Genomic DNA, 72,089 nt, shown 5'->3' on the forward strand with positions numbered 1-72,089 from the left:
ACAGTGTCAATGCTGCATGCCGGCGGCTGTGGGAGAACAGCAAACAAGGATTTGATTGGTTCGTGTCAACAATGAGCTGCAACTGCAGGAGTCTGCTATCAAAAGCGCACAGGTAAAAATAATGCACATGCTCCGTCCTCACCTTCGGTTGTGCTGATCTTGTGCGTTGTGTACCTCCGGACAAATCCATGCATTGCTGACAATGTGGCATCAGAAGAGAACGGTTAGCAAACAGGGCATCGTCGTAAACGTCGCATACATAAGGCTTTGCATTTGCCACAAAGGATACGCACTCATCAGGGTGCTTTGTTCTTAGATGAAGATCCTTTGCCGAATGAGAAGAGTTAACACTTTTCGCAAAGATGACAAGAATACTTACTTTTCTCTTCCAAAGCTACTTAGTGTTGCTAGATGTCGCGCAGCTCATCAAAGGCCTCCCTTAATTCCTTAGCTCCAACTCGCAACTGTACAATAAAAGTAACAGCCCATATGTGCCAGGAGACAGAGGCCCGAATCAGCATACTTTTCTATTTTCTTCATATATTTGAATTTAACAGCTTTTGTTTTGATTATATTCGTATCCTGCATTTTGTTTTAACAAGATGTGTACCAAGAAAAATAACCAGATATTTTTTATTTCACCCTTGTGGCATTTTTGTACATCGTTTTGCTGGTATAGTAAGCAGGTCAAGCACAAAAAACTTGCCCATTTTCGTTTGAGCAAATGGAAGCACATTAAAACAGCTAGCTAGCTATATATACAGCGGACAGCTAGTGCTTCCTGCTATTTGCAACTATATAGCTTGCTCCTAATGAATGGTAATTATAACTGCCAGGCAGATGCAAATTCCTCAATCACGACAACAACACAATGCAGAGGGGCGCAGGAAATGGACACGGCCATTGTTGTCACAAAAGGCACCTCCTGGGCTGTGACCTATTTCTGCCCCCAAAACAGGTTTAGCCGCCATATTCAAGGGAGTTTACTGTGCAGAGAAGCTGACTTTCAGAGTTTTGTAAGAAGCGCAAGCGCTAAAGCACTACATATTTGTGAGAACATAAATTTGGTGCGCTCAATTTGAGTGCATTTTTCTTAATGATTGCCTCCTCAGTGAAAATTATTTCTTGGATGATTTGATTCTGTTTTCATACACAATCAAGGCCGGTTTATGAAGAATAGATGCCCGAGGCCTAATTATGCGCAAATAGCACCCCCTCCCCCTCCTTCTTGGCTGTCCTTGCCCACGTTAATATTATGTACACTACTGGAAGTACTCAAAGCTTCATTTGAGCTACAGCAAATTTAAGCAAAAAGATGCAATCAATGGGATTCGTGCAGTAGCAGTGTAGCAGCATTACTTTCGCAACACACAAATGGGACCATGCCCAGTTGACAATTCATCATCAGCTCGACTCTACCTACTGCAGGGTGAACCAGGTCTCCTATATTGCGTACCCCAATTAACCTGATCCTGGACTAGCTGCATCCACTTGACCCTTGCGAAGGACACTTTCTTGATGCAATCAATGTTCCACGGACTTTCATTTTAGGCACATTAGCAAAGCTACGTAATTACTGAAATAAAAAAGGCAGTCATGGGGTGCCCTAAAGAAAAGAAGCAGTCTTATGTGAGGAGGAAAAGTATTGTCACTTTCCACATCAACGAGATTTTTGCAAAGTAACATAAGCTTATCATGTGCCCGCCCACATGAAACTTGAACAATACAGTTATTCATATAACAGCTGCAATTCATGTTCATATAACAGCTTAACTCTGAAAAACAGTGCAATTTGTTTGCTTATATTGGCAGGTACAAAATATTGCCACAGTACAAAAAACGAAAGTGGTCTACCACATGGCTAAATCCACTACAATGCGTGTTAAGAAAAATGCTTCTGATTCTGACAGCCCTGCTAATGACCATGATACCCCAAAGACTCTAACATCGTCAATAATTCATTAATTAAGAATTCTCCTATGGCCCAAATTCTGGCAGAATTCTAAAACTTTGGGAATAGGCGGGGTTGTGACAGGATACTCATTCAGATGCTGGGCCATGGCGATTCACTCAATTATTTGACTGGGCGCACCTTTAGCTGATGGTATGTATTTCATTATTGCCCCATTTCCCCCCTCTAATACAAATGCAGAATTGCACCACGATGGTCCTATGTTTCTTGCGCTGCTGACAAGGTGCTGCAGAAGATGCACAATAAATGTCATGCAGCACACACCATAGAGTCCCTCAGCTCGCTCCACAAACTTATGAAGGATATCATCTGGAGCCGTAAAATATTGCAACACGACTCCAGACAACAGTACAAAATATTACTAGTTACCCATGGATGCGTAAAAGGATAAAAAAATGTAAGTCAAGCTAAAATGATAAGCTAAGTTTTCTTATGGCAACAAGAAAAAGTTACATTCCAGTGATAAGCATGGAGACTATTAATATCAATCTGGCACAAATGCCTCATGACCACTATAGTGAAAACTGTGCCAAGAATTTTTACTGAGTGAGGGCTTGTCGCAGTCTCTTGAAGATGATTGTGAGCAAATATGAGCCTGCATTCTTCCTCCATCCCTCAACGTATAGTGGAATCATGCTTCTCTCTTAGCACCTCCTATATTTATTTCTACTCTAGACATCTGAGCTGCACACCAGGGCCACATATGAATAAAACCTTCCACATGAGTTCCCCTCTTGAGCCTGAGTGTTGCTTTGAAAACCTGAATGTGAAGGTTAAGATGTCCCCATGTTTATGGTGCGTCCTGAAACTTCAGCGTCCAGCTGCTTCCCTTTGGAGAATTTATCACAGAGCAGCACTAACTGCCTCCAAAGTATGAGGAATTGAGATGTGGTTGCTTTTAGTCATGTGGTAAAATTTAGTTTGATCAGGTGCGGAGCATGTGAACGTAAATAAGATATGGACAAGTGTGATAAACAGTAGTCACTAGGGCTCATTTTCCTTCAAGAAAAAGAATGTTTAGAAAATTTTGCCCTTTTTACAAGTAAGAAGTTTTGTGCATCACAAGTCATTTTTCTGCTCCTTGAGATATTTTGCATACTTATTAATTCAAGCGAGCCCTGGCATGCCTTTGGGTATTTTGATGTTACCTTTTACTGAATAAAAGAAAAGGGACTGCAATGGAGCCATCTCAAGATATGCTTGCAATTGCAGCAGGCTACTGAAAAACTAATTGAGCTGCTGGTGGCACGTGAAAAATTAGAGTGAATAATGAAGAAAGGTAATGGGTCTTCGGACATCGTTTACCTAGAGTGTTCTGCTCATCATGCAATGCTTGGGAAACTGGCAAGAAGAAAAAGATCCTTCAGTTTCTGTTTTTCTTTTCAAGATTGTATGCATTTCAAAATCTCTTAAGCCTCCTTCAAGATAGCTGTCAGGAGCAGAAAACATTTCCTTGTCAATCCTTTTTGCACATGCATGGAGCCCTAGCTGGGACGCCATATTTCTGCCGAAATTGTGTCGATCCTTTTACACAGGTAATGAAATTAAGCTACAGGTTTGACTGTCCCACAAAACAAGGAAATTATTTAGGTTGTGTTTACTTATACATGATATAAAGATGCCTTCAAATGCAGATCCTCCCAGCCAGATGAATACGCAGCCCTCGGTCATTTCGTTTAACTTCCTGGAGTGCATTTAGGTATCACATTCTATCCATACATTTTAGATCAACGCTTTTCTCTTGTGTCAGTGATAGCAGTGATTGCATGTCTTGGTTCATTACATACACAGTATGTGATTTCGTTCACAACTAAACAGTTGCAAGTCTGTTCCCGTGATATTTTATGTTCTTGTATAACTTCTGCCTTGTTTCACACAGTTATTTACAACGCTTTTCATTCTGGTTGGGCAGATAAAATAGCTTACCAGCATGAGTGGGGTCGTCAAGGCATTGTTGTTCACTCAGTAGAAGATGGATACATTCCACAAGGTGGGAAAAGTGGTTCCAGTACCGACATGGAAAAATGCCGTGACAACATGGCAGGCAGTAGTATTGTAATCAGTTCCTCCACTCAGCTGCCTTCCAGAAGGCTGTTTCATGCAGCGATCTAGGCAGCCGTATCACGACATCAGATGGCCGTATCGCTGTCATTCGTTGACCTACGTTTGCCTTGATTGACGGACTACCTACAAAGTTTGACAAATTCTCCATTATGATGTAATGAAAAATAAATCCAATAGTGAGTGGCGGCGCCATGCTAAAACACAGACCGCATGAGAATTCCAAACTGTATAACTACTATGGTATACACGCAATGAAATAGTGGGCATTGCAAATATAATAATTTTTTTCCGCTACCTGATGCTCATGGTACATCTACACTGACTGTGTCAATAACAAGGTTTAGTTTGGAGTGCTCTTCTACCATCGTTTCCATTTCCAGTCTTTAAAGCCCTTGTCATAAAAGCTGGAAGGCAAGCCTCTCTTGGCTCTTCGAGTAAAGGCTAGAAGATACGCTACATAAGCAGGAATAATAGGACAGTGACTAAAGCACTGCATTTTACAACATAGGGTAGTAAAATTTATCTCGTCACGGAACCAACAGTTGACGACATGTGTACATGTCTTTATTAAACTGAAATAAAGATTAACGAAGTAACGGCGAATGATTTATTGTTTCGAGGGCATAGACGGCTTCACTAAACAAGACTGCATTGTTAACCTATTTTGGTATTACAAAACAAGCGATTATATTATGTCGCTTTATAACCACAATTTCCTGTGCTCCCACAGCCGCTTGCATGTCATATGGGATGTACACCCGTGCACAAAAGTGGTATACTCCACGTGCTGCGAGAAAACTGCCCGCCAGAATTTTCCGACAGAGAAGCAGTTATTTCTGAGCTATATGCATACCCTGCTATAGGTATACCCTCCTTAATATACTTGCCATCTAGTCCAAGCAATTTTGTGTGGCACATTTTTTTATACTAATAAAAAAATGCAGTCGTTGTGGATCGCGTGAAGAACAGTCGTGCCTCGCTGAAATGGACACTTTGGTTTCCGACCAAAACTACCCATAAAGCGAGACATCTATAATAATTAGTCATGAATAAAAACGAAATGGATTTTATTCAGAAAAAAATATTGTAATTAATGACTGCTTTTGTACATAACGGTGTGCACTGGACTCAAAATTTGACAGAATACCGGCAAATTTGAGTGCATTATTCTTGTCATTGTTGTCTTCGAAAAATTGTAGTGCAGTCTGAAGCGACTCGCGCACCATGACACGCGTGATGGTGGGCTTTGTGTTGGTCGAACTTTCCAGCACGAACTCCTCACTGGCCGATGAATCAGCGTCCGATTCTGTACTGACCGCCACTTCCAAAATGGCCTCGTCACTGAGTAGTAGTCGCCAAGTAACTGCTTGAGATTCTCCTGAGGCGAGGAAACAGCCTAGCTGTCGATACTACTCCCTTCTCTATGAATCCGTCGACTCGAGATGCTATGTCTGTTCTTAAAACTTGTCAGCCATCTTCTTGAGTAGTCACGCCTAGACAGTGCGTAGAATAATTTTTATCAGTAAACATCACCCTGTTTTACTGAACAAAATATTTCGCAAGTCATCACAGCTAAAACATATCAAGACGGATAAGGAACGGTACATACCCATTAATGTTGCCGAAACAACGAGCCTTCTCTTGAAGCATTTCGTCGCTCACGACCGCACCATTCGCGTACACATTCTCACACCACATTAACATGGCTGGATCCATTTCTTCGAACTGTGCTGGGCGCTGTCAGACTGTGGCTGACGCTGTGATGCCGATGTTGAGCCATTTATCGGAGTCCTGTAGTATCGATGCTACCGTCGATCTAGCGAGGCTGAGGCTTAGTTTAACTTGGGCCCAGTCCCTCACTGCTTGGATTGGCTGAGATGGCTTTTGCCGCTTGTATTCACCGATTGCTCGCTTCGCGCCTACGTTCAGCTCTGTTCCTTTACGTTTTAACCCCCGCAATGCAAACAAGCCAGACTCAAGCTGAGGGTTACCGGCTCCTGATGTTTTGCACTTTTTTGCTTAGTTAACCTTTCAGCCTTTCCGTTCTTCTGATTCTCTCTTTTTTGCCTTGTACTGTTTCCGTAACGAAGCGAGGGAGTCAAGTTGCCAAGCTGCTATGCAGAAGTCTATCGAAATCCCTTCTTCCTGGTGCCGTTTCTAGAAGCAAGCACGGCGAGCTGAAATACAGTTTAGAACGAACGAAGAGCTCAGACCTTGCCAAGGCCGCATTGTTGACTCAAAGCGAAGCCGACATGCGCACCACCTGAGGCGCAAAATGTGGCAGTTCGGCAGCGCAACAGGGATGAAAACATTGGAGCATGAGAGGGAAGCGCGTCCTGGACGGGACGCCCGGTTCCGGTTGTGTGCTCGTCGCCTTTTTGTCGCTCTACTTTGAGAGTGTGTCTTAACTCTGACCGAAAAGCGTTAACGGCTTCGTGCGCTTTGGGAAAGAAAACTTCAGTTCCCGTCGCCACTTTAGGCACTTGTCTTTCTTCCTGCCATTTCTTTCTTACGCTTTTACCGGCCTCTCTGTTCACGTTCAGCAGAATTTATTGCAACCACATGTTTCTCTTTTCCCGACTGCGGCCTCTCGTTGCGGCACTTCCGCTGCACCCAGAAATCTCCTGGTTCCTCCCTTTCCAGGTCTTTCATACATAGCTGACCCTCGGTTTGCGGTGGACGTTCCTCTGCGCTCTTGCGCTCGCCCCCCCCCCTCCTCCCCTAAAACGGCGACATGCCTGCTTTGGTTCCTTCCAATCCCACAGTACTCGTTCAGGCATCCGTCAGTATCGGCTGTTGCGTAGGTTCGCGGACTCCTCTGCTTTTTTCAAGCACTGTATATATTAACGGGGCAAAAATACAAAGGCTCAAGTGGGCAGTGTGCATTCTTCCCCTGTGCATTGTCCAGACAGTAAGTTTCTATATTAACGAGGCATAAATACTTTGAAAAAGTTTCATCCGCAGAAAAACTGTCCATAATTCGGGTCGTCCATATTAATGAGGCATGACTGTATACCACTTTTGTCCACGACTCCTGCGCTTTTGTCCTTATTGGCAGCTTAAAGAAAAAGCGATCAGTTCAAAACACTAAGTTCTAGCTTTGCGTGCACCCAGTTAGGCGATTAAGGAAAACGGTTGTGAATTGCTGCAGCTGTAAATGTACGCACGGAAACAAATATTATAATAGAGAGATTTTGCTTACCGTGATCCGCGATCCGCCACCGTGATTCTCTACCACGCGTGGGCGGGGCGCTCAAGCTGATTAGTCTCGACGCCGTTGGTCTGTGTGCCAACATCCTGTATGTGGCGCCATCTATCGGCGTCAACGGGGGTCTGGGCATGAGCAGTGGAACGCGCGGTGGCGGATCAAGGCAGCGGATTACGGTAAGCTAAAACTCTCTAATTACTCCTGAGATTGCTTAATTGAATAAAAATGTCAGAAAGCTGTCCCCATTGGCAACAGCAAACATCAGTGCAGAAGATGACTAGCACAGAGCGCGCGAGCTGAGCTCGGCAAAATTTACCGCAGGTACTTCACTGACAATGCGCTAACGATGCTTCGTTCGAACGCAGGCGTATAATCATGCAAATGACAAAACCAACGAGTCCTTAAAACAGTATACATGCTCTAATACGCCCCTTTGTTCTGTAGCATCCTGAAGAGCTCTTGACTGCCGGCTCGACGCGAATGAGACGCAAAAAAAAAATAAAAAAATAAAAGCGGATTTTCTGTCCAAGCAGACAAATGCAAAAACACGATGATATTTTCCGCCCAGAAAGACACAAGAATGGGTTTCAAGCATATATTCTAGGGCTGCCATATCGGGCAGTAAAATTCCACAGCCCCGCCGGGGTGGCGCAGTGGTACGGCGCTCGACTACTGTTGCCAAGGACGCGGGATCGAATCCCGGCCTCGGCGGCAGCTTTTCGATGGAGGCGAAAAGCAAGGCGCCCGTGTGCTGTGCGATGTCAGTGCACGTTAAAGAGCCCCAAGTGGACGAAATTCCCGGAGTCCTCCACTACGGCGTCTCTCATAGCTTGAGTCGCTTTGGGACGATAAACCCCACAAACCAAACCAAAATTCCACAGGTCAGGAGCGCGACAAAGCACGCACAATAACCAGTGCCGGTACGTTGCGTACACAACGACGTCAAGTCAGAGCGAAGCAAAAGCCAACACATCATTGTTAAGTTGTTAATGTACACTCAAGTAAACAACTCGCGCAGACATCTTTTCATTTTCAGTAGCACTTGGAAACCATTGGAGGCTAACGCAAAGGTGCCGCCGCTAACACATCTATTTCAACAGTGGCCGTAGGGAATTCGGTCGGTTGTCCTGCTTGCATTGGAAAGAGCAATTTGAGAACGTTAGGCTTGCCCCTACGCTGCGCAGGGGCAGGCCCCATCACTCGGTGCAACGCTATCCTTAGCGTCACTCGCGCAGGCGTCTTTGCCCTCCAAGTCTCACGTCGAACTCATGAAAACACGATGGCACCGCTCACGATAACTGTTTCAAGAGACGCCGCAGTCAAATCGTACGGCCGGCCAGACTCCATTCAGCGGCGCATTTCGAGATGTTAGACCTACGAGGCTTGCTGCTTGCACCGTCGGCCTCGTTCAGCGCGCAACACGATGTTTGCGCTGTCTGCTGTTGAGAGCATCTCTCGCCTAAAACAAAAACTTGCCGGTTCGAAAGCGAAACTGATAAAACAAATACGCAAAGAAGCTTACTTTCCACTGACGTATAGGCTTACGGAACACAGCGTCGCTTCGGCTTTTCTCGATCTCAATTGCCATACGTTCTCTTTTTATATGCCGTTAAAATTGCGGATTCAGATTTCCGTCAAACCTCTGCCAGAGCTCCGCAGAAGGCCAGACGGAGTGGCTGCGAGGTTGGCAAGGTCCTGTGCTCCGTTTAACGGAAGTTCGTTCCCACGGAACGGACCTAAAAAGCGGATGGCATGCCGTTAGTACTCCCTTTTCGTGTATTTCGTGTTTAGTGTGTATGCCCTTTCATGCCTGCTCGTTCTTGGAAGTATTTTTGCAGTCCTTGCTACAGACGTTCAATAGGATGCGTCACCTTTCAACCTCAGCGATCAGCTTTTTATTAAACGCCCACCAGTCATTTCATGCTGAACTCAATAGGACGCGCACGAGACGAACTGCTGCTCTCTCGGGGCGCGAATCGCTCGACCTGCGTGGCTCCGACCAAAACCCCGCGGTGGCTGCTTCGGCTCTCATTGACCTTCTGCCGTCTCCCGGCGGCTGCGCGGCGTCGACGATTTTGTTTTACCATATGCTGGACTTTTTGCGATAACACCTTGGCTGGCTTAGGAATGGTCGCTTCATTGCCATCGACACTGTCGAATCGCTCGGAGTGACGCCTCATGCGGGCCGGGCTTAAAGGGCAACTCCGGAGGTTTTTTGACATTTGAATATTCTAATAAAAATTTTACTGTAGATGGTCCTCACCGTTCTGACGCATTCGACAAAATTTGGGCGCCGTACGATAATCCGTCCGCGCGCAACACTTTAAACTATGCTGTTTTCAAGGATTAAGTTTTGACTATTTCTGCCGGCAACACTGAGTTTCAGTATACAGTATACCGACGTTACTGTCCACTTCCCGCGTGATTCTGAGATTGTGAGGCTTATATTGAAGTACCTTAGACATTTTATGCAGTGCGTCATGATTTTCATACATTATTTTCACCATCCAACGCACGTACGAGTGTTTTTCTAATACTGAGTGTGACGTCACCATTTCGTCAAATGGGACATCGTTTCTGGCCGTGAAAGCAGCTTCGGTTGCGATTTGCTGTTTTTCCTATTTAAAAATACTTCTAATTGGAATTTCGAAAAACGGTTTTTTGTGTTGGCGTCAGGACGTGCCGAGGAATGTAATTCAACCAAAAACACAAAATGATGAAAAAACCACCGGAGTTGCCCTTTAACACATATACTGCTGCCATGCATCATCTTAGAATTTAACACAGTCCACGTCCTTGGCCATAGTGGTATCTTAAGTAATCGGCGCGTTCATGCGTAGCCCACGGATGAAACACCCGGGCTCTTGATGATACCCAGCCAAGGCCAACCCTACCCTTGAAAAAAAATCCTAATTCTCCAAATGGGGCACCTTTGGCACGACAGCAAGGCCCAGCAACATTGCTCTCTCTCCACCCCATACCTGCTCGCTTTTTCAAAAAATAATTTGCCTACCGGAATGGTACCATCGTCTCCTAACACAAGGTATCATTGTAACAATAGTTTAAAAATAGTGCGTGGTCAGGGAACGTATGGTTTGGTTTGGTTTTTAGGGGTTAACGGCCCGTAGCGACTTAGGCTATGCGAGACATCTTAGTGAAAGATTAGAAATTTTGATCACTTGGGGTTCTTTAACTAGCACTGACATTGCACAGAACACGGACGCCGCTCCGTTTCGCCTTATCGAAACGCAGCCGCAGCCGGCCGCACTACCTCAGATACGTGGCTTGAAGGGAGAGCGGGCAGGTTTTCTTCAAACTAAGTTTGCCTTGTGGCGTCGCCGAATATTGGAGGTAGCTGATAGCTTCATACCAAGGAGACTGATCGTGAAAGCCTAATGCGCCGTGTCGGAACCAAGGATTGAGCATAATTGTTTATTTGTAATTATTACATTGTTACGCATTTTTTAAATTAGCTTTTTTGAAGCAATAAAGTTTCGCGTGATTTAATCGTTTTTTCTCTCATTGATTACAATATGAGCGAAGGGCTGGTGACGATGTGATTGCATGCGGTATTGCATGCGGCTCAGCTGCACGGCGGTGCGCATGGCTGCCCGGCATTACAAGTCGCGAAAAACACTATAATAACTTTATTTGTTATGTCTGTTAAATAACGTTATTTGCTAACTAATACTGTTAATCTAACGTTAAATTGTAACATTTAATGTTATTTCTTAAACTCCAAACATTTACAAATTCACGATATAAATAAAAAGTACTGTTAGCAATAAACTCTTGTATGACAAACTTGGCAAGTAATATGTGTATGTTGAAAACATATATATGTCCCATGCAAAACTGAAAAGTGGCACTAAAAATAAACACAGCTGTAACATGGAAATACATATGACATGCACTTTGTGCGAATAAAAAAATTCATGCTCATTGCCCCCCCCCCCCAAAAAAAAAAGAAGAACAGTAAAAATCTCACCCAATAAACGCCACTCCTCGACATCAGGAAACGGACGCCCTAGCCGAGGTAACAGCTTGTTAAGCGCGGCCTTATTAGAAATCAGGCTTTTTTCAAACACAGCTGATATGCTATGCCACCTAGTCGGAGTGTCCCATTTAAGTGTGACTGTACAGGGTCACTGTTTTGACAGCATTCGTCAATTAGAGGATTTTTTTTTTATCACGCTCAAGCGCTTCGATTGTACGCACCAACGACAGTGTTGCCGCATTCTGTTCAGTGTTCGCGATCTCCTCCAGGTCGGAGGCTTGGTAGAGGACAATTTGGCAATGTCGCGGCAGCTGACAAGCAAACGGTTGAGTTCTAAAACACTACCAAATCCATCTTTGATAACCAAGTTATCTAAGCCATGAGGAATGCATGGATGGGGGCTCTGTCTCTACGAGGCTCGCTGCGCGCTTCATGTTTGGACCGGTGTTAGCGACTGCGCATATTTCCTTTGCCACCATGTCCAATTCCTCAAGGCATCGTTTCAAACTCGTTCATAATGGCAGCGCCTGTATGCCTCCCGGGCATATCTCTTCGAGCACAATATACGTTGGCTGATAATTTTTTTCTTGTTTTGCAAAACAATGTCTAAAACAGAGCTCTGCAAATCTGTTGAGTTTGCTGGCGTGCAATAACGCGAAGGTGGTTTAAGGATGATAATTAAACAAGGTAATTTTGAGTTAAATCATATGAAGTGAATTCTTACTTTATTTTCATATTTGCTCATTCGCGTCTTAAGTCTCCCACAATATATAAGCGAAAATTTCGTTGGAGCTATAGGCACACAATCGGTCCGCTCTTACTTCCGGTCTACATGCACAAATTGTGCGTATAGCCTAAATGTAAGAAAACACGCTATGCGCACAAATTTGTTTGCTTCACTAACGTAGGTGCCGGCCACTGTCGTCTGCTGCGAAGCACCATCCTCTTGAAAGACTTTACTGACGCATTGTGTTTTACCTTATAAAAATGCGCTTTGCATGTCTAGTGTCAGGTTAATGTACTCCTCATGACACATTAAAAAGTCACCCCCGAGCAGGTTATCCATTAGTTTTTGCATTAGGACCACATCAGAGAGTCAGTTGAGATAGTACATCGATCTCTCTTATGTCAGTAGCCATCAGATACTCCAGTGACATATTTCAATAATTATGCATTAGCACAGAATAGTTCATCATATAACCTTTACCCATGCTTATTACCCACTCTCACACACGCATGCACATTGTTAGGGGCTGCACTTCCATTAAGCGTAGTGAAGAATGCACCCCTTGCGGACAAAGCTATAATGAGCGCACCTTTTTTTCCTATATCTGCCATCAGATGCACGACTGCAAGGCCTGGATGGATTGGTACATTTTAGTTTTCAAAGTTCTAAGTAGTGTAAAAGGCTTCAATAGTTATTCTAGAAGAAATGCATGCATGCATGAAACCCCATGGCTTGCAGTCATGTTGCAGCTGACTTGTGCATGCAGTGCAAATATATCATGGTGCAACATTCAGAAAAACAAGTGAATTTTTATCTTTCATCCACGATTTGCAGAAATGAGTAAGCAGCTTTATTTTTCAAGCTTCTTGCAAAAGAAATGCATAGATCCATTGCCAACTAAAATATGGTTAAGCATCCAAGGGAGGGATAAACGACACTGAATACACGTACACATATATCCCCAAAAAGTAGATGGGAAGAGATACCAGTGATAAATGGAACTATATATTTTCCTAATAAATGCTCACTCAACTATTTTTGTCTTCTTAAGTAAGTGCTCATTTGTATTTACTGAGAGTATTACTGAAAAGCTAAATAGCAGAATCAGTGTAAACATACAAGAAACCTTCCATGCATGTAGCCGTAATTTTGAAACAAGTGAAGAGTAAGCATAAAGATGAAACAAATGATATTAAAAACCGTATGAAATTACACATTCTTTGCAGTTATGTGCAGAAAGGACTCAAATGAAACCAATTTTTATTATCACAGGCCTAAAGGTAGCCTGGACCTGTGCAACAGAAGTGATGCAGGTAAAACAACAATAAAAATGCAACTTAATCGGGTAGGAACCGAAGCGGAATTCAGCATGGAATAAAAGAAAAGAATAAAAAAAACAAGAAATAGAGAAAATAAAAATGTCAGCCAGACCACAGTGGTCATCAAGGTGACTAAGAAGAGATTTTTTAGGTGTCAAGTATCTACTATCAGGAAGCACTAAAACACTAACTTGCAATCAGGCATTATAGTACACATTGAAATAAAAATATACATATTGACACTCCATAATTTATGCCTTCAAATGAAGCACTGTGAGAGGCTCGAAAGATAAAACACAATGTAGAGCTGCTGCACATTTCAAGGTAGAGCCGCTGTACCTCTCACATAAAGAATAGCAGCACACCCTGAAATCTAATTGCGGCAGAGAATCCAGAACACGAAAACTATGTTATTCATGTTCCCTGATCATTTCAGTCGGCATTCTCTGACCAGTGAAAAGGCAGAAAATCATAGATATGTGAGCATTCTAAAACACAGTGTACATAATCTATGTACAGAAAAAAAAAACTATTCAGGAAGTTGCAAATTAATGTCGCAACAAAAACGGATTCAGTTTTTCTGTTTAAGAAAGCCAATGTTTTTTTCGAGCAATTCTAATTGAGATAAAAAAAAGTCACGTCAATATAATCTAGCATTACTGTGCACTCACAGTTCTGTTACAATGAATGGCAGACCAACTTCTTAATTCAATTTGACTATTTTTTCACATTCGGTAAATGTTTTGGCATCATATACAATACAATAGGATTATTTGCCATTTTACATGAAGCAGGAAGCCTACAGAAAGGCTGCCAAAAGCCAGCTCGCAAGCTATTGCTGCAGGCTGTCTTCGTTGGCAGTTCTCATTGAAAAATGATATGAGTAGCCTCTTTCTCATGGTAAAAGAAAACAGAAATACAGTACATGGATTAATACAAGGTGCATACAAGACAAAAAAGACATTATATCCCTTAGCAACCACATATACACATCTGAATTGCACAAGGGAACAAGCTGAAACTTGGTACACACAAGCAAAAGAAGTAAGAAGCAATAATGTGTACAATATAGTTTGTAAAGATTGCACAATGTCCTGAAAGTGGTATTTTCAAACTAGATATTTCGAGTGCCTAAATTGCTCAGTATGCATGGTAATTTGTTCTGCAGCATTTGTAGATCGCATTTTCTTCCACTTGTTTCCCCTTCCATTGTACACAATGGGTCGTGTTTTAATACTTCACATTTCACAGAAGAAAGGATAACCGATGGTCGCTTAGGTAACTGGATTCCAAGGGAAGGAAAGCGTAGCAGGGGGCGGCAGAAAGTTAGGTGGGCGGATGAGATTAAGAAGTTTGCAGGGGTCAAGTGGATGCAGCTAGCACAGAACCGGGCCAAATGGAGAAATATGGGAGAGGCCTTCGCACTGCAGTGGGTATAGTCAGGCTGATGATGACTTCACATTTCTTTCTAGTTTAGCGGTTTTCTGACTGAAGGTGTTTTATTTGGCTTCTTGTTTGAATTGTTTGCAGAGCCAGTATGCAATACCGGTAGCATATTGTGGCTGGAACAATGTATTCGGTGATCAATTCACGAGTGTGTGAGTGCATTGGGACATTTTCAACAGCTCTCAAAAGCTTTCATTCTGGAATGAGCTGCCTCCCAATACTGAATTTAGTAGTTCACGCCAATGCTAGGTAACCATAGTTAAGCCCAGATAAGAAAAAGCTATTGGACATCAACATAAAAATGTAGCAAGGATATCAGTCAGTTCAGTTGTGTCCGACTCTTCGTGACCCTATGGACCATGTCACGCCACGCTTTCCGGTCTCTCACTACCTTCCTAACATCACATAACTTCATCTGCAGTGCCTCGAGGATGCCATCTAACCATCGCGTTCGCTGCCTACCCCTTCTCCGGCAACCCTCAACCTTTCCCAACATCAAATCTTTCTCCAGCGACTCCTCTCTTCTCATCAGATGACCAAAGTAGCTGAGCTTTATTAGAATTTGACCCTCCAATGAGCAGTCAGGGTTTATGGTCGACAATATCGACAAGGATATACATAGCAATTTCTAGAAACTATGTCTACTATTTATGACAACTTTTTTGGAATGGAAGTATTCCAAAATTCCCAGAATCTTAAAGCTAGGCACACTTTCTTATATAGTTGACAGTAGTAAAATTTAATTTTGTGCGCTTATATTTTTGTTTTTAGTAAGAAACTGAGGTGCATTCATTTTCTAAGCATTTATCTTCAGGCTATTTTTCTGCATCCATTCATCAAGCTTAATATTAGCCGTAGCTATTATCTGATCATTTGATTCTCCTATAAAAAAAACAATTTGTGTCATCTGCATAATTTCTGAATATAGAGAATAGAGCAATGCAGTAGACACCATACACATACAAAGCAAAAAGGAAGGAATCCAGGATGCCACTCTGCGGCATGCTGTGGGAAACATGCAGTGGGTCAGATAAGTAATAACTTATAGCTATAATTCGGATATTATGTTTTCGACAGGATTCAATATGGGCGATGGCTTTTCCACAAAAACAATAATGTTCCAGCTTCTTTATCAATACTGCATGATACTGACAGTGGCGAAAGGTTTCGAGAAGTTGATGTAAAGAACCAAAACCTAGCTTTCCTTTTTCTGTCTGCTTAAGAAATGTTCTTTTTGTGTTAGAAGTTCTGTGCTAAACCCCTTATGGAAACTTAACTGGGAGTTGGCTAGAAAGGTATGTTTTTTCTCCACAAGTTGTCATTCATTTCAAACCAGCATTTCTTTTTGGCAAAAGCTTTGGATATGGGGCTATACTTTCCCATGTTATTTTCGTCACCTTTTTTATGCAGTACATTTGCTCTAGCAACCTGCCTTCGAAACAAATATGGCCTGGTCAAACATAAATTAAATATATGCACTAGACATGAGCAAGAAAGTGGACATGTTTGAATGGATTCATTTAAATAGTTGCAGTATCTTTGCCACTATTACTCCTTGAATGTAAATTTATCGTTTGATCTCCCTTTAACTGAATGGAGTACAAAACACCAAACTAGTATTCCGAGAAGTTTCAGAGTTCATCAAAAGCAGCAGTGACAATTTCCAGATTTTGCAAAGTGCCGACAATTTTCCTAGTATTTGCAGGTTTTTCAGGTCATTAGAAACTATGCAAAAAGTCACACTATGCCTAAGCAACAGTACATAAATTATTTTGTCAAAACTTGACTGATTACAGTCACACAGCGGATAATTTTAAATGGGGAGAGTATGGCAGGTTGTGGCAAGTAATTGGAAGATGACATGAGATTAGGACCCTTGCCGAGATAAGCTGGCCGGCTATAGCTGGCACAGAGCAAGGTTAAATGGCTGCCAGTAAAGTCACTTTCGTTTTTTAATTGATACAGCTCTGTTAATGATAATGATTTATTATCATATCTGGTTATGGTGCCCGAGTGCTGAACCCAAGGATGTGGGATCAATCTCAGCTACGATGGCAATTTTTCAATTAAGGTGAAAAGAAAGGCAACCATATACTATGCAATGTCACTGCACGGTTAAAAAACACCAGATGAAATTATCCAGAGGCCTCTCCTACAGGGTCTCTTGTAGCCCAAGTCACTTTGGGATGTTAAGCCCTATAAAACAAACCATTATATCTTGTGCCTCCAGCAACCATTACTATTTTTTGTTGATATTTTGTTTTGAAACTAATATTTAGCTAGCTTCAAGACACAGGTTGTTGTTCAGGGTGCATAAGTACGCACTGCCTTCATGTATCATGGCAACACATTTGCTCAATAAGGACAAAGGCAATGTGTTGTAGTGACCAGTACCTTCGGCTTGCACGAACTGAACAGCACTGCCCCTGCATAAAGCACTTATCACCTTGCTGCTGACTCTGAATATTTCAATTTGGAGGAATATGGCCCTCTCACATTAGCAATTTCGATGTGCCTCCGGACAAACTGCAATAATCTCAATGAGGCGGCCAAAGGAACCTTGGATGTGGATAAATGAGTTCACTCGTCGAGATTTGTCAAGCTCAGCTGTGCACAACATCAAGGAGCCTATTGCCATTTTCCTGTAGTGTGTTCCGTCAGCTCTGTGCACAGCCTTGCCATAAAAAATTACACCACCAGTTGCCACAAAGTGCTTTTTCATTCTATAGCCTTTCATTACCATCCGGAATAATTTTTCACCATCAGCATTTTGTGTTGTCACATGTTGCCACAAAATTGGCAGAGCCTGTATCAAAGAAAACTTCTGAATAATTTGTCTTTCAGGGTACCTGGTGCCCCTGACCATTCTGAGAAGCCTCCCGTTCATTGATTCGAATGGGAACATGGAATAGCCCCACAGTGGACCCCATTCTTTCACACTATCAACAATATGCAACAATAGATGGGAATTATATGTCATATTACTAATGCCATAGAGTTCCTGATATTCCTGAAGGAAACTCAGCATACGAAGCTTCAAGTCCTTTAGAGCTTCGAGCGAGATACATTCCCCTAACATGTAATGCATCATGTCAACCAAGTTCATCCAATGCTTTAAGTTTCTTGCTGGTATGTTACCAGGGAGGACAATTGCAGAATAAAAGAGTAGCCAGTTGCGCCAGTCAGCTGCTTTCCAGTATTTCACTTCTTTCAGGGATATTGGAAGCCTTGACAACTCCCACACAGGAGTTAAACCAAGCAAAATATTATCAGCCTCTTCGAGGCAACTACGGAGGCGAAAGCCTTGGCTCACTCCTGACTTCAGCCAAATAAGTGTTGTCGCTTTAACCACGCCAGAGCACACTGCATGCATGTAGTCAACTAGAAAGCCAGAACAAAAACTAAAATATGTTAGGAGAGTCAGGACACTTGTCGACTTTATGCCACAGCTTACTGCCTATTGCTTTGTTCTGGCTTTGTAGGCATTCACAGCAAATGAATCATGCGTGCGCAGCTTTGGCATGTATGATGGAGCAGGATAGACGCGACAATGACCACTGCCTCTAGCGACCACCTCTCCAGGGAGCTCACACCAGCTGCACCCATGTTTGCCATTGAATTGGGTCATTCCCATGAATTCTGACCGGGCAACACTGTCAGCTGTGCATGGTCCAGGAAACACTTTTGTGACCTTTTCTACATCCTCACTGTTCTGCCAACGTATTCCAGTTGAGGACAGTTCATTTATTTTCTTCACAAATGGTGACAGGAATGTATTTATGGCAGGCTTGCCTGGGCCAAACCACAACCCTGCAAGAACGAGTTCTTGAACCCTGTCTTTAAAAGGAAGCTCATTAATTTCGGCAAGCAGGGGCCAAATTTCAATGCTACTGCTTTCAAAAAGGGGGACACCATCTGTACTAAATGTTAGACTAATGTCGTCTGGTCCAAGAGGGAGTTTTCTGTATGCTATGCTGTTTGTTATGTCAGTGACATCATAGGAAGTGCACTTTTTTCCACTAGTCATCTGATTGGTTCTCAGAATGTCAGATATCTGAGACTCCAAATCTAGGATGAAAAAATATGATGATGAATTCAAGAGGTCAGCTAATTCATGCAATGTATCACATTTTGTACATGCAGCCTCTGCCGCTTCCAAGACCCCGATATAACTGGAGCACCTGCTGCAGTAGAAATGCTTTGTTCGATTTGCATCAGTGCCACTGAAACACTTGAAGAATTTATACTTCGTTGTAGGCAAAAAACTGCCTTCTGGCAGATGTGATTCGATCAAAGTCAGCAGGCTCTCAGTAGCTGCTTTTGAGATATCATGCCAAAGGCTGTGCCCCATGATGAGAAGAAGGCTTTCAGCAACTGTCACTCTTGACCCAGGATATAGGGGCTGATCCTGTGACAGAAACAGGAAACAAATATAAAACAAATGTGCACTTAGCAGCCAAATGTTATAGCCACTTATTTATAGCGGCAGGTTGACAGTAAATGTAAAAGTTACCATGGACGAGTCACACCTCAGTGTAACCAAAGTGGCAGTGCTGGGACAATGAGACACCGAGAAGGTGATACGGAAAAGCTGTCCATTGCAACCATTAATGCACATCAACACACCAAAAGTAGCATAATAAAACACTATTACTTGTATACACCATTAAGATAGGAGACATCTGGCGATAAGCACAGATCAAGCGGTCTCTGGCATGAACCATGCATTTGCTTAAAGGGACTAGGAAGTGGATTGCTGCTAAATTTCATTGGTGAGCAGAATGAATGGTTTTGAGCATTCGCACCAAGTGTGAGTCCTTGGAATGCCACTCTCTTCTTTTTAAAACCAATATTTTTTTTAAATCCATGGGTCCAAATATTGGTCACCATATACCAATGGTTTTGGGAACGGTCTTTAAGGGGTGGGATCCCTCCACTTGTAGAGGAGAGGAAGGCAAATCTAGGGGCCAAATTATGCAATGATCACATCACAAAAAACATTTACAAACCTGTCAATTAGCCCCACTCCGATCGGTCTATGCTTTCGCCGGTGAGAATTGACAAATAGGAGTGGGACAGATCAACTGTTTTGCGAGATTTGTGACTCGTTTGCAATTAGATAGTTGCATATTATGGCCCAAGGAGGCGGCTTCCATGGATCTAATAATAAAAAAAAATCTAAATAAGCAGGAATAATTCACAAAAAAGAAAATGACGAATAATGACTATGGAAAAAAGAAAATTACTAATAATGACTTGGCAAAACAAAAACAACCGATAAAAAATGACTTGGCAAAATAATAAAAGGCAAGGCAAATACTTATTTTTAAACGAAAGACATTCCATAATAATAAATGCCACCTTATTTTATTTTTGGGGGTGTCTCGGCGTGTGGGAGTCGAGGGCGGAGAAGGTTATGTTTAATCCCCGATATCTCCCCCCCCCAGCTCAAAAATTCTTGCGGCTGGGTAGGAGTACCTATCTCTCGCCTTCATAATTTAAGTGTTTTTTAAAGTCGAAATTTTTTCTAGGCTCATGGACCGATATACCGTGCGCGAGATCTGTGCATCAGATCTATGCGCTGATGTGTCACTTAATTGTCAATCGTCCTGATGACGTCACCAGAAAAACAAAAATCCTGTCTCCACCGCGAATTGAAACACAATCCATCGGATCCACAGCCTAGAATAGCCCAAGCAAAAAAAAAGTGTGGCAAAAGATAGGGCCGACCTCTCTCGCCGACCAAAAAGTGGCCGGCCGACCTTCGGCACCCGACTGAGGGCGGGCGTCGGGGATTGACACTGACCTAAAGTCGGCCGACATTCGGCAAAAAACCTAGGCCCGACCTTTTGGCCCTACCTGGCCGACCACTGCCGCAATAGTGCCGACCAGCTGCCAACGTCTCTGAATGGTCGGCCTACCGTCGGCCCGTACTTTCTTGTTGACGTAAAGGTATGCGGGCCACACGTGGGCCGACTGCTTTTGGACGACGGTTAATGGCCGGCACACGACTTAAAGCGCCGGTAGTCCGTTCGGTATTGCTCATTGCGCTGATACACATGCCATGCATTTGTTGATGCTTTCTAGATACGCATGCATATAACGAGCCAGCAGGCAGGCCAAGAAAAGCACCAGCTCTTCTGATATCAGGAATAAAAGCAAATAAGTATCTGACGAAAATTTCATTCTTTGTTTAATATACAGAAGCGCTTCTTTGGTGTTCTTGTTATCAGTATTGAAAGTTGCGCTCCTATCCTGTTGCCTCTCTTCCTGTGTTCATCTTGTTACATTTAGCTCACCTGTTTAAACAAAACAACGTTTGTAAGGGTAACACTAGATAAGAATTTATTTGGCACGTATATTTTATAGATATAGAGAAACAGAGATACAGACAAGGCTCCCAATCACAGACTGCCACGGGGCCCTCAGTAGATTAATACACACAAGCAAAAACATAAATGCACTTCAGTGGTAGAAACGCTAGTTATATTGATTCAGCAATATTATATACATTAGTGATGAAGCAACTGTTTACCAGGAAAAAAACGAATAAATGATAAGAGCAGAAAACACTGCCATATGATGTATATTATACAGAAAGAAAAATACAATGCTGCAACCGCGATCTAAACATTCATTAAAAAGGAGCATACATGTCAGCACCGAGAGTAGATCAATACACACAAGCAAAAACAGAAATCCACTTCAGTGGTAAAAACATTAGTTATATTGATTCAGCAACATTATATACAATAGTGATCAAGCAACTGTTTACCAGGAAAAAAGAATACGAATAAATGATAAAAGTAGAAAACACTGCCATATGATGTATATTATACAGAAAGAAAAATACAATGCCGCAACCGCGATCTAAACATTTATTAATAAGGTACATACATGTCAGCACCGAGAGTAGATTAATACACACAAACAAAAACATAAATGCACTTCAGTGGTAAAAACACTAGTTATATTGATTCAGCAACATTATATACAATAGTGATGAAGCAACTGTTTACCAGGAAAAAAACGAATAAATGATAAGAACAGAAAACACTGCCATATGATGTATATTATACAGAAAGAAAAATACACTGCCGCAACCGCGATCTAAACATTCATTAAAAAGGAACATGTCATCACCGAGAGGAGGAGAGGAACGCTCTCGTGACCTAAATATGACGTCACAGCCATCGCTCGCGTGTTGAAACCGAAACCGAAACAGGGGAGAAAAGAAATTAGATTATAAATTATTGAGGGCCACAAGCAATCATTTCATGTTAATTCACGTACAGTAATGTATTAGGCTTCATTGCAAATAAAGCACGAACCCAAAAATTAGTCAAAAATGGACGAAGCGCTCACTGACAACTAGCACAACAAAAAGACCTTCTTGAATACCAAAAATTAGTGTCCATAATACTCAAGGGATGTCCGCATGGTCAGAAATCGGGCTTCGAGAGGGTGCTGGTGGTGCCCGCCTTTGATTTCTGCCTCCATCCCGATGTTGGGCTCCGACCAGCCACCGCTTAATGACTTCGCCGACGAGCGTCGCCGATGTTTCTATGAAGGAGCTCTTCACGGAGGCTGTAAAGGAAAAAAAACGATATTGTATTACCCCTTCTTTAATATAGTATTGTTGCAAATAATTTTTCTTCTACAAAACCGCGCTGTATACTTTAGAAGTTTCAAGTCATTACTGAAAGCTTATTTCGAAGACTATCCTTCCGCAGTGGAGCAATGGTTAGGATGCTGGCTACAAAACCGGATTACTCGGATTCGAACTCGACACCGGCGGCTGCATGCGTTTCAATGGAGGCAAAATGGAGAGGCGTCCGTGTGCTGTGCGATGTCAGTGCTCGTTAAAGATTCCCAGCTGGTCAAAATTACTCCGTAGCCCTCCACTACGTACGGCGCACGTCTTTCCGCTTTCACCCCCTCTTTCTTGCCTAATTCCCTTACGGTGCGGTTCAGGAGCGCACGCAAACACGGTCCTGAGAGTTCGTGCTTAGGCCGAAAGTGGCTTGTCGTGGCCGCCGACGAGGTACGTTGAAAATTTTGACATATGCTGATCATGTACAGTCGTTAGAAAAAAATGGTATCAGCACTCAGCCGGTGACATAGCTCGCGAAAACTGTATTGAAATGCCATCTAGCGACAGCGTAAGGGACAGTGACAGTGACACATGCATGTGGATAAAATGCGGCACTGCCACTATTGTCTATAGACGTTAGATATATATGTTGTTAGATAAAGTTGGCATGCAGTTTTCCCGAGCTCCACCACCGGCTGAGCGTTGTACACCACTTTTGCTCCCGACTGTACATCTCACTTGAATGTGCAGTTGAAGTGATGGAAGTGGAGCCGCCATTTTACACAAAGATATTTGCATAGTATGCAAAGAATCTCCCCCCAAACAAGAGCTACAATGGAACCTTGCTCCTTAAAGGCATGTTTTCTGCCTTGAGAGCCTCTCCAACTGAACTGCATCGCAGCTTGTTTGGTTAGGAGCTGTATTAGTACAGTCCTCACAGCGGTTTTGGCATCCGTGCTGCCAAATCTGGAGAAGTATTTCACCTGCAAAAATGGACATGAATGCCAAATGATTTAGCTTCACTTGTTGTAAAGTTGAAGACCAATCACAAGATATTTATGCATCAGTATGACATATCCCTAGTGAAAAATCCCGTATCGCGCTAAACCGGTTTTAACCGGTCCTGTATTATCCCGTATAAATTTTATACGGGCTTTATACGGGCGAGACCAGTCCTGTATGCAGCTTAAACAGGTTTATGCCGGTCAGGCCATTTCCGGTATGCAACTCAAACAGGACATCCCAGTCCTGTATTAGCTCCATGCAGGACAGACCATTTCCAGTATTGATCTTATACATGACATCCCAGTCCGATATGAAGCTAATACAGGACAGACCAATTCCAGCATGCAACTCAAATAGGACATCCCAGTCCTGTATGGAGCTAATACAGGACAGACCATTTCCAGTCTGCATCTTATACAAGACATCCCAGTCCGATATGAAGCTAATACAGGACAGACCATTTCCAGCGTGCAACTCAAATAGCACATCCCAGTCCTGTATAGAGCTAATACAGGACAGACCATTTCCCGTATGCATCTTATACAGGACATCCCAGTCCTGTATGGAGCCAATACAGGGCAGACCATTTCCACTAGGCATCTATTACAGGACATCCCAGTCCGGTATGGAACTAATACAGGACAAACCACGTCCACCATGCATCTCAAAAAGAATGTCCCAGACCGGCATGGAGATAATACAGGACATACCATTTTTAGTGTGCAACTCAAACAGGACATCCCAGTCCGGTATGGATGTGAAACCGGGTGGACCAGACCTGTGTGAAGTTCAAAAGCCGAAAAGACTATGTCCGGTTTAACTGAAACCGTACCACTCCGTCACGAATGGAACTGATACCGGACAGAGCATTTCCGCTCCTCGACACAAGCTGTACCGATCGATTAGGCTCAACCAGAATTACCATGCTGCAGCATGCCGGTGCGCTAAATAAGCATGAAATCATACATATTGTACGCTACAACTTTTCTGTATATGTGTAGTAGGCGTTGTTTCACAAACACCTTGAAGATATGAAGCTGTCGAAGTGTGCGCTGACAAGTATAACATACACGCATCGCGTCGCTTTAACGCATGCAACAGTCGCTGCAGCTCGTACGATTTTGCGATGAATCTTAATATTTGAGACTGAAGATCTGCTGCCTTCAACGCGAAAGCGCTAGCGAGAACGTAGCGTTAGGTTAGCGATGGCAGGAATAACACATCACTGACCATAGAAATGCGCACAGATAGCCAGATATCGGACGACGCTTCCTCGAGTGTTTACATATGCAAAACACTTTGTCGGAAATGAATTCATTGATGTCGCTGCTCCGCTGGCAACAGGGGAAGCTAAAACACGCAGTATTACAAGTCTTAGTGCATCGAATATCTATGTATGCAACGAAAATTGCATACGTTCGAAGGCGATGACAACACACATCAACACTAGTAAATTGCGATATTCTGAAAGTTGCCTGCAAGAAAGGATGCATTATAATGACGCGGGACATTGCTGACCCTTCGTGATAGCCAAGAAAAAGATTCGGCGTGTGTAGGGGCAGTCGGTGAATTGCGACCACAAGTTCTACACCCAAGAAAAAAAAGTGTACGAAGAGCAGAGTTAACTATATAGTTAGAAATATAACCGTCCCCGTTGCGCGCAGCCGTGGCGCAGCGGTTAGGGTGCCTGCCTGCGGAGTGTGAGGTGTCACGTTCGAATCTCAATCTTTACTCAGTTTTTTTTTATTGTCTACATGTATTATTTTATTGCTCTGCGTGCTTTTTTGCAGCCTCGCGCGGCGGTTTTTTTTGTTCTTTTTCGCAGAAACAAGGACCGCCGACCATGCAGGAAATTTCTGAATCGGAGCTCCGCGTGGTTTCATGCCGTTTCAGCCTGTATTAATTAACCAGAAACCGGATGAGCCTGTCATTTCTGGAAATGATGTGGAGAATTGGGGACCATCCGTGATAGCCAAGAAAAATATCCAACGTGTTTAAAGGGTGCCCTTCTGTGGAGCGTAAAGAGCGATTTTCAAAACCCGAATTCTTTGCTTTTTTTTAATTTTTTAGATTTATTATTTTATAGCTCGACGTGTTTTTTCCAGCCTCGCGCAGCGTATTTTTTTTTTTCAGAAACAAGGAGCGCCGACCATACAGGAAATTCTGAAATCGAAACTCCGCGCGGAATCATGCCGTTTCAGCTTGTATCAATTAACCAGAAACCGGACGAGCCTGTCATTTCTGAAAATAATGCGGAGAATTGGTGACCGCTCGTGATAGCCAAGAAAAATATCCAACGTGTTTAAAGGGTGATCGTTAAATCACAAGCACAATTTCTAACCGAAGAAAGATGAAATGCGGAACACCAAAAGTTGAGGCACAAGTGTAAAATGTGGGCAATATATGTAGCAATCAGTATTCCACTGGGACATAATACACCTAACCCTGAAGAAACAGTTGCCCATAACATCACACGAGATCAGGCTCCTCCCTGTTGAGAGCCATGGTGATGAGCCTTTAGACATATGTTTATGATCCTGAGCCTCCACAGTATCCATTGTTTTGCTGGTATATTAAGCAAATCAAGCATAATAAACTGGCCCATTTTTGTTTGAGCAAAAGGATTAGAACAACTATAGCTATATATACAGTGGGCAGCTAGTGCTTCCTGCTATATATAACCATATAGCGTGGTCCTAATGAATGCTAATAATTATAATTGCGAGGCAGAGGTAAATTCTTTATTCATGACAGCAACACAAGGCAGAGGGGTGCAGGATGGGGACACGGCCAATGTTGTCACAAGAGGCGCACCTCCTGTGCTGTAACCTATTTCTGCTCCCAAAACAGGTTTGGCCGCCGTAGTGAAGGGGGTTTTGCTGTGCAGAAAAGATGACTTCCAGAGTTTTGTAAGAAGTCCAGGTGCGGCAGCGCTATATTTTTTTATTGTCATTTCAGCAGAGCAAATACAGCATCTGCTGCAGGGGCAGAGGCTAAAGGCTGTGGCGCCTGACGAAGGCCTCTGTCCCGCTGCAGTCGACCGAATGCAGTCATATTACCGCATAAATGAACGTAAAGTACAAAAAATCTGCATAAGCAAAACCAACATAATCACATGACGCTATACGACACCATAGAATATATACAACAATGAAATGATATCCAACGGAGATCTCCTCCAGTACAACTATACAATTTATAGCTGATCACTCATGACAAAATAAAGATAATAGATATAATATACACTGGAACAGAACACAAGGCAAAACAGATCAAATACCAGGTCAGTATACAATACTTGTGAGCACATACATTTGGTGCACTCAATTTGATTGCCTTTTTCTTAATGATTGCCTCCTCAGTGACATTAAGGCCATGGACGATTTTATGCCAACACTGCCAACACCTCATAGAACAAATAAATATGTTAATAAATGAATGCAAAGGTAAGTAAGTAACAAAGCGAAATATCTCACGGTGCCAATTTGCCCTTGGGTGACTTCTGTGCTCGAAGTCATGAAGCAACGCGAACATTGACATATGAAAATGAAGCAGAACAGAGGCAACGAATATTACGCAGCTCAATATAGAACTCACAGGAATAAAGCCCTTGCGTTGATGCGTCGGCAAAAAAGGTGTTATTATCACTCAAAAATTAATGCTAATGCTAGCAATACCAAGACACTGTCGGAAATTTTAAATTCTATCATTCAGCCAGCAGGAGCAAAAAAAGGGAATACCATCAAAAGCCTTGTCCCCAAGCTCAATTAACATGGCAGATGAATTCAAAAGGCATTTTTGCTCCATAGCTCGGAATGTGATCCCCAAAGCACACAGCACAGAGCCTGCTCTTCTTCCTCCATGGCAGGAATCCATCTTCAGATATGATGATATAACTTGTCATGAACTTATATCAATTAGTAGCCAACTGGAGACGGGAAAAGCGCGCGGATTAGATAGAATGCCTGTGTCATTATTGAAAAATAATATCTAAATTCTAGCGCCTACTTTGGTTTCTTTATTTAACAAGTGTTTTTATTGTGCCACATACCCGATTGCATTGAAGGTAGCAAAAGTCGTCCCAGTATACAAAAATGAAGATCCAGATAACCTAAGCAATTACAGACCATATTTCTGTCTTAAGCTGCATTAACAAACTTTTAGAGAAGCTGTCAAACGTATTAAGAACTTATTGAAGAAATATGCCATTCTAAGCACTGATCAACATGGATTTCATGAAGGAGTCAAGATCTACTACAACTGCAATCTTGTTTCTATCCGAACTCGTTAATGATGCACTTAACAGCAACTTTATAGCAATAGGCGTGTTCTTGGACATAAAAATGCTTTTGACACTGTGGACCACGAAATTCTCTCCAAAAAACTTGAAAGACTTGGCTTTAGAGGTTTGATATTGCAGTTTTTGAGAAGTTATTTATGCGACCGTTCCCAAAGAGTCCAAATTAATGACAATGTCTCGAATGTGCTAAAGGTGTCCACGGGCATTCCGCAAGGCTCGGTTCTGGAACCTATTCTTTTTCCCCTTTATGTGAATGACCTTTCTTTATATGCACAAAACGCGCATGTCATTATGTATGCGGATGACACGGCTATGGTAGTTACCGCCAAATCGACAGAAGATGCAGCAATCGTGCTTAATAAGAAGCTTCAGTGCATTAAAACTTGGTTCCAATCTAACCGTCCATCGCTGAACACCAAAAAAACAAAATATATTACTTTCAAATCGCCGCATAAGCCCGCGTGCATATCCCCCTGCAGCTTGCATATTGGAGAAGATGAGTTACAGCAGGTTGACACAATATCATACTTAGAAGTGATCATGGATAAAGACTTTAATTGGCATCATAACATTGATGCCCTGTGTAAAAAGTTGTCATATTCTTGCTGTACATTAGCGAAAGCATCTAAATATTTTCAGACTAATACTCTAAAAACATTATATTTCAGTTTGTTTCAATCACAGCTTGCATACTGGATCGAGGCATGGGGCCTTACATACTTTTCTTATATTGATCCTCTGGTAAGGTTGCAAAAAAGGGCTCTTGGAATGATCAACTTCGTTGCACCTAGAACTCCATTGCGGCCTTTATTTAAGCAAAATAATATCATGCCACTAACTAACCTAAGAGACTATCGCTTAGCAATTTTTGTAAACCGTGTGGTTTGCAACCCTATCATCTTTCCTTTAGTTTCATTCAAGTCCCCTCCGTCCAGCTTTTCTCGTTCAGCCGCACATGTAAAGTACTTACTTCCAACATCTAACAATCATTATGGCCATAGATGTCTCCGTTTCTGTGGTGTTAAAATTTGGAATGCTATCCTACGCTCAGTCATATCCTCACCTAATACATTTAGAGCACTTAAAAAATGTTTCCTCTATACAAAAGTGTCTCAATAAAGTGGCTATTTGCGTACTCTACCTGCGGCCTAGTATTCTGAATATGAAATCACCTTTTTTTTTCTCGTTGCGTTATTTTTGTGATGTAATAAATTTTTAGTTTGTATCATGTTGTTTTGTATTATAGTTGTTTCATTTCGTACCGATAAATATGTATTTTGTTTTCTTCCTGAGTGGTCAGTAGACATACTTGTATTCATTTTAGGATCCACGACTAGCCTTTGGCTAAGAATCCTTGAGTGTCTGATGTAATCCCTTGTCTACTTTGAAATAAAGAAAGAAAAGAAAGAATTTGGTTTTCATACGAAATCAAGGCCGGATAATGAATAATGGATGCCCGAGGCTTAATTATGCACAGATAGCACCCCTCCCCCTCCTTCTTGGCTTTACTCTCCCACGTTAATACCAGGCACACTACCGGAATTACACAAAGCTTCATTTGAGCTACACCAAATAAAAAAAGCAATCAATGGGAGTCGTGCAGTAGGAGTGTAACAGCATTAGTTTTACAACACACAAATGCAACCATTCCCACTTGAGAATTCATCACCAGCTGGACTGTACCCCACCGCAGGGTGAACTTGATCTCCCATATTACGTACCCAAATTAATCTGATCCTGGGCTAGCTGCATCCACCTGACCCCTGCGAGGGACACTTCCGTGAGGCAATCAATGTTCCACGGACTTTCATTTTAGGCAAATTAGCAAAGCTACGTAAATGACACCTTGTTGGTATTAACACTTTTTTTTTCTATATGCCAATATTTAGACAGGTAGCTAATTAGCTTTTTTTCTTAAACAAAAAAAAATGCTACAGACCAGACCACACTACTCTCAAAAACACTGAACCGGAATTCCTTGCCAAGCACACTGTCTTTTTGATTACACTTATCTTCCCAGTACAAGTCTAAATCATTTCAATCAGTCGCGCTCTATCAAGTTGGGGACAGGGCAAACATAAAGTTTGTTTTCATCACGAAAGTCGATCAGTATGCAGGGCTTTTCAACTACTGAAATGAAAAAGGCAGTCATGGGGTGCCCCAAAGAAAAGAAGCACTGTCTTATGTGAGGCGGAAAATTACTGTCACTTTCCATATCAACAAGTTTTTTGCAGAGTCACACAAGCTTCTCCTGTGCCTGCCCACATGAAACTTGAACAATACGATTTATCATATAGCAGCTGCCATCTTTGCATTGAAAAACCGTACAATCTTTTTTTTTTGCTTTCTTATATTGGCAGCTCCAAAATATTGTGCCACAATACAAAAAACGAAAATGTTCTACGACGTGGCTAAGGCCACTACACAACATGTTAAGGGCAAGTGATTCGGCTTCTGACAGCCCTGCTAATGACCGTGGCGCTCCATACACTCTAACATCGTCAATAACCCATGAGTGAAGAATTCTCTTATGACCCAACATCTCCTGGCAGAATTCTAAAACTTTGGGAATAGGTGGGGTTGTGGCAAGATACTCATTCAGATGCTGGGCCATGGCAATTCGCTCAATTATTTGATTGGGCACACCTTTGGCTGATGTTATGAATTTCATTATTGCCCCATTTCCCCCCTCGAAGACAAATGCAGAATTGCACCACAATGGTCCCAAGTTTCTTGCGCTGCTGGCAGGGTGCTGCAGAAGATGCACATTAAACGTCATGCAGCGCGCACCATAGAGACCCGCAGCTCGCTCCACAAACTTGTGAAGAATGTCATCTGGAACAAAAAAAAAAAACCATAAAATATTACAACACGACTCCAGACAACATAACAAAATATTCCTAGTTACCCATCAATCCATAAAATGATAAAAAATCTAAGTCAAGCAAAAGCTAAGTTTTCTTATGGCAACAAGAAAAAGTTGCATTCCAGTGATAAGCATGGAGACCATTCATATCAATCTGGCACAAATGCCTCATGACCATTATAGTGCAAACTGCGCCAAGTAAAATGTTTACTGACTGAGGGCTTGTCGCAGTTTCTAAGATGATTGTGAGCAAATATGAGGCTGCATTCTTCCTCCACCCCTCAACGTATAGTGGAATCATGTTTCTCTCTTAGCACCTCCTCTATTTCTACTCTAGGCATCAGAACCGCACACCATGAGTGAGTGCAGAGGACATATGAATAAAATCTTCCACATCAGTTCCCCTCTTGAGCCTGAGTCTTGCTGTGAAAACCTGAATATGAAGATTAAGATAGAGTTGAGCCTATTTTCTGCTTGTTTGCACAAAAGGATGAAATGGCACTAACATTTTTCTTTAAATACAAAATTTACACTACTTTTTCAACTCTTGCAAGGTGAATGTGCTTTACAACAGCCTTTGTATTTGTGGCAACTGAGTATGATAATATGTCTCAGTTATATGCTTTCTGTTTATGACACACCTTTGCAAGGATACTATTGCTAAGTGAATGGCTAATTCAGATGTCCCCATGTTTATGGTGCGTCCCAAAACTTCAGTGTCCAGCTGCATCCCTTAGAGAATTTTTCACAGCGGAGCACTAACTGCATATGAGGTATGAGGAATTGGGATGTGGTTGCTTTAGATCATGTGAAATGTAATTTAAACAGGTGCAGAGCATGTGCACGTAGATAAGATGTGGGTAAACGTGACAGACAGTAATTACTAGTGCTTGTTTTCCTTCAAGAAAAGGAATGTTTAGAAAATTTTCTTCCTCTTTTTTTCAACGAAGAGGTTTTGTTCATCGCATGTCATTTTTCTGCTCCTTGAGATATCTTGCATACTTAATAATTCAAGCGAGCCTGGCATGCCTCTGGGTTTCTTGATGTACCCTTTTACTAAAGAAAAGTAAAGGGACTGCAATTGAGCCATCTCAAGTTATGCTTCCAATTGCAGCATGTTGCTGAAAGAAATAATTGAGCGGCTGCTGGCACTAGAAAAACTAGAGTAAATAATGAAGAAAGGTAATGTCTTCTGACATCATTTGCCCAGAGTTTTCTGCTAATCATAAAATGCTTGTGAACACTAACAAGAAGAAAAGCATCCTTCGGTTTCTGCTTTTCTTTTCAAGATTACATGCAGTTCAAATCTCTTAAGCCCCCTTTCAAGACAGCTACCAGGAGCAGAAAACATTTTCTTATCAATCCGTTTTGCACATGCATGGAGCCCTAGCTGTGACGACATATTTCTGCCGAAATTGTATCCATGCTTTTACACAGGTAATGAAATTACCTACAAGTTTGTCTGTCCCAAGAAACAAGGAAATTATTTATTTATGTTTTGTGTACTCCTACATGATACAAAAAATGCCTTCAAATGCAGGTCCTCACAGCCAGATGAAAACGCAGCCCTTAGTCATTTCATTTAACTTTCTGGAATGCATTTAGATATCACACTCTATCCATACATTTTAGAGCAATGCTTTTATCTTGTGTCAATAATAGTACTCATTGCTGTCTTGGTTCATTGCATACACAGTATGTGCTTTCGGTCACAACTAAACAGTTGCAAGTCTATGCCCATGAAGTTTTTTGTTCCTATATCACTTCTGCCTTTCCTCTCACAGTTATTTACGCTTTTCATTCCGGTTGGGCAGATAAGTAGCTTACCAGCATGAGTGAGGTCGGCAAGGCATAGTTGTTCGCTCAGTAGAAGGTGGATGCATTCCACAAGGTGGGAAAAGTGGTTCCAGTACCGACATGGAAGAATTCCATGACAGCATGGCAGGCAGTAGTACAGCAACCAATTCCTCCACTCAGCTGCCTTCCAGAAGACTCTTTCATGCAGCGATCTAGGCAGCCGTGTCACGACATCAGATGGCCGTATCGCCATTAGGCGTTGATCCACTTTTGCAATGATTGACGGACTACCTACAAAGTTTGACAAATTCTACAATTTAATTAAAAAACTAAACAATAATAAGTAAAATACATAGTTCCCCATCAGCAAAGAAAGACACACCAGGCATTGAAAATAAAAACATTTGCCCGCATTAAAAGTAATAGCTCGTTTACACACAGCAGATAATAGCAATAATGTACTGCAATTCGCTTTAGTTGCATTTGATTCCACAGCTCTTCTGAGAGATGATGAGCTTTTCCCAATAGTACGAAATATATATTTTTTGCTCAAAAAGGCCCTAACTGATTACTGTGTTCTGCTTGCAGAAATTGGTATTTTTATTTATATAGTTTGCCTTTTAACAACATATGAAAGCTTGAACAGATCATGTGCCTGAACTGTTTTCAAGTATACCGCTTATGTGAATAAACCATAGCTGTCAGTGCGCACTTTTCCTGTACCTCGGTTGTCTTGCTTTTCCTCATCTGTCTTTTTGCCAACTGTAGCGTGCAATTCCCATCCAAATGTTTAACTGACTACCCTCCACGACGGCTTTGCTTATAAAAGCTATGTCTTTAGAAATATATCGGACCACTGTAATGCAGCAATGTTCTTTAATTTGCCTTCAGAATGTCCATGAAATACAAACAAAGCAAAATTAAGCTTGTCTATAGTACCAGAAATCATCGCTTTCATAGTTACCTCGAGGAATCTCCAGCTCCACAAACAGTACATTTTTCAAGCATTATATATTCAGTCTCTCCAAACCTCACAGTGAACCTCCAAAAGGTCCAGTAATATTTTTTATTTGATATTCACTAAACTAGTGATATAATTACTCAGTAAAAACTGGATAGAGATATGTACTTTGGACTAGATCCTACATTTATTCCTGACTACATCGGATGTATTTTTCGATCGCTTCACTTTGAAACTTCAAGGCACGTCGGACATACCTGAAGCATTTTTTTGCAGCTAAGTTGGTGTTCAAAGTCCAACTGAATACGCGCCAGCAGTGCAGTGGCTAGCGTTACTGCTTTTCACAACTCTAGGGTGCGCAGCACTTGTATGTATGACAAATGTGATGCCTTTCAGCCTAATACAGGCTGACTGAAGTCATGAAGTAGCAGTGTTATTGCAAAATTTCTCCTCTCTATTTCTGTGCAAACATATCAGGCTCAGATTTTGTGCCATGTGGCGGATTTCAGCGCCGCGAATCTCTGCTCGCATATCTGTGCGCATGGAGATGACCGCTGACGCTGAGCAGGGCCACTCTGATTAGCTCACACTAACCTCGAACTTTCATAAGTAAACAAAGCTGCTGTCAGAGCACTTGCATTGTCTGCCCTTAAAAACACAATTTCGCTGTTACATAAGTGCATCGTTCACGCTTCTGTCTTTTCAATTGATCACTCTTGCATTGCAATGCAGCATGTCTTCACCTCAGACTCGCTGCCCAGTCATCACCTCCTCAAGTAGACTCCTCAGTCATCACCTCCTCAAGGAGTTGACATTGCCTAGCTTGCAACGGCTGCAAGGTAGAATCTAAAGGAATATATAATGATGAATGCTCTACTTGCTCTATTTGCAGGTAATGAATAGCTATATCATAACATCGTAGTGTTGTGCCTGCTATGGGCTTTGAGGTCGTGGCACGATTGCAGATAACTTTATTTAAAGTACGAGCATGTGACAGATATGTGCGAAATAAACAAGTTGAAGCCCTAAAGCATCCCAATTGGCGTACGTATCGCATTGCCTGTTGCGTTAGCTTTTTATTGCACCCTGTGCGAGTGACAGCGATGCTTGCTGCGCGCAACCACGAGTGAAGAGACCGACCTTTCATGAGCGAATAACTTCTCTTTGTAGTGACTTGAAAGTTGGAAAAGCACAGCTCCATGCCTGAGCAGCAATTAAGCAAATTGCGTGCATATATTAGACGCGATCTACTTTGGCCTTCATCGATGTATATTATGTATTATTAATGAGGACGACTGTTTACAGCCTTTTTGTCAAACGTTTAGAACCTAGGGGATTCACTTCTGAGCCGTACGTGTGGCTCTTCATGCATGCATTTTCAGTGTACCGATGCTCAGTAAAGCCAACTTTTTATACTGTCCTAGCTCACCAGTGGGTATAGCAAATCCACAAATGTTAAAGGAGCCCTATATGTCATGGCTCCTAAACAGAACTCTGGGCTTTGAATTTTTGACAAGGGCATATATGTCAGGCGTATCCTCATACGCTTAATAATTCAAACTACCAGAGCTAACGCAGCTACTGTGGGCACACTTGGTTGGCAAAATCATAACTTCCTTTATTTATAGAAGCATATCCATTCTTTAAAATAGAGCTGTTTGGCCTGTCAATAATATACCGACACATATGCTTTCTTCTGGCTATACTGTCTGCCTCATTTTGCATCATCGACATTCTGAATCCCTCAAAGATGAGCTGTACGTTTGCCCTAGCATGTTCTAGAGCTAAGGAATATGAGTGGTACGTGCCATGAATCCCCTGCACAGTAGGGAACATGTGCTGTATACTATTGACAAGGGCTATATTTCCTACAGATTTGACATGAAATTCACAGAACCAGTCACAATAGTACAATCAAACTTTTAAGTTCACCCTCATCAACATGAACATGTCGCAATATCTTAGTTTATGAAATGAAAATAACCTTACCTATGTAGAACACTTCGTGAAAATTAGACGTGTCGAACCATAGCTCTGCAAACTGCCTTGTGACTCCCAGTAAAACACTGTGCATGTACTCAACTGCATGGCCACGCACCAGGTCAAAGTTCGGCAAGTCAACAAGGGGGGACAGCCCCTTTAGCCCATTCACTGGCACTTTCAGTTCCAAAGCTAACTTCATGTTGTTGAGCACACCTTGGGATGTTCTCTCAGTAGCTCGTTCAGTGTCCATGTAGCGCAATACTCCTAAAACAGTGAAGATATTTAGAAACAAGAATTCAGTTTAGTTCTTACAGCATGTTGCACAAGCCATATTCAAAGCAGTATTATAAGAGCCATAATTAAAAAGGGGGCTGGAGCAATCACACATGAGATAGCAAAAAGAAAAGATTTTTCTGTTCCGCACGGAATTAAATAGCCGCTAGCTCTGCATGGCAGCATAAAATAGGAAGAAGCCCCAGGTTTCAAGTAGATATATGTGAACGATGTAGCAAATTCATAGATTCTCAAGCTATATTATAAATATTTAGAAATGAAGGAAAGAAGTAGCATGCAACAGCCTTAGAAGTAAAAACAATTATGCAGCAACTGTTCGCGGTTTGCCAAAATATCCAACTTGTACCACCAAGTTAACCCACACAGTTTTACATCTTCACAGAGGCTACCTACGGTGGGTAGATAGAAGGTGGCTTCCACTGCAGCTTATTTGGCATGAATGCCATGGGATCAGCCTTGTCAAAAATATATTTTTTTTTAAGCAAGCAGGGCCCTTACTTTTTGCGCATTGTTTTTTTTTATTTAGGTTAACTCTTCTATTCTTAGTGAAGCTTTCATGACAAATGAGAAAGTTTCAGCATTATGTGTCGACAACAATGTAAATGTGTCTCACTAATGTAAAGCAGTGCTGGCTGCCTTGTTGATACAAGTGGAATATGTTTTGCAAAGGGTGTTTTGTTCTTGGTTTTGAAATATAAAATTCTTCCCATATTTTTTTTTCATATAGTTACAGATTGATCTTACACCACATAACCTTCTTAAGGAGAAATAGTAATCTCATAATATCTCTAATGAAAGTACAGGACGGCATTCCTCTCTGACAAACAAGACACAGAGAAAAATCATACAATTTTACACCCAGGGCACATTGCAATTTATCAGCAGCCTTTATTTTTACTGTGCCTGCTTTGGTAAATAGATAGATTATATACTATTACCCAGGCAATCAACCTAAATGGTTTATTAAACATATCAGGAATGGAAATTCATTCCTATAAGCAAATGTTGTCATTTTAGTACTCCTATGTGGTACAAACCATTTTATTTTATCTTTTATACATTTATTTTTATGCAGAAAATAAATGCATTAGTTTTTTACATTTATAGTGAGTTTTTATATCCAGGCTGTCGACAAGCTTGGCCTCTAACTGCTGGCCGAATAAGAGTCTTATACTACTACTACTACTACTACTGACTTTTTGTAAAGACTGCATGTGGCCTTTAGTTTTGCTGCATTGATGCCACATTTGCCTAGGTACCAGGACCCTTGTCAAGCTGTTCAATACAGCTTCTAGTAATAGCTAATTCCGTTTTTGCAAAAAAGAAAAATAAACAAACTAGGACGGAAATGTTACTTTCTAAAAACCTTTGTTCTACATTTTATGGAGAGCATATCCCTGCATATCTACCACTGAAAATCAGTTGAACTTGCACTACATTTCTTAATGTATACGCTAATTGAATTGTGGCAATCTTTGACTTTTTATTTTTGCTACGTGCACATTTATTGAGTAGGAATTCCTTTTGAGTAGGAATTCCTAGAGATATGCATTGTCTGGGAACAAAATACATCATGCTATAAATTTCATAATTGAAAAAACTGAGAACTGAGATTGCTATTATATTTATTGAACTTAGGAATGCAACACAACATCACTTAAGTGCATACAAACAGAATAGTTAATTGTAGAAATCATGCAGTTCTGCCAAAACAGCAAGATGCAGTGTCATGAAATGGCATATTTAAAGTTGAGTGATACATTTTTTTTTTTCAAGGCACAATTAAAGCCAGTGGTGTCTTTTATAAATGCAACATATTTTTGTTTTGATTGGTGCGCTTTGATGAGCTCACTCAGCATAGCACCCTTTGTGACTACCTGCAGTAAGCTGTTGTGCATCCGTTCGGCGACCGTTTTTTACCCTTACCCCTGTTCTTTATTCCTGTCACACCCCTCTATCCATCCCCTCTCTGTCTTCTCACTGTCCCTTTCCAATATCCGCTGGCAGCCACGCAGGTGCTTAATTCTGACTAGGAATAGCAAGCACCACAATGTCTGTCCCCTTGTCTGAATAAACCACTAAAATAAAATGATGCCAAGCGCCAAGTCTTAGCGTGCCACGCCCTCCCAGGTATCCAAAATGCCGTTAAGTAAAATCAACACATGACTTTCTCCAGCTCATATAATCTACCCCCTCTCCTTCTAGGGTCGTCGCCTATCGTCCCCATTTTGAGGTAAACTATTGTATAAAGGTCAATACCCATCCGCATCTTTCACGTCTTCGTGGTTGTTAGCGTGCCTCCCAGAATGCCCTTTCATTTTGCTTCTTGTCATTCTTTTCTTTTTTTCGCTACTGGAAGCAGTGGTCGATATCAGTCTCCCAAAAGCAGAAAGGCCTTAGTGCTGCGCTGGGGGAACCTGACTGGCTTAATCATCTCTATGGCTGTTTATGCGGCTTAGAAATTTTATTCCGTGATGGGGTGCTGAATGCACTTGGAGCATAGCGGCTTCCCGCCGATTTCAAATGCGGGTATATGTTTGAGACTCATTTCTGACTTCCGCGTAAGAAAAAAAAAAAGCTGCCTGGACAGCTTTTTCCCGTTCTCCAAGCCCAGCGCCGTCTCTCTTCTGCAGACAGGGGCGCGCGGCGGCGAAAAAAACAAGATGCTCACCTCCCCCCCCCTCCCCCCCCCCTTTCAGCGCAGTTGTGGGGGACGTTACTGCGATGGAAGGAGAGGGGAAAACGTGTGTAGTGCCAACACCCTCTGCACGGCGTAAAAAAATGAACGAAGGAAGGAGCTCCGTCAAGAGTTGTAGGCAACGGGAAAGGAGAAAGGGATTTTGAAAGAGCGGTGTGTGGCGCATGCCTACCGCGTAGGGGACCCCTCGATGAAAGGAAACGGCCGCGTGCGTGCGGGTTTCGCGGCGTCGCTGTACCGCTTCGGGCACTGGGGGGATGCTTCGGGAGACACGACTCACACACGAGGTCGACGCATTCTCTTCAAGCCGTGCTGCGAACATATGCTTCCACTTTACTCTGTCATTAGAAAATGCACATGAAACAGCTAGCACACGTGTTTGCGCCTGTCGTATGTAACACTGCGCACTCTCTTTCATAGAAAGCCGGTTTGATTGCCGAAGTCGAACCTAAAACGATGGTACGGTAGTCGAGCAATTATCAATGACGGCCACGACCAGTTTAGAATCCGCGCCGGCGCACACACTTCCCTACTACTGCAGCAGGGACAGAGAATAGATTTCATTGAGCTTTTGTAAGGTCCCGTCCGGAGCTTTTCCAGTAGTACAGGAGGTTTAATCAGTTTAATGCGAGAATAAACCATCGTCGTGATTGGTAGGAGCATACTCGTCAGCAGGTAAGCATTATCTTCACCATAAGTCAGCTTTTAACTAAAGTGCAATCAGAGGCACCGCTTTATTTCGGCTAGACGTTTAGTTTTTTGTTTGTTAGTTCGAATCTGCTTCTGAAACGAAGTTGTGGCACCGGATCTGAAGATCAAGACTCACCGCCTATCCATGTGATGCGCCACTCGGCTCAGGCAATAAAACTCCTGCGTTTTCGATTTTGTTACGGTGCACCTTAGCTGATAAAAAAAATGTTTATTTTTATTAGTACTTCACGGGTGAATTCAGCAATACAATTTCGGGTCGGCTGATGAAACCAGTCAAAAACCAATTTTCTGTTCTCTTTTCGTAATTTCCAAGCCTGCTCCCTTAATAATTTACGACGTGTCCTGTGTATGCATGCGGTTCACCTTCAGCACATGTGCGCACAGCACCCTGTCAGGCAGCTTATCTCCTAAACAATCGCATTGGCAGAAATCAGCACTTTACACATATTGCGCAGTATATAACATGCATATATATATACAACCAGTATGAAAATCACAAAAATAAAAACGTACCTTCTTCTCGCTGACCGCATGCCAAGCACCATTGGCATCCAAAGTGCCCGTTGAACTGAATCTGATTGCACACCAGAGCTCGTGCAGGGGAGTCGACACAGCAGCATATTGCGTGGACTGTAGATGTGATTGTGCCTGACGCATGTTGCCAAGTTATAGTCCCACGAGACATGACTTTGTCGATAAATTTATCAAGAAAGAGCATCATATCGGGATGTTTGCTTCCGAACAAAGTCCTCCTACGCAAACATTCTTCAAGCGTTATTTTGGAGGCAGCTCATTGATGATAAATTGTATCGGCCAAACGGAAGAATTCGACGACTTATACAACGGACTACCATCCGTATTAAAAACGATAGTGAGGTCTCCCCAGTTAAAGGCACTACTCCTACGCAGCTCTTGATACACTTTTCCGTCGGTGATGTCTTCAATTTCTTGAGAGCCAGTCGATAATTTTGCCTTTATCTTTTGAAGATTTGCAGCCAATGAGTCCTTAGTTTTCGATATTACGTGGCGAATTTGCTCTTTGATGTTGAATGTGGTAAAAAAATGGCCTTTGCTGTTCATGCGAGACGCGGTGACTGTGCTTTTGCAAACTGAACAGTACAGTCTGTCAGAAGAACGGCTTAAAGAGCTTCCACATGTGTCACAAAAGTAGTGCCGTTCTGCACTCTCATTTGCCTTGTCTGCCCAAAGTTTGCGGAAGAGGTACTTGCTCGTTGGAAGTACGTTTTCGGTTGCTCCGAAAAGGGCGTCGATTAATTTCAGGAGATCATCCAAGGCGGTCCATGTTAGCCCGTGGGCAACGACGAAAGCCATGATGAGTACTGTGGCTGTTGCCTTGGTAGTAGTCGAGTTTGGCAGCGTCTCATCGCCATACTCCTCCAAGCATGACGTAAATACGCTCGTCTCGTCAATCGGCGGAGGCGATGTGGGCTGTTCTAGCGGCGGAGTGCTTCCGCCAGCTTCCTCTGAGACGGAACCTACCGAAAAAGCATTTTGAGGCTGTTCCGATGCCGGTTCTGCAGGACTGTGCATGTCGATCGCTTCGCTAGTCCTTGCCACCTCAGAAGACATTGAAAGTCCGGCATTAGCGTCACAGCTCGACTCTTGTGGCAACCAAGCTGCTCGTCGTCTTGAGCACGCCGTCAAACGTGGCAAGATGAATGATCTTCCTTTCTCAAAGTACGTCTTGCGTCTATTTTATTCTGCACAGAGCTCATGACTGCTCAATAACTATTTATATATAACTTGTACGCAATTGGGCAGTGGCCTCACAGCACACCAACACGGAAACGCCGTCACTGTAGCAATGCGCTCGTTTAAAAGTTGGTCACAATTCGAACGCGCGACAAAGTCAATGCCCAGTGCGAGCCCGCGCACCTCCTCGGACCTACACACACGCACGCCTAGGCATAAACAAGCCTTGCTACAGCCCCCTTAAAGGAAGCCCCACCGACGGGGCGTGTCGATGGATCTACCCGTTAACACCAATAATGAGCATGGCCAGAGTGCCGGCGCTGCCGCATTGAGCGTCGCATATGCCCAGCTCATATTTTCAACCGGTTCCCCTCGCGTTCCTTCTGGCCGCGAGAAGCGGGAAAAGTTGCTACCTTTTGCAGTTAGCAGCCCAATAACTTATGAAAAGCTATATATGCCCAGTCTTGGGTACCGAATAGTATGCAGATTTTGGCTGGAGCGGTGTATACTAGAGAGGAATCCATCCGAGGATGCTGAATTTGCCAGACAGGAATATACCTCCGTACTTCACCCCGCTATCCTCTCCACGCATACATTTTCTTCCACGTCGATCGCAGCTCGGGTGCTTAAGATATTGGATAACAGTTGCCGCGGCCAGCAATACCCTTCTTTCTTTTTGATTAATTTTTAAATAAACCACTACCACCACCACCGCCAGAATATACTCTCCAGAAGCTAAGCCGTGCGCAAGCCACTGAGAAGCCCTTGCCTTGGGTTCGGACCAGCCCCTCGACTTCGGGTCTCTGTCAGGGCCGGCCGGGCTCTTCGATTTCGAGTACACGCACCTTATGTGAAACTGCGAAGTTGACCATGGTCTGCTAGGTCTCAAGAAGCGTTTTCTGTTTAGGAGGGCGTCAAGGAAGGCAGGGCAGGTTTCGGGAGTCTGAAACCTCCCTCCTCCCCCTCCCCTAAATATGAAGGAGGCTATCATTTATTATTCCTTTCATTAGTTGTCAGAACCTTTCTTCTTTTCTGTTTCTGTAATTTCGCAATGAGTTTTGATAAGAACCGTTAACATAACTCCTAAATCTTGGGAGAAAAATAATTTCTACCCTTTGCTTAAAATGATGCGCAAAGCAGGATAGCAGCCGATTTCCCTCTCTTCCTCTTTATTTCCCTTTCCTCGTGCGTTCGAATTACTGCAGAGCCTCCTCCGATGGAGTCAGACTTTAAGCACTGAAGGATGGTATGTACAAGGACGGGATAAATGTTGCAAGTGGCATGGCCAGAACACTCGAGCGGCAGCGCGCGCTTCGGATCCTGCTATGCGAGTGATAACAAAAAGCAAACAGGGGAGCCCGAATGCATTTCTGCAGTTCTACCAGCAACAATTAAAGCTGGGGGAAATATGCCGCGGCAGTCGGCGCCTTGCACAGAGAAAGGAGAAAAGAAGGCAACATTTGGTGAGCGAAGGCTCGCGGTCTGCCTATGCGACGCAGCCTAACGCAGACAAATTAGGAGCGCCGTTTAGGGGAGCTTTTCCAATAACCAGTGGCATTGCCTGAAGATTGGCCCTCGACTAATGTCGACAGGAAGAACACGTCGTCACTGCCAGACAAAGAATGGTCATTGTATTTTTTCAGCAACTCGTTGGGAACGGACAAGCTTATTCTGCTCTCCGCTGTCGGCATCCATAAAAGGGAAAATGGGACGCTTTCTGGCTTCTAAGATGCTTTGCAGCGCAGACACGCATCGCGGGGCCGATTGCCTTCCCTCTTATCCGTCTACGCTGCCAGAGAAAGTGCTGGCAGCGAAAACATATCGACGGGGTCATCTGGCGAAAAATATCCATCGTTAAAGGCGGTGCAGGGGCCCCCTCCCCATGATTGACGGTAAAGGGATGCCGCCGCTCGCCTCAATTGCCGCCCTTTTTTTTTTCCGCATATACCGAAGTTGTCGGCGCCCCCTGTGTACTGTGTGGATGCGCGTGCATTCGCTGCCGGCTAATTCTCAGCGACATTTCTGTCTTTACAACGCCCATTGTTGATTTCCTCTCTTTGACGGTTCGGTGACCCTTCCGGACTCCCTTCACCACCGTTGTCATTAAATGCTTCCCTCTCTTCGTCTAAGGACGAACTGAAACGTACGTACGCCTGCGCGGCAAACAAACGGGAGGCAGTGCTTACGGTAAAACCTCAGGTCGCGCCGCGTACGTCTCCCCCCCCCCCCCCCCCCCACCGGGGGCAACGCACTCCATTTTTCACGACACCGCCATGGCGCCACTTGCGAACGCCCTTTTCACGCCCATAGCCTTCGTATTTTGCTATTGCTGTATTGCTGCACATGCACAAAGACGATCCACATCAGAAAATGTTTTCGAGCTTACCGCGAGCATATTCTAGAACACTATGCCGCGAGTAAACTGCCTCAAGAGACAAACGAGGAAACGTGAATGTTTCACGGTGGAAGTGAAGCTGAGTTTGTAATACCTGTTTCGCTGGCCTCGGTCCTGATTGCAGTATATATAGCTGCAATGAAACAATTATATGTTGCGTGTAGCAAAAGTAAACGGGACGTATTGCGGAGAAAGAAATGTTTATCGATGCAGTAATGCAAGCCAATCATATGAAAGTATCCAAAGGCGTATACATGATGTCTGCATTGGTAACAATATGAATGATCAGATGGTAGACGTAGAGCTACAATATTTTTTCCCGAGAACTCGCCTCCACGAACTTTTGCGGTCGATGGTATTGGTATCGTTCTTTAGCATGCAAATTAACTCATTGTAAATTAGTTAATTTACATGATAAGGCAACGATACCTAGAATATGACGTTATTGATCGGTATGCCCACATTTCAAAATTATGCGATATATAGTAATGTAAATTAAAGGTTGCATGGTCACATTCTCTGATATTTTAAGGCGGCTTGACAGATTCTCGTTTTCTTTTTCTTTTTTTTTCAAGAAAGATAGCTGCGTTTGCTACGTTGCTGCATGAAGGCTGCAGGGAGCAGACGTAAACAATGTAGCTGTTCGGTGGTACGTTAACCGTTTTTATTGAAAAAGAGAACAGTACATCTCCGTCAATCGTCTGCAGTAAACACTAACATAACAATGAAAGCCCGACGTTGCCGGATTATTACTTTCGATATGATACTGCAGACCCTTTTTGTCCAAACAGGACGGATAAAATCAGAGTTGAAAAAAGAAAGTATAATATTGAATATACGCTATTATGTCACCTCTAAAGCGAAATATATACCACTGATTAAAATCTCTCTCAGAGGTCAAAATTATTGTTCAAGACATTTCTGAAATTTTCACAAATTAAAACCCTCTCTGGCAGTACATTCCAATCATTGCATGGTAGTTCTTGGAATAAAAAGCATTTGTGATGCTGGCTTTTGCGAAATGGGGAGTACATGGCGGAAGCATACGTCCCTCAATCTTTCCGTTTCATTTCAATAAACGTTCTTCCTATTCCTCCTCCCCACCCTCTTCCTCAATACAGCGCACAAACTTGGGCGCTGTGCTGAGAACGGCAGCGCCACTTTTTTCGCCACGAAGTGAGGGAGGGGGGGAAGGTGGGGGCAATCGGAACCACGCTTTGTACCCAGCCGGTCGCCGCTACCCTCCAGCTACTGTACGGCCTGTTTCCTCCTCCCCCTCGTCCTCTTCCTCCGCGCGTGGGAGTTCTTTGTCGCACCGGGTAAAAACGAAGAACATGTAGTGGCATAGCCTCCGAAGTCTCAGTCCGCAACGTTCGTCCGCTACGAGTCTTGTAACGCAGTTGTAAGTTTTGAACTTTCCTTGCAGTCCTGACATATGTTTGTTCAGAACTTTGTATGCCACTTCATTCTTGTAACCGTCTTGAATCTAATTCTCAGCAATTTTTTGTTCATTATTGTTTATATACCTCTCTTGCTTTAATACGTAAATAATATTTAATTTTACGTAATATACTAAGCAAGGAAATGTCTTCACCAACGCACGCGTATGTTCGCTACGACGACGGCGGAAAAGCTATCGTGAGTGTGTCACTGATCAGAGATTATAAGCCGGAGAGCATGACAGACTTGAAGAAGAATGTCAGCGCATATTGGCGATCAGACCTTCGACCTGGCGAGGAGGGCTACTACACTGCCGATGTTCTAGAGCTAGGAGGTGAGTACAAATTGTTTCGCATTCTGCAGGATGCCTTTAATGCGCATGCCGATTGTTTTTTTCTCCCATTTTTGTTTCAAATTTGTCTCTTTGAGAGAAAGTTAGAACGCCCATGAACTTCGCATCTATATCAGCGCACCACATCACGCAACAACGAATTGACTTTGTAAAAATAGTTATTCGACACGATGGCATTGAGGCATACGCCAATGAAAATCGCAGTGAAGTTCGTGCTTCTGAATTCCCTTCAGGATTGGAGTACCACTTTTTCTTCAGGGAAGCCAAGCAAGCAAAGTTCTCCGGTAATGCAAGATAAACGTTTGGGCAAGTTTGTTTGCGTTCTTAGCCGCGTAAAAAGAATGGGAGCATGTGAGGAAAGGACAGACGACCGCATTACATATTCGATCTCTCGCTCTTTAGTTGGCAGGTGTAGATGAGCGATCGGTATTCGATCGCTCACGTACACCTTCCAACTAAAGATCGGGCGCTCAAACAGCCTGAGGCTTAAAACAAAACCTTATCGTGCATTCTAATTGTCTTTAACTCCATAGATTGTCATAAACAAATGCAGAATAAAGTGCGCCGTTCGAGTGCTTTTGGCGAGTGTGAACAACTGTACGACCTTTTGCAGCTTCTTTGTGATCTCTCGCCTAGTTTTTCGGCATGCGCGGCATAAGCTGCAGGCATTCAAGTATAATTCTAAGCACATTATCCGTTCAGCCCTTAACAAAACCAACATAGAGTGCTTGCCCTGTGCACACTGGTGGTTATATTCTGATGCCGCAGTCTCGAAAGCTGACCTTGTGCACCGGCTCACGAAAAAAAGTATCGCAGTTCCGGACGCCATATTCGATGGACAGTACGAGGGAACCGTGGCCACAAAGGTATTAACACTTTTTTGAGACCGATACAACTGCTGTTAGAGGCGACTGTCAAGGTTCAGTATACGCTAGATCATTTAGTAGGTGAACGCAATATGAAGCATGTTGTTGACCACTATATGTAGAAAATGTCCCAAAGGTCATTCCTGGCCCTCATTATTTTTCTCTAACACTGTGTATTCAGTATGAAAGCATTGAACAAGGGTTGAGTTCGTCTCAGTTCGCACGCTGCCCAGACGAAGACGAGTCCCCTTGCTGCCGAAACGTTGGCTCTACTTGCGAACAGAGGCTGCCCCTACACCCTCGTTCAGTGCTCGTTCATACTGTGTAGCCGTATCCTTTCTCTTGTTCTACCTGGATATTCTTTATTTAGAATTCATAAAATTCAGAAATATTAAAGGCACAAATCTGCCGGACCTTTAATACTTAATTATACGCCATCGATAAACTAGAGTGCGCATGCCACTGTCTTTTTTTCTTGACGGCGCCAACACTGGCAACAACCCCCGCCTTCACAACAGTTTAAATACAAAAGCGACTGTCAGATTTGGCTGGAGTGTACGGCCTAATTCTCCTTAAACTCTTGACTGGAATTCTCATTTTCATATTTGCGCTATGCGGACACATGGTTCAGAAGCGTCACCGTTCGTTCTGAAACGCACCAGAAGGAAATATGATGGTACAAAGATCGCACGCATGCGTGGTTCATTGGCAGCGCAAAGCCATACAATACGACCATTTTAAGTTTCAATGTAGGATCGCCAGTGATGGGGTTATATTTCTTGTGAAGTTTTGAATGACCAAAGTGACCGATTCGCTAAAGAAAAAAAAAAGGCGGACGTTGAAGTTACGCCTTAAATGTAAATGCAATAGCGCCTTTAACACGGCCTTTATTCCACGAACGTTTTTCGTATATGGGTCATTCCATGCCAAACGTACGGAACTTTGCGCTCGGCCCCTCAGGTCTTGTGATAAAATTTGGGGTTCTTTAGTGAAACGGCTAAAGTAATTGCCCTTAATAATTTTGGCAAAAAAGATATCTGGTCATGTGACAGCCCTACGAATTTCTGAGTGCAAAAGTTGGTGTTAATAAATTATTTACAAAACCTCAAATCTACTTCTGAACATGTTTACTTGGAATCGGGAGCAGTTAGGGATAAGAGTAGATGGGGAATGCCTAAGTAATCTTCAATATGCTGATGACATTGCCTTGCTAAGTAACTCAGGGATGAACTGCAAAGAATGATTGATGACCTAGACAGGAAAAGTAGAAAGGTAGGCTTGAAAATCAATATGCAGAAGACTAAGGTAATGTTCAACAGCCTCGGAAAGGAACAGCAGTTTACATTAGGTAGCGAAGCACTGGAAGTAGGCGAATATGTCTACTTAGGACAGGTAGTAACCGCAGATCCGGACAATGAAAGGGAAATAACACGGATAATAAGAATGGTATGGAGCGCATTTTGCTAGCACTCGCAGGTTATGACTAGCAGCTTACCGGTACCGCTTAAGAGGAAATTATACAACAGTTGCATCTTACCTGTACTTACTTATGGGGATGAAACGTGGAGGCTAACCAAGAGGGTTCTACTTAAGTTGAGGACAACGCAGAGGGCTACGGAACGAAAAATGGTAGGGGTAACATTAGGAGATAGGAGGCGTGCAGAGTGGGTCAGAGAAATAACTCAAGTTACCGACATTCTAGTGGAAATTAAGAAGGCATTGGCAGGACATGTAGTGCGAAGAGAGGATAACCGATGGTCGCTTAGGGTAACAAACTGGATTCCAAGGGAAGGAAAGCGTAGCAGGGGGCGGCAGAAAGTTAGGTGGGCGGATGAGGTTAAGAAGTTCGTAGGGGTCAAGTGGATGCAGTTAGCACAGAACCGGGTTAATTGGAGAAATATGGGAAAGGCCTTCGCCCTGCAGTGGGTATAGTGAGGCTGATGATGGTGACGTTTTACAGATAATATGTATGCATTGCGGTTTTTAGCAGCGCAATATATAAATTTGTAGTACAGAGTTTTTCTGTTGTTTTCATCATAATTTTCTTCCACTAAACACCGCTTTTACAGCTTTTTTTTTAAATCTATTTCGCGGTATTTGCGAGCAACCGCATATTTTTCTCCGCTTCTCTATAATAACATATATGCTATCTCATTAAATGTTTTTAGCTATATATATATATGAGTATATATATTACACTGCAATATGTATACTACAAAAATAAATCTCAGACTGAGAAAAAAGTGTTATGCTCCGTTTTCGGGCGTAAGGCTTGTACTGAGACGTTCCTAATAAAAATATAAACAATAGCTCAGTTCATAGCTACCTTCACTGAAAGTTTGCTCAACGATTTTTATCGGAGCTTTTTTTGCTCCAAGCGAGAATAAACATATTTGAAGTTCAGCGTCGCGCCCCGGGCCATGGTTGACTGCACTGCAGAACACGCCCGTTATGCTGCGTTTGCACGACCGTCAAGTGATTTCCCCCGCCCTCCCTTTCAGCCAGAACCGATGTAATTCGCTTTGCTCTCAGATTTTGTACCGGGGCTTGTGCACTTAATAAAGCATGCAATGCTTTGAATAACATGAGTCAATATAATACTCTCGAGGGTATTTTGGGCGTTCTTTTTTTTTGCTCTAGTTGACGGTAAGATATGTCTTTCAGCGCGCTTCGCGGGCAGCGAATGACTATGCGGAACCGGCGAAAGTATGACGAGTAGTGAGGTAGCCGGGACAGCAATGGCCCTGAGTGCACCCAGATCCTTGGTTTCATCGGAGCTGAGCTTTATTTTTTTTTTTCGCTTAAAGAAAAAAAATAGGCTACGTAAAAATCTGTGCTATCAATACAGCCACAATTGATATTTTTACTAGGAACGCCTCTCTATGAAATTTTTGCCCAAAAACGCGGTACGATGCACTCTTTTTTCCGTCAGATTTTTTTTTTTCGAAAACATGCGTTAAGAGTTGAAACCACTTAATGAGATGGCAAACATTATACAGAAGTGGTGTAACATGTGATGCTGCTCTCTAACATCGGGAAGGAGTATAAAAAGAACTGCAATAGTACGGTGTTATGGGGGAAAATAATGAAGCAAAACAACACAAAAGCTTTGCGCTAAGAAACTGTTTGCTGTGCGAATAGAAACTGGAATGCATATTTACTATCTGTGAAACTTTTTCAAGCTCAAAACAAAATATTTGATTTTTGTTTTGTACATTTTTAAACGAGATCAATTTATGCTTTCATCTGAGAATTCGAAGTGGTGTCACATGACTAGGAAGTTTTAATCTCCAAAGTTATCTACGGGAATTAATTTAACCTGTCCAATAAAGGGTCACAAATTTTATGGACAAGAACCGAGGGGGTTGATCGTAAACATGCGTTCACCATGAAATGATTCATATCTGTCTAGTTTAAGTTGATTATTTGTGGCGGAAGAACACACAGAGTCTAATGTCTCTGTGAACATCTATACTTTCAATTAATGACGTATGTACAATGGGAGACACACATAAGTCGTCGGTTCGAATTCCCAAGCCAGCCTCCAAATTGACAAATAGATGGATGCTAAATTGAATGCGAAATGGCATCACAACCCTTATACGCTGCACAAAATATGGTTGCATCGCTAATTTGGTATACGAGATCGTGTGCGTATAACAGAGCAGCCACCCCGACAACACCGACGTCGGCTTTCGTGCAGCAAGAGAGCCTTACGCTATCAGAAAAGGAGGGGCCGTACTTTTTGAACACGTACCTTTCCTACATTTCTGAAACTGAAACGGAAGGCCTCACGTCAGTTGCGAAACTTCCATAGGACCCATGTATAAAAAAATCCCGAGAGCACTTCAGAATCTACCATGCCGAAATGTGAAAGCCTGAGCATTGCTGCTGCACGCGGTAAATACGTTCGCTCTCCATGTAATTATCAACTAAACGCACCGTCACTACCATCGCTACTATCAATATTATCACTAATTCCAACGTCATGTGACTCATCTCAACACTATAGAAGGAGAATTGCGACGCATCTCTCACAATTCCGTGCGTGGCGCAGCTGGTTGATGATGAGTAGGATAGAGGTTCGATTCCCGGTAGAGACCGGATTTCATATTTTTCTGTTGATTGACATGTAGAGCGGACACTAACTCTCCACAGCTTCTGCAGAGCCACAGTGAGCTGCAAAACGCGTTTTCGTTAAAAAAACTGCAGGTTGATTGGTCGAGATTCGTGTTTAACGGATAACGGAGGAGCCCACCCGCAGTCATTAACGTTGGAAAGCTTCAGACTGTTGATAAATGCACAACTACGTCGAAAAAAAAATCACCTGAAGAACTGCGGTAACATTATGAGAAGAGCCATACAGAAAACTCAGGCAAAATTAAAAAAAAAAAGCTACCGGCAGATAGCTTTTATTGGCCGCTCTAGACAACGCCACAATTCATAACAAGCACCTAAAGCCCCAATCTAGCCCCACAAAATATGACGTCAAAACGCAGATTCCAGTTGTGAACCCTGGTCTTCGAGCGCGGCATGAATCTCACGTCTGCAGTTGCGGCGCGCAAGCAATCTCGTTTTTTTTCCCTTTTTTTTAAGCGAAAAGCTTTACTAGCTCCGTTACGCGAAAATCCGGTCGCTGGCGTGTGGACTCGATGATATCCCCAAAAAAGAATTCAGGTGTCCACAGAAACAAGAATGACAGATACTGCGCCTTTCCTTTCCTGTGAACCAATTATGGACCGCCGGTGAACTTTGTGGCGTCTAGCGAAGTTGGTTGTGTTCGACAAGGGGCGTGCGAGGTACCGTGTGCAGCAGCAACGCTCAAGCTTTCGAATTTCTCCACGGCAGAACTTTTTTTTTTACTTGACGGGTTCTCCTTTCAAGGCAGGCAAAATGATTACAAAAAATGTGATGACTTAAAAAAGGAAATTTGCTCATTGGCAAGGCTTATGAAGAGAGTGCATACTAAGATAGTGTAATAAGTTAGAAAAAGCCAGAAAATTCTTGCATATTTTGTAAGACGAATTTGAGGCCCATGATGTTTCTTCACGATGCGTAGAGGACTCGGAGAAGAGCGGATTCAACAGTTGGGCAGCAATGTCTGCGAGGTTCGTTTTTTCCGGCATTAAAGACATGGTGCGCAGAACATTGTCTTCGATTGAAAACCCCATTACCGCACTCTTCCGCTGTCGTAGGGTAGAACCTTGCTGCGTGAACAATCTGAAAGATCGAAGTACGCGCGGCAGTGTTTAAGTACTTCTAGCAGTGTCGAAGCTTGTCCATATATATATATATATATATATATATATATATATATATATATATATATATATATATATATATATATATATCATCATAATTAGCTTCACTATACTCACTGCAGGGCGAAGGCCTTTCCCATATTTCTCCAATTAACCCGGTTTTGTGCTAGCTGCATCCACATGACCCCTGCGAACTTCTTAACCTCATCCACCCACCTAACTCTCTGCCGTCCCCTGCTACGCTTTCCTTCCCTTGGAATCCAGTTTGTTACCCTAAGCGACCATCGGTTATCCTCTCTTCGCACTACATGTCCTGCCCATGCCTTCTTAATTTCCACTAGAATGTCGGTAACTTGAGTTATTTCTCTGACCCACTCTGCACGCCTCCTATCTCCTAATGTTACCCCTACCATTTTTCGTTCCGTAGCCCTCTGCGTTGTCCTCAACTTAAGTAGAACCCTCTTGGTTAGCCTCCACGTTTCATCCCCATAAGTAAGTACAGGTAAGATGCAACTGTTGTATAATTTCCTCTTAAGCGGTACCGGTAAGCTGCTAGTCATAACCTGCGAGTGCTAGCAAAATGCGCTCCATACCATTCTTATTATCCGTGTTATTTCCCTTTCATTGTCCGGACCTATCTCTTGATGTTACCCCTACCATTTTTCGTTCCATGGCACTCTGCGTTGTCCTCAACTTAAGTAGAACCCTCTTGGTTAGCCTCCACACACACACACACACACATACACACACACACACACACACACACACACACACACACACACACACACACACACACACACACACACACACACACACACACACACACACACACACACACACACAAATATATATATATATATATATATATATATATATATATATATATATATATATCATTGTGCAAACTCTGAGTGAGCGGTGGGTCACTAACTTCGGCACGGTAACGCGCGGTACATCCATCCGCATCATTGGTCCAATTCAATACGTGGTTGGGAGCGCTAGCATCAGAGCAAAATCGAGCTATCAATTTTTTTTTTTTAACGCGGCAGCACTAGGGATCTCGTCACAAAAAGCCAGCGCCGGTGCCTTTCATTGCTAAGTACCCTGATTAGTCAAATGCGTCATGCTGTCGAATACACATGACCTCCCGTGGGAATTTCAAACCCACAATGTCCGTTGTAAACGTCACGTCACGCATTGAAAGATTGTCGTTACAGACATGTAAAGTATATAAAAGGCCACCGCATGCATTAAATTATTAAACTCTGTAGAGCAGCAGGTTTCGCCAATTGAAAAACCAAAGGTTGTATGTAAGGCAGATGCTCTACTGACTTGGCTAGGCAAATTTGTTTTCTTTATTACCAACTTCAAAACCTGATTTTACACACACAAAATATTACACGACAAATACACAACATGGGTTAAATACTACTCCAGTCCGGGCTGCGTGATCCATCAAAATTCGCGCATTCACTGCAGCCACTCAGGCACTGAGCCATATGTCTTGAAACCAGCAATAACGCTATACCAAAGTATTCTAAAAATACTGTTTTATTTTCAACGACACCTAAAAACGAGGGTTCTATGTTATATGTCGAGCAGTCTTTCAAATGGCCGTATGTATGTCAACGAGTGGTCATATACCGTATTTTCTCAATTCTAACTACCTCCACCCCCCCCCCCTCTTTTTTTTCACGATCGCGCGCTCCAAAGTGCGGGAACGGGAGGAAGGAGGGGGGGGGTGGATTTAAAATTTGACGAGACGGGCGTGAGAAATAATTCACATGGGAAACAAACTTAGAAAACATCTTCTGCAAACACGATTGCAGTGTACTTGATGTTCAAGCATTGACAGTTCGCCCTCTTCAAGCTCATTCGACTTCTGTTACCTATGCCAAACAGTTGATACCAAACAATGCAACGCGAGCCCGCGACGCTTGTGAAACCTGCCGAGATGATGCCGAATGTCGTATGACGTCAGGTCCGCGTGACAACACACTGGGTCGCTTGTAGTATCGCAACGCAGCAACACAATAAGCCAAAATCCCACCGCGGACACCACACCACCTCGGGTCTCCAACGACCTCTGCGCGATTTAGTCATATTTAGTGAGCATATTCCTCGCAAAAAAAGGGGCGCATAGATTCGCATGCAGACTTTCTTCCAGTTTTTTATTTTTTTGCCAAGTTGCGGGGAGAAAAGGGGGGGAGGTTACAATCGCAAAAGTATGGTAATTGGATAGCTCGTTTGGAAGGGGCTTTTCAATTACCGTCACCGTTATCATTACCGCGACTGAAATGCGAAGGTCACGCATTTTGTTCATGAGCATTCTTTACCTGCTTGGAAAGAAAACCACACAAGTTACGTTGCTACAGAAGCTTAAATATTGATTATGGGAGGGCTTAGGGCAGTTTAATATTGAGGCAATTTCGTATGTCTTATCTCATCTCCTTAATTATGGGTTTGTTACAAAATAACCTGATATGCAATACATGGCGTCAAGCATTATGCATTAATATCACCATGTGGAAATTTTTTGCTGCATACAGAACAGCAGCACAGCCATTTTTTGAGATCGCTCCATACTGGATGCTCATTAGTGCAGTAAGCACTCAATTTCTTATTTTACAGAATAATTTGCCATTAAAAACATGGCAATAAATATGCCACTCCCTTCATTAATCTTACGATGGCACAAAAATGAATGTCTGTGTACCTCACCAGTGTGCAACTCCTTGTGCAAAGGAGTTGTGCAATTTGCCGATAATATGAATGACTGGTATTATAAATATTTTCTAATTTTCAACTCATTGCCTGTAACGCTGCATGGAAATAGGCTATTGCTTTTATTTTCATTTTTTTTTCTTCACAACTTGTTATTTTATACGACTGGCTTAATGGAAAGTTCTGATGAACCCAGTTGTCCATAATAACAAGAAAAATATGTATTTGTGTTTTGTGTATTTGAATCAGTGCAAATGAGCAGGCATTTATCACATCTTGCCTTTTTTGCCTTACTGATTGGTTTCCGATTGAGAAAGGGGTGCGGCAAGGCTGCATACTGTCGCCCTGCCTATTTAACCTATATGCAGAGTGCATCATGAGAAAGGCCGGTCTGGACGAGTCTTCAGCTGGAGTGAAGATTGCTGGAAAACGTATCAACAACCTTAGATATGCGGATGATACCACTTTAATGGCAGAAAGTGAAGTGGAACTCAAAAGACTTCTGATGCGCGTACAAGAAGAGAGTGAGAAGTTTGGGCTTAAACTGAACATTAAAAAGACGAAGATCATGGCGTCTTGCCCTATCAAGTCCTGGAGCATCAATGGACAAGAAGTGGAAGCTGTGACAGATTTTCTGTTCTTGGGCGCCAAGATTACCTCGGAAGGAGGCTGCAGCCATGAAATTAGAAGACGCCTGCTTCTGGGAAAGAGAGCAATGGTTAGCCTTGACCGCCTAGTAAAGAGCAGAGACATTAGTATGCCAACCAAGATCCGTATAACCCGTGCTATGGTCTTTCCAGTTGTGATGTATGGATGCGAGAGTTGGACTGTGAAAAAGGCTGACCGCCGAAGAATTGACGCGTTTGAATTGTGGTGCTGGCGAAAACTCTTAAGAGTTCCTTGGACTGCCAGAAGATCAAATCAGTCGATATTGTCGACCATAAACCCTGACTGCTCATTGGAGGGTCAAATTCTAAAGTTAAAGCTCAGCTACTTTGGTCATCTGATGAGAAGAGAGGAGTCGCTGGAGAAAGATTTGATGTTGGGAAAGGTTGAGGGTCGCCGGAGAAGGGGTAGGCAGCGAACGCGATGGTTAGATGGCATTCTCGAGGCATTGCAGATGAAGCTATGTGATGTTAAGAAGATAGTGAGAGACCGGAAAGCGTGGCGTGACATGGTCCATAGGGTCACGAAGAGTCGGACACGACTGAACGCTTGAACTGCCTTTTTTGCATAACAATCGCTTCATTGTTTGAAAGCAGTAAGATATTGTTACGGACGAAGAGGAAGTCATCTCATGACCATGTCATCGTCATCTCAAACGTCATCTCATGACCATGGAGCATCTTATCTCTGTCGTCGGTTCTCCTGTTGTTATCGCTTGCCGCCACGTAACAATATACTCAGTCATAGATTTCAGCCTGACAAGTTCGCAGTACAGGCCGATGCTCTCTGCTCTTTGTTAACCACATTTCCTGCAAGCACTACCAGCCATGCACCTACTTTCTCATAAATGCACGTTTGGCATGCATTTTTGAGCCTTGGATCTCAACAGTACTAATTTTATCAACTTACTGCCAATAATCATATTCTATTCAAGCGGACACTATGCATTTCCTTACTCTTTACATCTTTTTTGCAATTACAGCAGCCCCAATCCAAACAGACGAAGAGAAAAGAAAAGATACGGCACAGGGCCTCCAGGGAGGATGCACAAAAATTATTTTTGAAGAAGAGAAAGCGGCATGCCTGTGCTGGGAGCAGCGACGAAGAGCTTGTGGAAAGGAAGCTCGTTAGAAAAGAACAAATGAAAGTAGAGCACCTAGAGCAAGAATTAATAAAAGAGAGAGAGCTCAATCAGGAGCTAAAAAAGGATTTGAAAGAAGAAAGAAGGAGAAATGACAAGCTGCACACACTTTTAAACACCAAGATTGGTACGGCTTTTTGGCTTTTCACTTTCAGTGCTCTCATGATATTATGTAGGAAACTTATACAGTAACTTGTTATTGCTTACACTGACTTTTTAAGCTGCTATGTTGATGAATCTTGTGATTTATAGGATGCAGCTCTGGCCTAGTACAATGGGCACTAACGAGTGCGCAGCATTCTGCTTCATGTTTCTGTCTTCAGTTATTGAAGTTGCGGCATTGTACCTTAGTCGATGAGATTGTTTTGTTGCGAAGAACTTTTCATTTCAACATGTCTGTTGAGTGGACAAACATAGTGGCAGTATGAAGCAATAGTCTTTGGGCGTAATGTGTGTTTAGATAAATACTGGTGCATGATAAGTTCATGACTAGAGGGCTTTCACATGTAGTCAGGCGTTAGCTGATCCAGCTTGAGTGCTCTGTTTATAAGAAGATTGGTTCGGTTAACATCTCAAAGCGACTCAGGCAATGAGAGATGTCATAGTGAATGGCTCCAGAAAGTTTGACTACCTGGGGTTTTTAACGTGCACTGACATTGGCAGCTGCCAAAGCCAGGATTTGATCCCGCATCCTCAGACACAGTAGTTGAGCACCTTAATCATTGCACCACTCCAGTGGGGTGTTTATAAGAGTGCATTCACATCCGGTGGGGTGAAAACTAGGCACATTTTTTTGCTTTAAGCAGCAAAAGGCATTAAACATATTCATTCTATTTTATCTTCAGTACTCTCAGTCTGCACACACTTTGCAATGCTACTGACAACATGGATGTGAATTATTCACATAAGGGTTCATAAAATGGTTCTACGCATAAAAAATCAGCCCTGACCAGCTATAAGCATTAAGGCTCCAATTATTGAAACTTCTCTCAAATCATGTACTGTTTCTGGACTGCACAAAAAACAGGGACATGAAGCGAAAACAATTGGGCCAGTACTGGTCCCATTGTTTCTATGTTTCTATGCATCTGTGCATCTCTCTGTCCCTGTTTTTTGTACTAGTATAGTTATAACCTGAACCAACTTGCCTAAAACAATGTTCTTATCTTTCATTCAGATCGCTTGATGTGCCTAGTTTCTCCAGAGGTGGTTCTTGAAGAAGGAGACGAAAACTCACTTCTATGGAACCAGGAACCTGAAGCGGTAAGGGCCACACTGAAGCATATATCCTAATTTGTACAAAAATTTCTCATAGTAGCAAATGATGTCTCATAACTAAAATAATCAGAAATTTTGCAAAAGAGTACAAAGCAGATACGGAACAGGATGAGCAGACACTCACAAACAATGTTGTTCTGAAACTAAATATTTTGAAGTGATTTTATTTGTGCAGTTGAGCTTATGAAAACAGGTAACTCATCCTGAATTCAAAAACCTGATTTTGCTGTCACACGAAAAAAAAAAGTTTTAGTGTCATCATCAGCCTAGCTACATCCACTGCAGGACAATAGGCTCTCCCATATTTCTTCAATCAACCCAGTCCTGTGACAGTTACAGCCAACTTATTTATGCAAAGTTCTCAATCGAATGCACCCTCCTGAAGCTCTGATACTCCAGCTCCCAGAACTCTTGGAATCCAATGAGCTACCTAAAGACACCACTGGCTACCTTCTTTCACATTCTATGCCCAGTCCATGCCCTTTTCATTTCAATAATGTGTGCAATATGAAGTCTTAAATTTTTTTGTCTCGTTTTCACTTTTCCAAATCAACTTGCAGTTTTCTTGTTCTTGGTTGTGGAAGGAGGTATCCATATGCCACAAATTATTTTGGGCTATCGAAAGAATCATGTCTCAGTTTCCTTCGCCTCCGAAATGCCCTTCATTTTTTATACCCTGGCTCAAATTACATGGGACAATCTGTATAGCTGTATGGTCTGTTTAGTAACACACTCTAGAAGATTAGCAATTTGGACATGTTTCTAGTTCATTATATTTCAAATTGCAAAGACACAAAGATTACAGCAGAGAATTGGAAGAGATAACCACTAACCTAAAGCAAATTATTTATTTAAGCACATAGTTTCTAGAAAAAGCACCTTTGTTTGTGCAAATCATTCTATTTCATAAGTGTGCTGATTTTGAAATTTAAACGAAAGAGTAGTGATTTGGGTGTAGGCAATTAATAGGTAAAGGCAAATAATTAAGATATCAAAAAATCCTGCTTGTTCTGAGTCGCAAGCACTGAGGTCATGCTAATGCATCAGTCATTTTGAGTTATGTTTACTGCTTCAAACAGCCCATATTTGAACCCTCCTTCATCCCGACCAATTCCCGAAGTGCTGTCAGTAGAGAGTGGCATCGGCATGCGCTTACAATGGATTATAATTTTGACCACAGCCGTGATCTAGGAAATTGTTGTACTCCCTTAACCTGCCATATAAGCTGCCCATCAGACCGATGTAGGCTTGACCACAGCTCATTACGTATTTCGTGTAACTACCACCGCTATCACTCATGGCCTTTTAAGTGGAAAGTCAGTGAAATTATGAAGGAGAAGGCTTTGCACAAGTGCAAGTCAGTACTCATCCTGTCAACTTCCCAGCTATCATTCTTGTGTCTTTGCACTTCACATGTCACCACTTCATTAGTTGAGGGGCAGAGTGCCAACTGTGACTGCACACCTGCCTTGGTATCTTGATCAGTCGTCATTGCCTTTTTCTGCTCAAAAGTGAAAGGTGATACTTTGCTGGAACAAGCTATAATTAGCGCATTATGCGGTTTATGCAACTTGGCTTACACATTTAACTTATGTGCTGAATATTCAGTTTTAATTTTGTTCCTATAGTTTAACATCCCAAAGTGGCTCAGGCTATGAGTGAGGGCTGCAGTGGGGGGCTCTAGAAATTTTGAACTCTTGGGGTTGGGGTGGCTGCTCTCAGCCCTAAGGGGCTGGGACTGGTAGGCCACCGCCATTTAATTGCGGTGGGGGCTAGCCTGCCACCGGATTTGCATCTGTTGCAGGCCGTCATTGCTTCGGTGCGACGCACGACTTTCTCTCTTTATTCTTTTTCTCCCTTTCTTCTCTATTTTCCTTTCTGTCTACTTTCATTTCTGTCCGCATGAGGCAGCAGAGGTGGCTTAGCTACAGAGCCAGTAGCAGGCCCGTACATTTTCTTTTCCTTCTTCCTGCAGTCTCAGTTAACTCTTGGAGTTCTTTAGTGAGCACTGACATTGTACCTTCCCCGCTTTTCAAAATACATCTAAAACACCGTTCGAACAAATGGTTTGAGGTTGAAATAAGGTACGTCTACTGTGTTTTTGTAGGTAGGTTTTCAAGACCTCGGGAGGCCGAAGCTAAATTGTGAAGAGGAGTAGCTACGGTCTCCTCAGCCATTTGAATTCACGTTACTTCTATGCCACTGCAGGAGCTGCCAACTGGGGTCGCTCCTTTCTTATGGGAGGGTGATATCAGAATTAGCCTACCAGAACCGTTTGAATTCTCGTTACCCTTAAGACACGCAGGCACGCCTAACGACTTGGTTGAAGCTTGACTTATATGGGGGCTGGTAGCTTATGCTCCCACATCATACCCTTAAAGGATGCGCTTTAGTGCTCCAATAATGTAGTACCTTACACTGATAGGGGAATAATGTAGCAGGCAAAAGAAGCTTCCGCCCTTGCTATCGCAATTCAGCTAGGGTTAACCAGAGCTAAACCAAAACTAATTTTTTAGTCAGTGGCATGCTGTCAAAAACGAGGCCAACACCAGCACTTCCAGAAATATGTGTTGAAGGCTGACAAGGCCTGTTTCATTTGTATTGTAGCATCCATAACAATCATACCCAGCCTGCAAAACTAGACAACATGAAAACACTCAAGAAAATTTAGAAAAAAAAATTAGTATAAGTATGGTTAGCCCCGTTGAATTGTGAAAGCAACGGCGGAAGCTTGTTTTGCCTGCTACGTACATTATTCCCTTATCACGCCCTATCAGTGTAAGGGGCTATGGGGACACGTAAGCTCATCCTTTAAGGGTATGACGAGAGAGCGCAAGCTACTACCCCACATATAAAGTGACGCTTCAACCAAGCTGTATGGACGTGCTTGCACATCGTAGGGGTAACGAGAATGCAGACGGTTCTGGCAGGTTGATTCTGACATAGCCCTCTCATATGAAGGGAGCGACTCGAGTTGGCAGCTCCTGTGTCATGGCAGGTTGATATTTTTATGAGGAGACCGTAGCTATGCTTCTTCATGATGTAGCTGCTGCCACCCAAGGTCTTGACAACCTACCGCAGTGTAGCTTTTGCTACAAAATGCCCTCATGCCCAATCGGGAATGTCATGGCCTACAGCCATGCTCTTTTATTTCATGGCTCACTAATGGCTTTCTCCAATCTGATACCCTTAAGAGTTCCAGTAGTTTATTCACTTTTATCAATAGCAGAAGGTAATCTTTCTACACAGATGACATATGCTTCATTTCTCAATCATTAGGGGAAATTTTCAACCATTTGGTGAGTGCCCCTAGTGCACCTAACTGCTAGCATGCTAATGTATTTCCACAAGTAGATAGCTTTCATTTCGTTTTCTTTTGCACTATTTGAGTTGAATTAGGTTTTGATACTGATTTCTGTAGTTATTTTAGTATTTAGATACACTGTTGACATTCGATCCTCCTTGAAAACAGTACTATTTACAAACATTTGGTGTTTAATATGTTTCTTCTTTATTTCATCCACATTTTAACTACTGTCTTGCAGGAACCCAGTTTCACCCAGGAACCAGTTTCACTGCAGAAATCGGCAGTCATACTTCGGTAAGCTCTGCTGCCTAGCCATCCTTCAATAGTGCAAAGCCAGGCTGGCTAAGGTGAATGCATCAACCGAGTGTTTTTTTAATCTACAATACTTCCCACCCTCTTGCAGTCCCAGAGCACAAGCTTTGGTGGCGTGAGATCGACAGGCTGTGAAGCTCAAGTAAGCTTTCTTACAAAAACTTTTTTCAACAGTGGAATGGTAGACAGCCTTAAGTGAATGCAATAACCAGTTTTTACCTTTGAATATTTTTGTCTTGAAATTGCAGTCTTCTAACACCGGCACCGCTGCAAGCATCCCAGCAGACAGAAATGTTCCGGTAAGCTCTGTTGCCATCCCTTCATGGTGCAGAGCTATGTTGTCTAAGGTGGATACATAAACTTAGTGTTTTTAATCTGCAATACTTCCCTCTCTTGCAGATGCAAAGCACAACAAGCCTCAGTGGGAGCTTGACAGCCTCTCAAGCTCAAGTGAGGTTTTCTGCCTTGCATTTTTGAGCAATGGAATGTTCGGCTACCTTAAGTGAATGAAATAACTGGTTTTTATTTATTTTTCAATATTTTTCTCTTGCAGGAACGAAGGGCGAGCAACATCAGCCCTGCGAACCAAAGTGCACCAGCAAGCCATGTGCAGGCAAGTTCTGCTATTAACTTTCTTAATAGCTCAGCATTATGCAATTGGGGAATCTCCAACCTTTATTGCCATATTCAACATAATAGTCTGGAATCTACTCATTATTAAGCCCTTTGCTGTTTGCATCTAGGGTCCCAGCTCAACTTGCAGAACTATTTTGGGAGCTTTGTCAATGTAAGTGATACTATATCTTGGGAAACATCATAAAATTGTAGACTGACATTTGTTAAACTGATCAAGCAATTCGCTCCGGCACCTGTGCTGCATATTAAAGCTATCATGATTGTGCATCCACTTACGTAACATTGATGCATAACTATACTACATTGCAGGTTCTAGCCCAGCTGGGAGGGGCACCGGCCAGCCACTCCCCTGCACCTACTTGCTTTGGAAGTGTGGTAAGTTTTATCTTGTGTTTTTTTTCCTTGCTGACAGTGACTGCTTTACTGATATTAAATGTAGATACTGTGCATTCTGGAATATGACTGCTTTTCAGGAACGATAGTTTGACTTCCTTAAGCGAACCAAATAACTGTTTTTTTACCTTTCAATATTTTTCTCTTGCAGGTACAAGGGGCAAGCAATATCAGCCCTGCTGTACCAAGTATGCCAGCAGTTCATGTGCAGGCAAGTTCTCCTTTTAACTTTCTTCATAGCTCAGTGTTAATGTAATTGTAGAAGCTCCAACCTCTATTGCAATATTCAACATAATAGCCTGGAATCTACTCATTATCTATGCACTTTGCTGTTTGTATCTACAGTCCCAGCCCAACTTGCAGAACTATGAGGGCGGGAGATTTGTAAAAAGCCTGCAGCATGAACAACTTTTGACACATTCACATGTTGGTACCTATAGAGCACTTGATCACTTAGCAATGATGATGCCATTTTGGTGGCTTCGCATGGATTTTTTAATTGAGGATGCAATACTTTTCAGATGTTTGATCAGTGTCACTAAGGTTTTTCAATGTGTAAATCACTCATGCAAAAGGAACATTTCACAACCGCACGTGACATGACTCGTATAACATTTTTCATGCAGGTGGACAGAGCTAATCTGCCGAATGAAGCTAGACAGGCAGAACTTCTATTTATGGATATAAATGGCCAGGTGAGTGATCCGTATGTTCGCGTATCTCATGGCGTTTCATTTCAATTATATCTATCAATAGCAGTTGGAAAACGTTATGACAAATAAAGCTCCAGCCAAACTGAAAATTTATCTCGCAGCTCTTGTGACGAACTGCTTGAGATAAGCAGCATGACCAGAGCAAAAAAAAAAGCGGTTACATGAGCAGAAACAGTGGTTATTGAAATGGTTTCAGTTATTGAATGTATGGACTGAAGGAAGATGACAGTTATGAGAGACATTTAACCTTCACATTTAAGGGTATGATGCAATAGCATAGGCTAGCAGCCTACATATAAAGCACCGCTTTAATTAAGCTGCATGAAAGCACGTGCCAGCGTGGTCTAGCAGTAACGTGAATGAGACAATCCTGACAGGCTGATTCTGATGTCGACTTCCCTAATAAAAGGAGAGGCCTCGAGTTAGCAGCTCCTGCCAAACGTAATTTTAGGCAACTCTACGGCCAGGTAGTGTTCGGCTATATCAGCTGCCTTTTACCACCTGCCAGCACTATGCTCATGGTTTTGTGCTCTCAACGGTATCGCCGGCGGACTGCCACCGACACCACATTTTTGGTGAAAGGAACGTCATAATTAGCCTACATGTCTTGCTCAACTTCTTGAACAAAAGGCATAGGACTGAAAGCCAAGGGTGATGGAGCAATTAGAACTGAGAATTAAAAATGATGCGACTAAGTAATGTGGACACAATTCTGTTTTAAAAGCTAAATTGCCATTATTGTGAGCTAAATCCGATGAATATATTGTCCTTTCATTTTTGGGGATAAAACTATGAGCATTTAACTTTTAAAATAATTTGATTAATCAGTTCACGCATCTGTCCAAATTGGTGGAATTTCTTGTGCTGAGAAAGTTCTACAAATACCAAACTAACTTGTTTTTGGGACATTAAGCATGCATCATTCATTTTTGTACACTTCATTGTGTTGCAAGTCCTTCTGATAAGAAATTTTTAGCACTCATTTGTTGTCAGTGTGTGGCAGTTTCACTATTTGTTTTCATGAGAATAAGGTGAACGTCTTTTCTGTGCTTTTAACATGCCTTTAGCCGATATTTTAATGTACACTGGTTAATAATTCAGCGAGGAGTAAAGTTCGCACAAATTTCAGTAGCTTAAATATATGCAATGCCTTGTTTCTTTTTGTTGACAATTATGCATTGTCTTTTCGCGCAGGTCCACCTTGGAGGGGGTGTTTTTATATCTTCCATGAAGTGGGCTGGTCTAATGGTATCGTCCAGGGACTCCCGTTTCTGCAAAGATGCAGCGAGGTGTCTCTGGACGATACCAGAACTCCTGGAAAGGAGTGTGACGGGGCAGGCCTGCCGGCGCTTTTTAAAAGCAGAGGGGCCTGTGGTGTGCAGAAAGCCGATGACGCCAGTGAAGCTGCAAGCCATTGGCCGTAAGTTGCTGCCAAAGGGATGCAGCTATAAATTTATGAATGTGCAAGATACTACTTTTCATTATTCGATAATTTTTTTCAAGTAAATAAGGACATTTTCCAGTCAAGTATTTTTTACTGCTTAATTAATGCTTAAGTATTTCTCTGCATGATCCCTTTGTTTATAGATAACGAAATGCTCAGTCAAGTACCAAAATGGGCTGTTTACTTGTCCTCACCACATCTCATGGAAATAAATGTCTTATTGTTTTCTATTGTAATCGATATGCATTGTATGCTTGTTCACTGGCTGACTGAAGGATTCTATATCAGCAAATATATTATTTTTGCAGGTGCATTCGATCATTTCATCGGAGTGCGTCCACAAGAAAAGCCGGCAGCTGCAGAGAGAAGGAAGAAATTAAATTATTATTTGAGTGAGCTACTGCAAGACATGCGAAAAAAATAAGAATCAGGTAAAACAGTGCTAGGAAATACACGACACGTGAATGAACAGTGTATGTGTCTGTCGTTCATGTGTCCTGTCTTTCCTAGCGCTCTTTTACTTGATTCTTAAGCATGTGCAAACCAGCCAGTATGTGCCTTCTTCTGCAAAGAAATAAAGTTTTGTTGGAACTTCTGGTGTAATATAAAAAGCTACCAGTACTTGGTGAAAGCTTGGAGCTGAGTTTCACAACACTCTGACTCACAAATAATTGCAGGTACAAGTTTGTGGGGAGCTGTTCATTGCTGCAGTTAGTAGTGGACAGGTGGTATTATTGGAGAAAGGCTCAAGATCTTTTTCAGGTCCAGTACAAGTGGGATGCAATTTAATTTTTTTTGTCTTTGTCCTGGATAGATTTGGGCCAGCCTATATAAAACGATAATTCGCTATAATTAGGGCTATCCTAAATGATTTTGGGAAATCCTGTATGATACTGAAAATCGTATATAATATTAGGAAATCCTGTATGATAGCGGGAAATCCTATATGATATCGGGAAATCCTAAATAATATTGGGATATCCTGCATGATAGTGGGATATCCTGTATGATTTCGAAAGTCCTGTATAATACAGGAATATCCTATTTGAAACGCGGCATTCCTGTAAAATACTGGTCAATCCTATATAATACAGGAATACCCTAAGATGTTTAGGAATATCCGTTATGCTTTCAGACTTTCCTGTACAGTACAGGAATTCCCTGTAATCCTGTATTCCAGGTCCTGTACAATAAACCTGTATATGATTTCCTGTATGAATTTTATACAGGATTTTTCAGTAGGGATGCCAAGATATTCATCACCGAAGAATAATAGTTGCAGCATTGCATCATGCAACTAGAGAAATAAAATATAAGCGACAAACATAAGAACGGAATGCATGTTTCAAGCCATAAATGCCACTTACCAAATTGTCCTTGTTGGAAGATGCGGCCAGATACTCTTCCAGTTCAAACACTTGGCTTGCACATGTGGCTGGCAAGGGAGGGCAGCCATCAGGCAACGTCGCTATTCCAGCCGCATTCGCTGAATTCAACATTTGTCGGACCGCTCCAATGTCGCTAAGCAGCCTCATTTGGTTTTCAAAAACTTTCCGCTCGAAAGCTGCAAAAAGACAAGACCGATAGAAACAGATATATTCACTGTCAGTCTCTTGTTTTGAGCTGTGATCACAGCGGATAAATTATTTTTCCTAAAACTAAAGGGGCTGTTTATAAAATGGAAATTAATGGCACTGGAAGTAAAACCATACAGGAAAATCGAGCAGACAGGTCGTTCAGCTGCTGCTGCAGTGACACTGAAGCTGGTCCTGCAAAAATCATTAAAGAACAATTCAGCATAGATCGTTTTATTATCCTCCTAGTTTTCGTAACTCCTGATCATGTACTTGCATAATTACATTTGGCAATCATATAGCTGGAGCAGTACAACCAGTACAACTGCCTTTTAATAAGCATATTATTATTATTATTATTATTATTATTATTATTATTATTATTATTATTATTATTATTATTATTATTATTATTTATAGTTAAAGTAAAAACTCCATAATTCGAACTCCGAAATTCGAAACCCTCCACAATTCTATAGCTTTCTACGGTCCCATACAGTTTCAGTGCCGTCTGATTGTACAATCCAATTAATTCAAGAACTGCTATATAAGAGTATGTCAGCTTCAAATTTCGCGGCGGCCTTCGAATCCGCGAAGTGACGCCACGTAGCGGGGCTAATCTTTAATATGCGAAGAGCCCCAACCCCAGAATGCTCAACTGGCTCAACTCCTAGCACAAACACCGACACGCAGCCCGGCCGCCTCGAGGCGACCAAAGCGCGCGCCTGCAGAGAAGGACACGTACTTCGCTGCACAGCACAGGATACCGGTTTTTTGTGTCACGTGCTCTCGGCGACTCGCCGCGGTGCCTGCAGCTTATGTCTCTGCCCCTTGTACTGTGCATTCCCCGCCTCCGGTGACGTGACTTTACTGCGCGTCTGCTCGCTGCGCTGGCTGGGTGAGTTCGGTGTAATCGCGAAGCTCCTTCAAGGCAGCGCGCGCACTCGCAAGTCGGCACGAATTGCATGATTTGCCTGTGCCCCGTCTACTTTTTTCAGCGTGCTGCTAATTCGAAGACCTACTCATTTCTAATAATTTTCGATGTCTCAGTGACTTCGAATTAATGTTTTACTGTAGTAATTCTCTATATATGGTGTGTATATTTTGCGAAAACAAGAAGCAAAAACGCACCTTGTTGGTACGACTCATCTTCAAATTCTTGCTGTGCTCGTTGAGCCTGCTCAGGCCTGGAATGCCTGTACTGTGCTACTGGAAAAACCATATAATGTAGAATATGTTCGTAAACAACAAATATCATGTGCATGCTGTGGAGACTTACTTGGCTGCAGCACTGTTTGTGGGGTTCTGGTTTGTTTGTTCCAGTTCGTCCTGGGGCCTGTTGTGAAATTCATATGTCGGTAGGTAATTAATCCTTGTGTAGCATATAAAAATACGTAATCTTTTCTAATGAAGTATATATGTTGTCTAGAGGAGCAAAATATTACTTCAGGCCTACCTGTAGGGGTTCGTTCCTGTGCCGCATGATAACACGGATTGAAAAGGCGGCGTGACGGACCGCGGCAGGGGGGCATGCAACCTCCAACGATTGAGAAACGTTCAGCAAAAAAATATTAATAATAATAATAACAACAATAATAAAACACTTGTTTTCACACGCCTGCCGCTGTGGCTCAGCACGCCATATGTAAGGAGATCGACTGGTAATCCCGAAGACGCGGGACCAAATCCCGGCCGCGGCTGCCCATTTTCGACGCCGGCGAAAAGTAAGGTAGCTGTGTACTGTGTAAAGAGCCTCAGGTGATTGAAATTTCCGGAGGCACGCTCCATTATGGCATTTTGCATATCCACAGCAACTTTGAGACCTTAAACTCCATAAACCATAAATCACTTGTTTCCGAGTGTTAAAGCAGCGAACTGAATATTTAGGGACGAATCTAGGGCGCGAAGGCCGACGAAGCGCGGAGAACCACCTTATCGGGGTGTGTTTGTGTGTGTGTGTGTGTGTGTGTGTGTGTGTGTGTGTGTGTGTGTGTGTGTGTGTGTGTGTGTGTGTGTGTGTGTGTGTGTGTGTGTGTGTGTGTGTGTGTGTGTGTGTGTGTGTGTGTGTGTGTGTGTGTGTGTGTTTAAGAGGAATCGTTATAGCTAGGTTGTGAAGTTAAGAAGCAATTACTTATCATGCCACATACACATGCAAATAATAAAATACGCTCTCAGAATATCTTCAAAAACTGATTGTGGTGTTACACTCAAGCCATTTTGAGAATTGATTTTTATGTAAAAATATTAGACTTCATATCTTAAATATTGAATGTATCCGTAACTCACTTTTTTGAAAGTATCAAAAGTTGAATCAGAAACGAACATTAACAGAGGCTAAAAAGATGAACACTTCTTAAAGGGACACTAAAGAGAGAAAGGAAGCGGGTTTGCATCGATAGAATGCCAGTTCCTGATTACAAAAAGACCACTCTTACTGAAAACAGAGCTGTTATAAGGTAGTAAAGAAGAATAACAGAAATACAGGTATCGCCACCACAACCAAACGGCCGAGGCTCGCAACTACAAATCACGTGACGCGCTAGGGATCTCGGAGGCTGACAAATGCGAATTACGTTGCATGTTTGAATGCGGTAGTACGTTTTTTCTCAAACATGATAACACGCTTTTATCATACGAAAACGACAGCGAAAAGACAACGTAAACGTTGCAAGGCAAATACAAAAATATACTTGAAGGCGCCACAGGCGCCCACTTCAGTTTTGGTTATGTTTCGGCTCAGGCATTTCGTGCGCACTCGGATAGTTTGTTTGAACCTGCAGCGCCTGAATTACGAGCTTGGAGCAGCAGATGCGCCTTGATGGTTTCGATTTGAGCATCCGGAGGCACGAGCGAGCGAAATCCGCTACCGCCGACACACTCCTTCGTTCACACTTCTACGCCAACAAATCGCTGCCGTTGCCGCTTCGACTGCGACCTGATCGCTTGACTGCAGCTACGTACGCCACGAAAAGCATACATATGCTAAGTACCGAAGGAAAAGCACATTATCATTCAATTGTTCACTAAATCATGGCACATCTGACCAACATATACTGCGTCAACAAGACCTTCAACGTGCTATTTGAAGGCGTCGTAAACAAAAGGGGCATACTTGCAGCTCATACCAAGGAGAGCGTCAATATATTGCGCTCGTCGCCCGGCGAAAAAAAGGGCCTCGGGTAAAAAGTAAAAACTAAAAATAACGAAGCACCAGAAATACATTACAAAAGGTTAAAAAAAATCGATTTGTAAAAAAAAAACAAAAAAAAAACGCCAAAAGCGGTTAGATTCCAACTCGCTACTGGTTGCTCCGTAACGTTCGGCGCTAACCGCTCGGCTACGCCGCGCCACAAGAACCTTCGAAATATTTCTAGTTTTTATGTCATGGCCCCATAAAGTGTTTCTGCTGCCGGTCTACAACTTCTTGACCATCGGCGCATGCTGCCTGCTCTCACGTCTTGCAACTAATGTTCTGGATGCCTATGCGCACTATATTGTGCACTGGATCCATTTTAACATGTGGAATTTCACAGCGCTGGCAAATGTAGTGGCGCCGGCACTTCGGTCATGTTCTGCTACCGTGGACGTAATTTTCGCTGAACACGGAGCTGTAGCACAAACCTTGAAGGGAAAAAGTGCGACGAAGCTTCAAAACTGACAAGCGCGGCAGCGAGGACACTATTTTGCTGGTAACTAAATCTTATTTGTATGTAAACATGTCAGGAAGTGTTGCGATGACCGAGGGCTCGGTTTGTTTATACACAGTGCAAGAAGGAGCGCAAAAGCTTGAGAAACATGTAAAGTATTGTGCATTACAAGCGCTCTATGTTTTTTTTTCTTCCTTTATGGGCCCATCGCTCGGTAAATTACTCTCTTCATCGTTTTATTTATTTCGGCTGAGGCCGTCATTGCGAGTACGCTGTTGCCAAGATGGCCCTTGAGGGATGCGACGCCGCGGGCCGCGCCGGCTCGCTAGCTATCACGGAGTCTCCGCTTACGTCATAGTGTACGTCACTCAACTCCAACTACGTAGTTGGAGGCCACAGTTTGAATTCGACCCACGGGAACAAGAAAAAAACCTCAACTTCTTATCGCAATATCTCAGCAATTATTCGATTTTTTGCTGCCGGATATGCGGCGACAGTGTCACAAATGTAGTTTATTAGGTTTTCATACCATCTTTGGCTGTCTTTAGTGCCCCTTTAAAATCGATGTTTCCTGCCAAAATGGTCCTAGTCTAACTGCATGTGCCTGCACTTGCAAGAACGTATAATAAAGCTATAGCAGGCCTAGGCCAACTACATAGTTGTTTTTTTAGAAGGTACGAATTTGTTTTACAAAAGGTAACTGACCTTTGATTTAATTAAGAGCTACATTGGGGGCTATGACGGACACTATGTGAGCGGAGGAATGGTTGAATTAGGCAATTAACTGAATACGTTGCCTAACTGCCCAAATATTTATTTTGGGGGAAGGGGGTCTTGTATTTGCAGAGTTGGAGCAAATGGCATACGAGGAAAAAATTTAATGTAAAAATTGCAGCGCGCATTACAAGGCCTACAGATGTCAGGCTAATGGGCTGCTTCAGATCGCTACCTCGCAACACTGCGCCAGCGGGCGCTTCCGGCATGGATCGCTTAAAGCCCCTATATAGATCGCTCGTCCAATGCGCGCTTTGAGGCCGGACTTCAAGCGCAACGACTATGCGCATTAGGTAACGACGCGGCGGCTATCAGCAAGGCCCCGGTCAAGATGAAATTGACAACGAACCGCCACCACGCGCACGTCTGACACTCTGGTGATTCCAGCAGAGCGACGAAATCTCTGGGTGGAGTAATCTACGTTATATGTGCGCTGTGCAATTTGGTGAAACTGCCTATCAGGGTAAAATTTGTGGGCATGTAGCGCTCGCTACAATTTTTAAAGGATTTTTTTCCTACCTGTACAATTAGGAGCCCGAGCTTTAATTCTGAAAATTTAACATATCCCCTAAGATGAAGATAAAACTTTAACTAACGTGTTTAGTAAATTAGCTATCTATATACTTGAAGTAGCCTACCTCTCATCTGGTGTGCGCTGTAGCCCCCAATATAGCCCTGGGGTTAAAATAAATCTAAAGCTAGTTAAATGTCTTAAAATTTTGGACCTAAAAAAAGAAAAAGAAAAGAGCACGCGATATCAGTTCAATGTTAAATATACTTTGGTACACAGGCGTTCCGCTGACGTGTTCCGGTACTTGAAGATAGTAGAAAGCTGTGTCCTAGTAAAGGGCACGAAAAAAAAAAAAATTGCCCATGTCGGTGGTTCGGGCCCGGGAAATAGCAGGGGCAGTCGCCCGACCAACTGAGCTGCACGGAGCGGCTGCTGCTGGACAGACGAAGCTGAATAGCTCGGCAACGCCAAGTGAAAAAAGGGCTAGTTAAATCTATACAAGAGAATTCCTTAATGAACGCACCTCTGGTGAATGATTTTTAAGGCAAAAAAAAAAAATGCACATTACGCTGCTGTCAAATGTACGTAAAGGCTCGGCCAAAATAATTTAAACAGCGCTGCGGCGTTTGAACGTTTATCATTCCGTTCCGAAAAAGAAAAAGTATTATTCGCAAGCCCACCAGCGACATTGCCTTTTCTAGTATCAAGTACAATTATTCGCGGGGTAAGACGTAAGAGTCTGATCATCAAAGCATGCGTGCATTATTAGGAATCTGTAGCTGTGCATATTTAAAATTTACAGCTGCTGTCACTCACTGGTTGGTCGAGGCTGCACCGATGGCTGGCTGGATTGAAGTGTCTGACATGTTCTTCGAAGCCCCGAATCTCCGTTTCGCACGGCTGTAAGCATAAAACCAATTGCTATTAACCACCAAAAGAAAAAAAAATTAGAATGTAGATTCATGCTTCTAAAGCCTCTAGTTTTCTGCGATTCCACAAGAAAAGTGGATATATGGGCTATTTTCGCGAATTAGTGTCAGTAAATATATTGTCTATTTTTGTGAGGCTATTCATGGAATTCAGCAAGTTGACGCATCAAAGTCTGGAGCTCTGCATCTCGACACGTTCATACCTAGAGAAGAGTCACGATGCTTCCACTTTTGTTGGCGCTCGGCAATGTGCCTGTATTCACATCTGGGATTCATAGCCGTGTTTGAAATGTTAATTAGTTGATACCGACTAATTAGTGAAGTAGACAGAATGAGAAAATACCCGCCGATAATTTTATTGAAGTAGGATGGACAGTTGGGCGAGTTGGTACAATTGCATAGTGGGTGGGACAGCGCTAAAAGACGAAACACAAGAAGAGACGCACAACAGCGCTCGTCTGTTGTGCGTCTCTTCTTGTGTTTCGTCTTTTCGCGCTGTCCCACCCACGATAATTTAAACAAATATTAACACCGATCACTTGATTTCATTTCGGAAGCAAGCGTGTGTGTGTGTGGGGTTTTTTTTTTGCCATGGTCCATCTTAGCTGTGCACGTGACATTGATATTTTTCCCATCAAATAGTAATTTTTTTTTTTTTCTGCTGTGACTCGGCTAAAGTTGAAAATTTTTAACGCATAAAATTACGTGCTTAACCATGCGTTGTCCACCCGCTATTCTGCTTAATACAAATGCATAATCATGGAGGAGAGGGGCCTAGAGGAGGCGGTCCGCCCCTCGTTAACGAGCCTTTTCTGAGGCAAACAATAGGAAACACCACTTCTGTGGGAATGACAGCTCGTAAAATTAATTTTGCAAATCACGCGTCCATCACCCCACAGCTCCCTCAGAGAGTCGCCCATAATTGTTTAAGTAAAACATGCAATTATATAATGAGCGCACAGGCTTCATGGGCAATTGATCGCATTTAATTCAGAAAACAAAGCTCACCTTCGGTAGGAAGCACTTCTTCTGATTCGCTGTCGCTCAACACAACCCTTTTTCCTTTTCGCC

At 42.7% G+C, this 72,089-nt stretch overlaps 1 pseudogene; it reads right to left on the minus strand.

The window, feature by feature from the left end:
* Positions 1-17,116: 17,116 nt before the first annotated feature.
* LOC146188289 (uncharacterized) lies at positions 17,117-40,493 on the minus strand (annotated as a pseudogene).
* Between the last annotated feature and the right edge of the window lie 31,596 nt (positions 40,494-72,089).

This window comes from Amblyomma maculatum, chromosome 5, assembly GCF_055883805.1.
Source record: "Amblyomma maculatum isolate TAMU_Amacu chromosome 5, ASM5588380v1, whole genome shotgun sequence".
Classification (NCBI taxonomy): Eukaryota; Metazoa; Arthropoda; class Arachnida; order Ixodida; family Ixodidae; genus Amblyomma; species Amblyomma maculatum.